Source organism: Haliotis rubra, unplaced genomic scaffold, assembly GCF_003918875.1.
Source record: "Haliotis rubra isolate DU_JTF1 unplaced genomic scaffold, ASM391887v1 Scf1557, whole genome shotgun sequence".
Taxonomy (NCBI): domain Eukaryota; kingdom Metazoa; phylum Mollusca; class Gastropoda; order Lepetellida; family Haliotidae; genus Haliotis; species Haliotis rubra.
The window spans coordinates 61,660-133,748 of NW_025765511.1; the positions used below are offsets into that span (position 1 = coordinate 61,660).

The 72,089-nt window shown below is 39.8% G+C and overlaps 2 protein-coding genes across 2 annotated transcripts; both read left to right on the plus strand.

Annotated features, from left to right (window-relative positions):
- Positions 1-19,088: 19,088 nt before the first annotated feature.
- On the plus strand, positions 19,089-38,305 carry LOC124270893 (beta-1,4-galactosyltransferase 3-like). Its single transcript, XM_046705957.1, has 6 exons — positions 19,089-19,175; positions 19,869-20,098; positions 24,403-24,590; positions 26,804-26,926; positions 29,854-29,958; positions 37,730-38,305. The coding sequence occupies exons 1-6, from the start codon at positions 19,100-19,102 to the stop codon at positions 37,878-37,880; spliced, it is 873 nt and encodes a 290-aa protein (XP_046561913.1). The 5' UTR covers positions 19,089-19,099; the 3' UTR covers positions 37,881-38,305.
- Positions 38,306-47,492: 9,187 nt separating this feature from the next.
- Positions 47,493-60,380, plus strand: LOC124270892. Its single transcript, XM_046705956.1, has 4 exons — positions 47,493-47,586; positions 58,014-58,238; positions 58,648-58,866; positions 59,936-60,380. Exons 1-4 carry the CDS (start codon positions 47,508-47,510, stop codon positions 60,172-60,174), a joined length of 762 nt encoding a protein of 253 aa, XP_046561912.1. The 5' UTR covers positions 47,493-47,507; the 3' UTR covers positions 60,175-60,380.
- The last annotated feature ends 11,709 nt before the right edge of the window (positions 60,381-72,089 follow it).

The following is a 72,089-nucleotide window of genomic DNA, read 5'->3' on the forward strand; positions in this document are numbered from 1 at the left end:
TTGCTTAGATGATAGACTTCATATAAGGCATCACAGATATTTCACAAACATGGTACAGGACCCTTAGCCTCATTAGCTTATTGCCTCACCACTTGCGAATTAAGCGTTGGCAGATGTAAATGTTACTGGAGATGTTGGTCCCGCCAGCTGTGGGTGTTCGGTATGGCTCTCCATAACCCGAACCCTGCAGTGAGTTTTCCTAGCGACGGAAGGGGAGAAAATATCGTTCTGTGACTATGGAAAACCAAAAATGTGGACAACACACCATTGTTTGGGTCTTTTAATTGTAAATATGATTCAACTAGCTTAACCTAGATTTCTATATCCTCCGAATGTACATTTGGTGGAAAATATACATTTATCCCCCGAGACAAGGACGAATGTTTATATATAATTAAAAAATGTAACAGCACTAGTATCCATTTTGTCTTTTGTCTTCTACCCGTCAGAACTAGATTAACAACTAGTCTCTGATATGAACATATTTTACAGAAAAAAAAGTTGAATATTATATAAGGAAAAGGAGCCCTGAGACTTTCTCCTGAAGCTGTGAAAATCTAGACTTGCCACATTTTGTAGACTTGCGTGGGCTTGGATATATTTGCTTCAGGGTCTGTATGACAGACGACGTCCCAACAACGGACGGAAGTCTTACCACCATGGAAATTCAAGTGTGATTTCCTCATATACAAATATGTTTGGACATATTTTATACATGTCAGCTGCATTGATACAATACCATACATCGAGTATTTGGTGTTTTTTCTAAAATAATTGATAAACAAATGATAAATAAACAACTGCATTTCAGTGATGATTCACATATAATCATGACTGTAACAAAACATCCTCATACATGTCGATGGAAAAACAATCATCACTGAAAGCTATGATATGAAGAATAACCTGTTTACTGTAATTTACTGTAAATTATTTTTAGCAAAGATCATGTGAATGCTCGAGCTGTTTTTATAATGGTAGCTACGCTCCTGTTTGCATGTGTTGTTGACGCGGCATGGACTGCTTGTAACATCACTGTTTGATTATGATTCACAAACACATGCCCACGATATGGTCGGAATCGTGCCACGGATTAGCAGATACCTATCATGAAAACAGGTTTTTTATGTAGGTGACTTGAAACTCGCTTTTACAAAGGCCTATAGGTTCGATCACAATACATTTCGTTTTACAGCTTCTATTTTCTTAACATGCTCACGTCAAAACTGATTTAAATTCTAATCACAGATTAAAGAACAACACAATAAATAGTATGCGTATGGTGTAGAGTATGTGATTGCGCTGGCAGGCTGCATGAAAACACAGCTCTCCCAATACTGAGACTTTAGTCAAGTATTCAACTATCTGGAAAGCTAAAATTTGACTCATATTGACATAAGGTGGGTTGGAATGTTTGTGGAGATTTTCAAGAAGAAATATTGACTAGGAATGTGGATTTTGAGCATAATATTTGTGTGCTTAAATGCATTCATTGGTATTCAGTCATCAAGAAAGCTAGTCAGCGAGCTTACCAATCAAGACAACAATACAGCCAGGTATTGTTTCAACACAATGGGCAGTGACAGGCTTCACTACACCAGGGGGCCAACTGATTGAATTAGCAAGCCAAGGCGAGACAAAACAAAGTGAAACTGTGTGGAGAAAACTTACTTCACTAAAGATAAATTCCAAATGTGTAACCAAAAGGGGATCACGTGCTGGACAGAAGAGGAAACTAAAGAAGAATACTCCAGATTGCAAGAAAACAACTTTTGCATTCTGTTTGATCAATGCCCAGTCTGTGAGAAACAAATCAACTATTATTCATGATTACATATTAGACCACAATCTCGACATACTCGCTATTGCCGAAACATGGCTTAAATGTAAGGACACCTCTGTGATTACGGACACACTTCCATCTAATTATGACATCATTAACGTTAACCGACCACGGCGCTCTGGAGGAGGTGTCGCAATTATCCACAAAAAAATCATATACAGTGAAGGTAAATCATATGGAGAAATACACGACGATGGAGGTAGTTGAAGCCACATTCTCCGGTGGATTGAAATCACTAACTCTTACCGTTATCTACCGCCCCCCAAAGTCAAGTAAAAATCAGACCACTTACAAGGATTTTCAGCAAGAATTCGTGTCTGTCGCCGAGACAAAATTGTCTCTATGTCATGATTTTATGATTGTCGGAGACTTCAACATTCACATGGAAGATCCGAATTGTACCGATGCTTGCAATTTCAAGGAAGTATTGGACAGTCTAAACCTTCAACAGCACATACGTGAACCAACCCATAGAAGTGGTCACGCTCTTGATTTAGTCATCTCAAGACAGGCTGAGCAGACAGTCAAAACAGTCACTGTGAAAAACCATATGATCTCTGACCATTATTCAGTATTTTGTGAACTTAACCTCCCAAGAGCTGCCCCTATGAGAAAAATGATTAAATACAGAAAAACGAAAAATATTGACCTACATCGTCTAAATTGTGACCTACGAAAACGTTTTACTGAAAACGATGTTGTTCAAACGGGGACCATTAATGATCAAACAAATGAGTTCAACCAAATTCTCTCAGAAACGATTGAAGCACATGCACCTGTACAGAAAAGGGTTGTTACCATTCGACCTGATACAAGCTGGTATACAGATGAAGTTCGAGCTACCAAGCGAGAGAAAAGACACGCTGAGAAACTCTGGAGAAAAAGCACTTGGAAATACATCGTCAGATGTACAAGGCAGCCAGAGATAAACACAATGCCCTCCTAGTTCAAACTCGTACGCAACATATTAACTCCCGCATAGCTCAATCTTCTTCCAATCCGAAGGCTCTGTTCAAAGAGTTGAAATATCTGTTACATAAAAAGACAGACATTCTGCCTAATCATACCAGTGAACTGGATCTTGCGAATCGTTTTGCTGATTTCTTCACTACCAAGATTGAGAACATCCGTGTCGACCTACAACAGAACCAACCGAACATAATAACTCCAGATAAAAGTTCAATGGACAGTGCCTTAGTACCATCAGACCAACATCAGAAAGTGAGATAGCACGCATAATAAAGAAGAGTCCATCAAAGTCATGTGAATTAGATCCGATCCCAACATGGATCTTACAATCTGCATTGGACTCTATCTCACCTACGTTAGTGGCCATGTTCAATACATCGCTGGCTGCATCTGAAGTACCAAGTACTTTCAAAATGGCTCTTATTCGTCCACTTATCAAGAAAACTTCACTTGATCCAAATGACATTAGAAATTATAGGCCGGTGTCTAACCTACCATTTCTATCAAAGGTACTTGAGAAGATTGTAGCAATCCAAATCAAAGAACATCTGGAAAAAAAACAACCTGATGGAAGAGTTCCAGTCTGCCTATAGAGAACACCACAGTACAGAAACAGCACTCCTTCATGTGCAAAATGACATCCTTTCTCATCTCGACAATCAGAGAGTAGTACTTCTTGTTCTTCTAGACCTGTCAGCAGCCTTCGATACAATAGACCACAGTATCCTTCTGTCTCGACTTGAGAAGACTGTTGGTATCACCGGACCAGCATTGATGTGGCTTGAGTCATATCTAAAAAACAGAACTCAGTCAGTGGAAGTGGGTGAGGCCGTGTCGGAAGAAAGGTGGTTATCATATGGCGTTCCACAGGGTTCAGTCCTTGGACCACTCTTGTTTACCATCTATATGTTGCCACTAGGTGATGTTTTCCGGAACCACTGCATTGACTTTCAGTGCTTTGCAGATGACACCCAGAGCTGTATCGCCTCCAGGATTGTATCACTTCAGGACAAGATAACGAAGCTGGAAAGCTGCATCAGTGACATCAAACTAAATGACAACAAAACGGAAGTATTCATTGCTGGGCCAAAGCACTTACAGGAACGTATGACAGAATTCTCAGTCAATATTGGACCTGTGAATGTGCCTGCCTCTTCCCAAGTGAAGAATCTAGGAGTTGTTTTTGACTCCCACATGACCATGAACAAGCAGGTCACCCAAATGTGCCAGTCTTCTCACTATCATCTTCATCAGATTGGTAAACTAAGACGATATCTTTCAGATGAAACCGCCAAAACTCTCACTCAAGCAACAGTCATATCTCGCCTTGACTATGCCAATTCACTTTTGTTTGGGATAGCAGCTTCCCCCTGGTTCATCGACTCCAGGTTATACAAAACACAGCCGCCAGGATAATAACTCGTTGTCCTCGAAGAGACCACATCACCCCCAGGTTAAGAGAACTGCATTGGCTACCCGTTGCCAGACGCATAAAATTCAAGGTGCTTACCATTATCTACAAGTGCCTGAAGACCAACACTGCTCCATCTTACTTGTCATCTCTTCTAAACAACCATAGACCAACAATAACTCTTAGATCACAAGATAAAGATCTGCTTATCACCAGACCATCCAGGACCAAATACGGGGACCGCTGCTTTGAATGTGCAGCTCCCATGCTATGGAACAACCTCCCTATGTCGCTAAAATCCGCCCCAAGTCTACCAACTTTTCGAAAACATTTAAAGACACATCTATTTGAAATGAAATAGACTGATTTGCACAAGCGCCTGTGAGCAGCCTAGCTGGAACTCGGCGCTATAGAAGTAGATTATTATTATTATTATTATTATGCCAAATTATCGTTACCATGACAACCCTGTGTTATTTCACCTTATGTAAGAGAGTAATGCAGATGATACTGTCGGCTGTAAATTTTGATAAGTTGCTTCATCGCTATCAATAAACACTGGGTATCTATACAATTATATGTGTGATCAAAGGCCATATGATAGATTATGTGGTCTCTGGTGTGATGGAGGAGAACTTGCGTCGCTAGTTTTCTCGATAATCTGAACACATGTATGTAGCGTGAAACCGGCAGATACTTTAGAATAAAGTGTTTGCCCTACCTGTAACAACGATGTCCCGTGTCTATAAAAGGGATATAATGTGGAGATGAATGACATGTACTTTTATCTTGGCCCGTTTATGATGATACATACTGCGATCTTTCACAATAATCCCTCTGGCTATCAGATTGAAGGTGCGTTTTAAACATAACCGGTATTTCTATTATTGTATTTATAAAGTTCTTCGAACGTTCTCCATATACGTCCGTCATATACATCGCGCACTACCCTTTTCTCTTTTGATCTTCTCAAACGACTGTTACAAGTTCGAAGAATCTTGGTCAAAGTAGAAAAGTCTTAAGACTATTCCCTACAATTCTGTAACTTACACATTGTACCCTAAATGGGTAGAGCTTTCGTTCGGGGGAATATCAGAAGGACAACGATACAGTTATTTCCAATGTTGTAGAAAGATCTCCACTTACTTAGGAAAACACTGAGATATTGTATTCATGTCGGAATGATATTTTCAGCATCTGTCAGATCAGAACCTGAACATGCGATGTCCGCGTCTGTGGACCCGTGAAGATCCGCGGTAGAATAGCCCTTCAGCAACTCATGCTTGCTATAAAAGGCGACGATGCTTGTCGTAAAAGGCGACTAACGGGATCGGGTGGTCAGGCTTGGTTGACATATGTCATCGGTTCCCAATTGCGCAGATCGATGCTCATGATGTTGATCACTGGATTGTCTGGTCCAGACTCGATTATTTACAGACCGCCGCCATATAGCTGGAATATTGCTGAGTGCGGCGTAAAACTCAACTCACTCACTCACTCCGCGTCTGTGTCAGACTAAAGGCCTATAAGATGTTTAGCAACACTGGGGCGTAATAGCCATAGATCTTCTCCAAACAAGGGAATATACATCTTGTGAGAATGACTTCTTCGACAGGGAAATTTACAGCAATGCGACATCACAATTAATTACGTGATATTTACTCGCAATCTGAGTTATGGATCGTCAATTTAAACAGGACAATATATACGAATTTCACAAAAGGCACGGAGGTCCAACATGTCTGTGATATACTCAGAGAACGCACCCGCCTGTGCTATCCGGTCATAATCGCTACTCGATAAAAACAATTTTTCATTTCATGTCTCACAGAATACATAATTTGATATGGCATTGTTTCTTATTGTATACTTTTGCGTTAGTGAAACAAACTTTAAAGTTTATGTATGGCGTTTATTACAGCAAGTGCAATAATATTCCAATTATGTACTGCCACAATTATTGTACAGTAGTGATGTGCGAGCTGAACAGACTTAAGAAATTACGAGTTGGTTCGTGTAGCATATTTGACTGTGCTCCAAGAGAGACAAAGTGCTATTCTTTTTGGGCAGCTAGGGACACTTGCTAGGACAAAGGGGCACCGCATCGCCCTTTGTTCACCACTGAACCTTTCAATCCCTCGAAACATGCACCTCACAAGATTTGCCAACACCACAGACAAGTCGTAACTGATACTGGTAGCAAGAGCGAGTGCAGCTTAATGAGGCGTGTTAGCTTGCGTAATACCGCTTTCTTTGTCAGGCTCTTTGGTGATAAGAATATTTAGGTCATGTGAACGTTGATTTCAAACGTACTAAAATGTGTGAAAGTGAAATTACATGAGCCAAGTAATTCACATGATGGAAACATATGATCATCTTGCTTGAATACAGGTAACATGATGGTGTATGAACCGTTCATATACATACCCCTGAAATCCGATATGATACATAAATATCTAAGGTGTGTAAACATTTGCAAATTTGAAAATTTACTTGTATTTCCCCACCTAAGTAAATTCACATGTTTCCAACCCGAGTAAACTTAGAACGAAATCGGAAACTTCAGCACCCACTGAAATTCAAAGGAATGCATTGGAAATACTGTATGATCATGTATTTACCGGGGTATCTGTTTTGCAATTCATATTTGGAAATCCCTGACAATCCGGTCAGGGCATACATGAACGAGGTGCTTGTGCATACGATAATGTACGATGAGCATATGTTTCAAAGGTATAGATTCATATGAAATATATGCCCGAAGTTAGGAAATATCTGAACACATACGTAAACCCGGTCATGGCATGTATTTCCTACTGTATTTACGTATATTTCAATGGTTAACTATCCGGTTTTTGGTGCTGTGGAAGTATATTTGTGTGCCTGATATATTTAGAATTTTATTGGACTTCAAAGTGAGGGTTTTGAGAGGAAGGACATATGTCCCTGTGGCACCCAGGGGTTTTTAATCAAGGATAGATACACGGCCAGAGCACTAGCGGTGTCGCGGAGTATTCTTAACACACTAGCTCGGGATACTCCATGGAGATCCCTGATTTCACTGAGGAAAATCCCTTTTGCCAAATACCTCTGTGTACACAACACTTGCAGGGAGGTCGGAAGAGCATGTGAACGCCTTGTTCAGTTGAGGCTCTAACGTTCTGCACAGTTAGAAAACAACATGAGTGTCGAGCACGTTCGACCTGTCTCAAAATTTCTCAGGTCTTCTTTGTTAGCGCGTTTTAATCAGTTGCAGTGCCATAATCGTTGACGCCATCTTTGTAGTGTTTACGACCTCCTAAAGCATTTACGACAGGTCAATCGGGGTCCTAAATTTTGGGCTGTTTACGACACAGTGTAAATATACGAGGTCTTTGTGAAACAGGGTAAAAAAGTAAGAGATGGTCTACGACCTGCTTTACGAGGTCGTACCGGTAAGAGGGCTTTGTGAAACGGGCCCCTTGAGACCACAGCCACGGACCAATACACAACGAAGTCAAGGAAAATCAAATCTCAAATAGATTGTAACAAAATGAGGAATATTTTTTAAAAAAAGGTAAGAAGTATTCCTAACGTTATGTTAAAGGTCACATGCAACGTAAAACACAACTTTGCAGATTCTGATACCTCTCGGTATGGACTTACCGAAACAAATCATCAAAAATGCAAATTCAACTTATAAAGTTGAAAAATAACGCGATGAAAAAAACCGCACGAAGTCGGAGTTCAAAAGATTCACTAATTTTCCCCAGCGCTTGGGGGAAAAGTGGTTTCAACAGCTGGGCTGCGCTCATAGCACATGCGCAGTGAAATAGGTTCGCGCAGCGGGTTGTCCGGTGAATACTCGGTGAAGGCTTTGGTGTGAGCTAATTTTTTTTAATGTTTTGTTGATATTTCACAGGCGCGAGCTTTTTATGTTATACCAGTAGATTACCGATTTAACTGTTTATATAATTTCATTTGTCTATTTCACCACACGTTCTTCTTACCGAGTCACTTTCTCAGTTCGATACTTAAAAGCAATGTCATTATTTAGCGTTGACAGAATATCTAACTGTGACACAGATATGTCGTTGTCACAGACAAAACTCAGTGTCGGTTTTATTGACACCTATGTGTCTGCCTGCCTGTCTGCTAATGGCAATATTCAATACACAACTTCGATCACTGACCACATGCAATTTGAATACTATGTCATTATTTAGCGTTGACAGAATATCTAACTGTGACACAGATATGTCGTTGTCACAGACAAAACTCAGTGTCGGTTTTATTGACACCTATGTGTCTGCCTGCCTGTCTGCTAATGGCAATATTCAATACACAACTTCGATCACTGACCACATGCAATTTGAACTTAACACCTATCAGGCTATACACCATAAACAAAACGCATTGATTTATGGCCCGAGTTCGGTCTCTGTCACATTATGTAATTAGACAGACAGGCAGGTGTGATACTTGTACACATGACGTGTTATGATGTCTGTTGATTGCAAATTGTTATACACAAGAAAATGAGCATGTATTTACGGTTCATTGCCGGGAATGCTAAAATCGTGACGCTTCTCGGTTCAATGAGCGTAGCCTTCGCGGTACTTGCAATGGCTGTGAAAGTTATGTGAGTATGAGTATGCCCCGTTCTTACCGCTCTGCCTTCTCCAAATTCAGATCAGGTACTGCTTCTCTGCATTTGGAAACCGGCAGATATACAAATGTGAATGTGAATGAGAGGGTATGTTTTCAGTGCAGTGAGAGTGTTGAGGATGAAAGACACGTTCTGTTGCGTGAAAGTTTATATGAAAATGTCTGTTTTAGCTATCCCAACTTCTTAGATCTTTGTGATGATGATAAATTAGTTTTACTTTTTAAACACCATGTATATTTCAGTGCCAAAACCTGCTTTTATATCTTGCAAAGAAGAAAACATATTTTATACGGATAGAATTTATACTGTATGTACCTATATAATTATTTATTATTTAGTATTTATAATGTATTAATACATTCGTCTCTCATAACCCTTAAAGGGTGGCTCACTTATATGCTATATTTTATAAATATATTTATATATGTATTTAATGTGAGGTGAGACTGAAATAAAATATCTGTCTGTCTGCAATGTTATGGTTAAATGAACACGGGGCACCTCACTCGGAGGCTCTGACAAATTACAAAGACAACAGGATTAACGCTCTTTAATTTGGGCACATACAAAAATATTAATACAGCCATACGTTTTCATAATCAGTATACATTTTCTTGAATTCGACATTAAATTGTCATTATCCATAGTAAATCACATTTCTGTCAATCTACGTCGAGCTTAAGACAATTTGAGAAGTTCAGACACGTGGTCTGTGTAGGCGATGTCCCCGATGATGTTGTTCACAAGGCCCTTCAGGATTAACTTGACTCTAACCTGCGCACCTGCCATCACGAATATGTGTACGATAGTTCGGTGTCAGTTTGCAACTTAAATATTATAGCAATGTTTTTCGAATTAAATACATCTGAAATAAAAACGCCACTTAAATACAGGTCTAAACAAGCGAAGAAGATAAAGATGCCTGCTACATATTGAAGTTGGAAGATACCATAATGTACCTAGGGAAGAAATAATGTGTCAATTGTTTATCTTTAAATCTTAATCGAATAGAAGACTGGTTCAAGTCTTAATAAATTCTATGTTCTATTCTGTTCTGATAAATACTCTATTATAACAATGTTTTGAAAAGAAATGTATCTACTCCCGGCATGGATTATGCTTCCCGGCACCGTATCTTTAGCTTTGGCGGTACTCCCCTAATTAGCTCTCCCCGGGAAATCCGAAATATACATTTTAGCCTTCCCGGGACATCTGAAAATCACATTTTAGCCTTCCCGGTACGACACCGTATTTACAAAACCTAACATCTCTATATATACACACACACAATGAGCCGTGAAGGCATCGGCAAATGAACCAGCCGTTACACTTGAGTGCACACCCACCCGCTCTGACTTGGTTCGGTATCCCGGCTGGGTTCGTTTCTAGGGAAGTAAACCCAAGTACAAAATTTGCACTTTTGATTTGCGATTGTACGCTTTTAATTTTGTTTATATGTTTTTTCATAATCAGCAATGTATATTATATGCCATAAATAAGTGATAACTGTGTTTTAATTATGTTTGATTTTTGGGTTGCATGTGACCTTTAAGCAATCCACTCCTTTGATGATCTCCTAGGTGCATTATCGCGATAATGACATCGCGAGATATCGAACGAGCCTACAGCTCAGCAGGAACAGAAATCGTGACAATTGTTGTGAAAAATGAAAGCTATATGTTCTCACAATCTGCTGTCATTTAATTTTGTCACCTGCTTTGCCTAGCCTCCGAGTGGGCCTAGGACAAATGCCACCCGGACAAATGCCACCTAGGACAAATGCCACCCAAATAAAAATAAAAACCACCAACACAATAACATTTTTAAAAAGTCAACATTACTATGAAATCAAAATTTTACATGAAAATCAACTTTTTTATCAAAGTGAATATATTTTTTTAAGAACCCAAATTATTCATCAAAGTCTACATAATTTTACAACAAAATCAACATTAAAATCAATATGGGTGGTAATTGTCCTCTCTGTAATGGTAAAATAACTGGGTGGCTTTTGTCCTGCTCCCCTTCCGAGTTACAACTTGTTTTCATAGACGATTCTGTCGTAATTGCCTGGTGTCGCTGGGCCTTATTTGTTCGAGCCAGCCGCTAGTGATAGTGAAATCTATGATCAGCCTCGCTCATCTCGGTTACGGTTAATTACTTCAACCTAAACAGTGCGACATTAGGAAGGGTGGAAGCCCATCAGATGCCGTTAATTTCCTCGGTAGTTCTTGTCTGATTGTATTAAAGTATCAAAGCAGTGTGGGTCTTGCAGGTTTTCTAATGCCTGGATGGTATAATGACTGATCATAATTGATCCCATTTCTGTGGGTTTTTTACCTCGATATTATTCACGTCATTTAAAAATATGACGTATAATATTAAAAAATGACATTTGATCTATTTGAATCCGTAAACTAAACAACCCCACTTTGCCATTGCTAGAAGACTCTGAAAATTTACTTAGGTGAATAGGTACACGTGTTTTAGCACACAGCAAATGCTTATGTGTATTTCTTATGCAACAATGAAGTTCTGTCCGTATTCTCAAAATAGTGTCGGCCCATAGGTTTTCACATGCAATACAGCAATTAATACTCCCTTGTTGTAACCCGTGTTAGGTGGTATAAACCTACACATGTTATTTGTCATCATTCACTTGATGGTCAGTTAATGAATTTAAAACAGGTATAATTAGTGGTAACCCCACTTGGATAACCCGACAAAGGTTCCCATTTTTCATTTCTTGTGTCTGGAGTAAATACTCAACATTATAAACATCGATCAAAGGATTAACCCATAACACGCTGATTGATTAATTACTTTTATCTTACACAGAAGATTTGTCAAAAGGTAGTGTTCATGTATGTAGATTTACTAATCTATACTGAATACACTCTGTCGTGTCGGTGTCTGCGTAAAACAACTTTCTTCTTTCAAAGGATTAACCGCCAAGACATTGATTGATTGCTCATTATTGGCTAACTAAATTACTTTTTTTGTAAAGAATGGTGGACATTATGCGATTAGTTCCCGGGTATGCTATCTTGGGTGACCAATGAGACTATATACCAATGTGAAATACCTGAATCGATATATCACTTTTCGTAAACATGTATTAGATGTATCATTTGGAACAGCTGCAGGTGAATGGCATATCACTCGTTTTTGTGGATATTGACGGATACATTCCTCGAACAAAGTAATAGCCTGACATTGTTCTTATAACTCTTATCTGTTTTAATTTTAATAATTGCATTTTGTTTTTATTCATTTGTCGTGGCATTCAACAGAATCATTGTTTTCGTCGTGAATTAATGAGACAGACAACATACACTAGGGCGTGTGTGCGAATTATGATTTACATTGGCAAACTATAAAATGTCTAGATATTACAGTTATAAGTATAGGCAGATCGCCTGATTTTTATTTAGTTTCAAAATGCATACAAGTATGATAATAAACTAATTAGGATTATAAGACCAAATATAAAGACGCACGTTGACTAGTATCTACATACTGGTGAGTGGACGTTAACCACGTGAATGTAGCAAGAAATTTATTGCGCAGTATTGTCACTTCGACCCCCACCTCGCTTCCGAGGAAGAAATCGTTATGTTACAAGTTGTGTCATGCCAAATCCTGTTATTATGATTCAAATACATATTTAACTACGAGTAGAAAGTAGTTTTGATTTTCTAACTTGATGAAAACAAACCATATTCTCATTCATTCTTCAACAGACTTTAGCCCGTGATGTTACGATTATTAAAAATGGCAGCGCCCTGTTGCGAACATCCGCCAGTCTGAGAATAAATGCTATTTAGGTTTGTTTTCACCGAGTTACAAAATCAAAACTGCTTTCTACTGGTAGTAAAATATGTATTTGATTGATGGCCAATAGGATTTTGCATGATATATCTTATAACATAACAATTTCTCTCGTGGAAGCGAGGTGGGTGTCAATATAACACTACTTACAATATTATTGTCACTTCCACGACAACCTCGCTTCCGAGAAAGAAACCGTTATGCTTCAAGTTGTGTCATGGAAAATCTTTTTGGTCATCAATCATATATATATTGTACTACAACTAGTAAGTAGTTTTGATTCTTTAACTTCCGCGAAGCGATCTGAACACATTTAAGATATCGTTCCAAGCTTCCACAACGCTCGCTTCGCACTCACAAACATAACCCATTTATCACGAACAACGGGGTCTGGTGGAAATTAGTGCATGGTGACACCATCACTCGACCCCCTAGGAGGGCAACGCAACGATTGACGGCAACGCAACGATTCGTTTTGCTTTGAGTAAGTTTCGTTGTTCAGACCATCCTTTAATGTTGGAATATGGGCGAAAAGTAAATATAAAACAACATGAGCGATTCTGCCCTCTGTGTATTGTACTACCATTGAATCAGAGTACCAATTCTTTATTGAATGTTCATTTTACTGTGATCTGAGAAACAGCCTGCTCCCACAATACTACATAAATAATCCATGTGAAACTAAATTTATCAACTTATTATTGTCTTGCAATTCTACAACTGTTAACAATCTTGCTAAGTTTATATTTCTTGTCCAAGATAAAAATATCTTGGACATCAATGTACAACTTCTAAATGCCACTGAAAGACTTTATATTTCTTGCATTGACAAAAAGAGCGAAGTTTTTTGAATATAGAGTATAAGATTAAATGAGACATTGTACATGTTAGCACACAGCTTAATATTATATATGGCGCTGGATTGTATTGTCATCTTTATAATTGTATAACAGGTCGGTGGCCCTTGTACGAAATTAACTCTCACTCACTAGATATATGCTTACGATGACACATACTTAAACTAAACGTGACAAAATTCACTTTTCACCCAAAACATTGAACATTTAAAATGTGTTCACCACTGCAATTTCGACTAGTCAAGTCGATAATCCTTTCGTTAATCCCTTAAACAATCATTACTAAAACAACACCAAACGTCAAAGACTACCGCCAGTCGCCATAACGCCCCCCATGAAACACTTATGCCGCCCCCATGCCACTATAGCAATGGTGTCAGCCCGATCTGTCGACAAATGAAAAATAGGATGTTGCTAACCGTCGACAAAACAAAAAACCCGGAGTGTCGACATCGCGTGGTCAACATACCGTGACGGTCTTAATTAATGAAAGAGAATGTTTGCTTAGTGGTTTGCAAGTGGCTATGGTGGCTACAGCTATGCTCGTATCATGAGTAAATGAATTAAGTTGATTAAAGAGAATGTCTTTTTAACAATTTGCAAGAGAATTAAGGTTGCAAAAACAGACTATTATTTTACGTTATGCGAGTGGAAGGATTACCAGTTTGGAGTTTAACATGCAACAACATCCGGAAAGATGGGAGTAGAAGGATTATCGAAATGCTGTTGTAAACATTTAGCATTTGGGTATATATAATAGATCATAGATATGTTATTACCACTGTCAAAATGGCAAATGCTATGGTGCGGGTTACATTGATTGACAACATTCAAAGAGGTCAGAATCTTTACCACAATGGAGTCAAGTAGAGAGTCAACAGACGCAGAGCCCAGAAAACATACTGGAGATGTACAGATGCAACCTGTCCATCATATCTGCAGACGCACCACTAGGTGAAAAGGCGACACAGCTGATGGATTACGTTACTACCACCTTGGTAGAAGGTCCATGGACACTGCCAACTTGGAATCATTTTGAAAATGATGGATACAGAACTAACAATAATTTGGAAGGTTGGCACAACAAAATCAACAAGTATGCCATGAAGACACATCCGAATGTATTTGAGGTTGTGCGAATGCTACAAAAAGAACAGTCATCTACTGAAGTAAAAATTCAGCAGATCCAAGGACAGCAGAGAGATCCCGTCCGTAGACGTCGCTACCGAATCATCGACGCTAGGATTCGATCCTTGAAGGCCGACCTTCTTGCCGACAGACTTACTGACTTACATTACACAGACCATGTGTCACAGTTGCTTCATCTTGGCTGAACATTCAGATTACTTTAGTGCAGATATAAAGGAGTTTTGGCAGAAGAAATAACTAGACTCATCTTTCATATATTAATTACTTATACACCTGCAGAAATCACTTATTTATATAAAACACACACACAAATATATTGTGTGAGTTTTATGAAATATATATACAAATATGTTATATTGTGTGATATATGATGCATGTTATATTGACTGAATAAATATATTGTCTACTATATATATCACACTCTGTTTTAATTGGTTTGTTAATTTCGAGAACACTGGGAGTGAAGTCACTCATGTAGAACATCACCTCCCTTTTCCCGGACTGTCGACAAGTAATTTGGACGGATTATTTCTTGTTGTCGACAGTCCGGGCATGAACCCTAGCAATTAGCCCATACAGAACGATAACTTACCATCACCCACCAGTTATCTCCCCTTGCGGATATTTCCAAAATTGGAAATTTTTGGAAACATCATCTTTCCAAAATTGGAAATGTCTTGGAAGCATCATCTTTCCAAAATTGGAAATGTCTTGGAAACATCATCTTTCCAAGACATTTCCAAGCTTGTAAATGTGGATTTTTTTTCCAGTGGTTCTATCCCGGATCTTCACGGGCCCGTTCGTACAATATAAACTCTGTGTCTTTTACTATATACACTTCATGAATGAAGGGTCAAGCTATTTGGAAAACTATTTCCTGAAAGTTGTAAAATCGTCGTTTTTGTTTGAAATATGTACAACTGAGAATGTCTTAGAAACTTTCTTTAAAGTATGGAAAAAACACATCAGGCCGTTGAAATATCATTATTACGTTGTCTTACGTCCGATGCATTCTTTTACAAATGGCACATTTTTTATTCAAATTGTCAATGTGGAAATCCACCTACCACTGCATGTCAGTGATTTCTACGTGCAAGTCACAGGCAGGAGCGTTTGAGATGGAGAAGAATGATCATCAATGGTCTCCTGTGCTCTTCATAGAAAAAAGCAGGTTCAATTTGTCCTTCCATGATGGTCGGCAGAGGATTTATCGTCGCAGTGGAGAGCAAATCACAGCAGTACGTACTACTGGACGTACTCCACTGCACGTGGTCCACGGTAATCTTACAGAACAGCGTTATCGGAACGAGATTCTTGCTCCTATAGCAGGTACTATTCCTGCAAGCTATGGATGGCTTTTATGGTCGACCCTCTGACTGCAAGACGACAATGCTAGGCCTCAAAGGCCAGGATTGTCACGGAATTCCCTAGGCAGCAGGGTGTATAGCGGATGGAGTGGCCAGCATCCTTGCCCGACCTAAACCCAATTGAGCATGCCAGGGATGAACGTGTGTACACATGTCACCGAGCACTAGTGGATCTCCCAGGATTACGTAGAGCTGTAGTTGAGGAATGGAATCCGATTCTGGAAGCTTTCTTTAGAAACTTGATGATGAGCATCAGAACATGGTGCAAAGTTTCTTGGACGGGCGAAGAGGGTACACAAGATATTGAATTGCCAAGTGCTTCATGTTTGTCATTTTCATTTTCGGGGGTTGGTCAATACAACTGATGTTTGCTAGTGCTGTTTGAACTTTTGTCTGTATATCACGATGTGTCACGTTTGTCAACACATTAAACATTATGATGACACTCTTAGTTCTATTATTTCTGAGAAACGTTTCTTTACCTGTGCGTCCCCACGGTCCCCTTATGGTGGCCTAACTTTGGTTGCTAGCGATCTCTGTCCCTTTTTATATTGTGTTCGCCAATTGATAATTTATTTTTAAATACCTACAACCTAGTTTAATAATTATGTGATAATCTAGTTGTTATACTGTCTTTCGATGACAGCTTTCTATAAAGTATTATAAGATTTATTTATTAATTTATGACTTTTCGTCGTCACGATATGGCTGAAATATTGCCGATGTGACGTAAAATTTTAACTCACTCATTCACTCACTCTTTACATGTGCTATATGTCATTTGACCCTATATTAATGACGCCCAGTATAGATGTTATGTGTGCCGCCTCAACCATCTCTACCTTATCTTTACCATAACATCACATTTCTCTATAAGTAAATTAACTCTCTCCTCAATGTACTCATGCTGTCTTGTTTATGTGACCCGTGAAGATCCGAGGTAGAATAGACATCAGCAACCCTTGCTTACCACAAAAGGCGACTATGCTTGTCGTAAGAGGAAACTAAGGGGATCGGGTGGTCAGGCTTGCTGACTTGGTTGACACATGTCATCGGTTCCCAATTACGCAGATCGATGCTCATGCTGCTGATCACTGGATTGTCTGGTCCAGACTCGAACAGACCGCCACCATATAGCTAGCATATGGCTGTGTGCGGCGTAAAACTAAACTCACTCACTCACACTTGTTGATGTAATACGCACCTAATCTCCTACAGAGGAGGAAATAAAGATGATGATGATGATGATGATGATGATTCGGCACTTCAACTGATCTCATACTAGTTATAACTTATCTGTGATAACGGTATCATTTTTTTAATTTTTTGTTAAAGGAAATATAATTATCAGATAAATTTTGAATATGTTTAGCAAACAGACAATTGGTAGTTTAAACATGGTAGTATAAATTAGCAATTGCGATTGTTAGTTGCTGTACCCTCAAAGGGAGTTGAAGTATTGTAAAATTACTGTGCTCATGAGACGGTACGTAACTCCCCAAACTTTAAAGTCAGTTTAGCTCTACCAAACGTTTAATCGTAGTATATTTTGTGTTGTTTTTAATAACTCAACACAATCGCCTGCAGCTGAAGGGATGGTGTAAATCCAGTTGGGATTCATGCAGGTAGCAAAAGTACTGTCAGTCCCCATGGACCCTAGTATGGTGATCTATCTTAAGTTGTTTATGTTCTGTAGCTCGTTTTTGTACTGTCTATACTGATTTAATTTTATGATAGAGTACTAGTTTTAAATTAAGAGCTGTGATACTTTACTGACCTTCGATGACGTTCGTTTTTACGTTCTTAATGTATTGATTTTAATATTGATATAAATGAAATTATTCTAGTCACGATATGGCTGAAATATTGCCGATGTGACGTTAAATATTAACTCACTATCTGTGATAACCTGGTAGTTATACTGTCCTTCGCTGACAACATTTTAAAGAATATTATTATCTTTATTCTCAACATTTGACTAACTGTCGCCACGATATGGCTGAAATTTTGTTGATGTGACGTTTAACCCACTTATTCACTCCAGACATATGTGAGCATGGGAAGCAATGCCTATCAAAGGCACAATGTCACACATTTTCGACAATATTTTGGCCTATATTATATATTGGGGCATATGCACTCACCTAAGCTTCCTGTTGATGCAATAATTATTTATTATCCCTTACGACTTGCCTGATATCGATAATTGAAACTTCGAGGCGAACAGCTTCCAAACAGAGAACACTTGCCAAATATGGAATGTAAACAATTGCTCTGTACATCGAAAACTGTTGCACGCGGTTTGTCAGTGTTTGCCAAACTGATTTCAATTGGTGCGTAGGGTATTCGCAAAGAGCGCCCCAAGGGACATAACCCTATGGTGTTCGCTTGACATAATGATCGGCCAGTAGAGGGAGCGAGAGTCGATTTAATTTAATATTGTAATCCAAATGCGTAATTTAATTTTTTTAAATAATTATATGGTTGCTTCCCTGAGGGCTGATCGTTTGTATTATTGAGAAAAATGCATTATTTATTTTTTAAAGAAGTGTGGTGTGATATAATGCCTTTAACTATGTCACATCGCAATGTCATGATTTCATAAAATCTTATTTTGCAGGATTTCTGCCTTCCGGAACAACATATAAGAAAATCACTTCAATACTAAACTCACGGGCTATTTGAGTAAATTTCTTTGCAAATGGTTCCTGATGGAACATAAATTATGTTTCATCCTTGAAATTCCCCCCCGCTAAATACAACATATAGAAATTCATACCAATAGACAACACTGCTCATGTTTACAGCTCTTTCTCCTGCCCTCCTGTATATGAGCACAGTTAACGAGTCATTTTGGTTTATGGAAAATATAGCATTTGCAAGAATAATATGGCGACGTGTTTGCGAAACCTAGTAAGAGTATTGTTGGTAATTGGTAGTTTGTTGACTGTGTTTCTTGTATATATATCCCACTTTTCCAAACATCTGCCCCATACCTTCCCTTGGTCGACTACAGAAATATTGATGACAAATGCAACAACGGAGAGACTGTTTAATATGATGTTACTTCCCACATGCCCGGAAAAACCACCAAATATACGTAAGTATATTAATCATTAGGGTACTGCGCCGTTAAACAACACCCTGGAACAAGCAATTGTTGCCACATGTTTGAGACAATCTCATCCAGTGCGTGTTCATATACCTCCGTACGGTCTGATATATCATCTGTGTGGCCCTGTACCCTGAAAATGGTCTGATATCCGTTCCGCGTGGCCTTTTGTCCTGAATATGGTATATCATCTGTGTGTGGCCATGCATCCTGCCTATGGCCTGATATTCCTTCTGTCGTATGACCATGTATCAAGAATATGATCTGATATCACTTCTTTGTGGTCATATACTTTTCGAACTGATATCCCATCTGTGTGGCCATGTGCCCTGAATATGGTCTGATGTCATCTCTGTGTGGCTACATAACTTGCATATGGCTAGATATCCCTATTGTGTGGCCACTTACGCGGAATATAGTCTGATAGGCCCTCTGTACACTAAATATGGTCCAATATCTCCTCTTCAATGCCGTGCATGCTGAATATATTTATTATCAAGACCATGGCTTGCAGTACCCGGAACACTTTCTGTGTCTCCTCTATGTGGAGATGACTCTGAATATGGGTTGATATCCCCTCATTGGAAACAAATCTATAGTCTGCATTATTTGGGTTTTTCTTCCAGTGTCAAGAATAAACAGTGACATAGAAAAGAAAACGGATACATTTTCTGTTTCAAGTTGAACCTGTGAAGCTGAATCTCACAAACATCTCCCTAGATGAGTTGCAGACTAAGTATCCCTCCCATCCCGGGGACAGATACAGGCCCGAGGGGTGTCGGACCGGGCAGCGACTGGCCGTTGTTATTCCTTACAGAGACAGGAAGCAACATCTGGGGATCCTCCTCAACAACCTCATCCCCTTCCTCAAAAAACAACAGGCGGACTTTACGATATTCGTTGCAGAACAGGTAAATGGGTGTGTAGTGTAGTTTTTGCTGTTTATGTGGTTTATCATTTTTCGGTTGAACACTGGAAATGTATCTTATCGAAAATGGTTCCTGCTTGCTACGCCGGTCGAAATACCGGTACCGAATCATAAGTGACCAGTATGCAAATCTAGTCTTCTAAGAGCAGGGTATGAAACCCACAAAAATTTCAGCCGGACCACAGGGCTGGTTGGATGTAAAATTTGCCAGCCCAGACCAAAACTTACCTGCCCACAAAAAAATGCTAATATACATGTCTAAAATTTAACCCGACCGTCGGGCAGGTGAATTTGAGAACCTTGCAGTCTGTGTTGAAAATAACCCATCCCGGGCGGTCGGGCAGGCAGGTATTTCGAACGCTGCTTAGAGTCTTCTGAACATGTCGCAAGGCGCACTTGACGAGATACATTGCAACGCAGGTAACTTTACATATATCCTCATTGAACTGGCCTGTTCATACACACCATCCCTTTAGACCTTGTTTTCTTTAAGCTGGTATTTTACGTATGTCTGCTCTGCCCAACATGGCGAAATAGCAGCTGTTATAAAACATTACGTGTGATTACGTGTAATTTCTTGATAAAAATGTATGAAAGAAACCTTTTTAGATATTGTAAACCACGTATAGTCCCTTTATACTATCAACCTTCTGCCGACAATTTATGAGCATGTCAATACCTTTAGTAGTATAAGAACTGATAGTTTTGGACCAGTTCCCTTCAAAGCCTTAATTAGGTTTAATAAAAGGTCCATCAATGATGAATAAATGAGCGTGGTCGAATGAGACCATCATTGATATGCATAAGTTTTTGGTGATTTTTTTTTCTTGGGATTGTGTCACAGAGAATATATTATATTGACTCTGCAGAAGCAGCATTGATATAATAGGAGCCTTAAAATCTGTAGGCACCGATGAGTTTCGGCAACCAAAATACAGACAAATACAAAACAAATGCAAACACAATACAAATGCAAACACAATGGAACCAAAAAGTAGCGTACCTGTGTACCTCTCCGGCGGGCCAAAAAATATGGAAGTGGCAGCCCCTCCATCCAACCAACACCAAAAAGCGGCAGACGTTCCGGAGGGAATCTATATGTGCAAAAAGTTTGCTGTAGCTAAATACGAAGGGGAGAATAGATTGTTGCTACTGCTCTCTATGCCGACTGGAGAAACGATTCCAGTGTATGGCTGCAAGATACGAGAAACGATGGATGGTGGACCGTTTCTGTGTGGACTTGGCAAAAACCTGACACTCGAGATGATTGAAAAGTCAAGTTGGTGCGCCCCAGAGAGTCAAAGTACCTGTAGAGATCAAGCTTGTATAACTTCCAACTAGTCAAAAAAAATCCCAGCAATAGATTTGCTGAGTGCTGCTTTAGCAGCAAAATCAGTCCAGAAATGCCAACATGGCTGGGTAACCAACAAAAGACGATGTAACATTGGCCAGTTGCAAGCTCATTATATAATTCAATAATTTCAATTAAAAGTGGATGTTTACTAGATAAGGTTTTATTAGCCTGAAGGCACGAAAGATTATATATTTCTTATGTTTAGGGTGTCTTTGAATATATTAAGGAGCTGTTTATTTGGCGTTTGCTCCTGCTGTAAAAATAGAGCTGTTATCCGGTATTCTAGAAGATATTGTTGTGGATCTAATGACAGTGGCTTTTCTATGATTAAAAACACGCAGTATGAAAAACCTTTGAATGAAATAGTACTTATATACCCTCTCAGGTCTGATTGTGATGCACAGCCTGTAGGTACTGAGACGTGAGCAGGTTTCCGTTTGTTGTTACCAGAGGTAATTAGCTGAAAATCCGCCATTTTGTTTTTTTATGACGCCATCAACCCCAGGTCTCGTGTTTGAGTCTATATTTAGACTATGACTCAAATGACTATTTTTAGACTAGGTGGGCAATGTAAGGTCCCCAAACAGTGTTTGGAAATTCATTCTGAGCTTAGTGGTCAAAGAGAACGGCCAAGTCCAATGGCCCAGGCGGGATTTGTGTACTTAATCAGAGGGGACGCTTTGCAAGTGTTTTCAGTGTGGTCTCGCTCTCAAAGAAATGGGTCGTCACATGAGCGAAATATTCTCAAGCACGACGTTAAATCCAATTTCACCTCACTCCATCTCAAGAAATTAGATGATGATCCCTGTGTCGAACATGAAAAATGGTCTCCAGACTGTCCGTATTTGGCCCTGACGGGAATACCTCAGATAGAGGTGACCCGCTGGGGTAGTCATGTGAATTTACATGTGTAACTAAGAGTGTGATGTAAAATACTGTATACTTGTGAAACTGTTATTGGTAGTAAATAAATATTAGAGTATATTTGCATTGGTTGTCTATGTATAGTCTTTTGTCGATGTATAAATACAGGCTTTCTCAAATACTAATCTCATTGAGATCCCAACCATGATAGGAGTAAGAATTTGTTTTCTAGAATTATCACAAGGTACGTGTTGAAACATTACGAGTTTTTAAGGTTCAAGTTAATGTTTCAAGACGTTGAGGAGATTCGACAACACAACTTAGTAATGAACAGAGAACAGATTCTTGCCATCAATGGTATTATCAATAGGTTATTAAAGGGAAGATCACCAGTGACTCGATATGTAAGACGTCGTTTCCTGAGGAAAAATGATAGAAATTACTATCTAGCGGTGTTACGAAGATTAGTTCACAGGCTGGTATTTTGTATGTCTTGCCAGTTATGTGCCTATCGTAGCATTTGTTTTGAAACCACAGTTTGTCAATACGCTTACAGATATTATTGCAAATGGACAAAAGGAGCTTTGTACCCTGATCAGTTGACTGCCACTGAGCCTTTAAAAATAGGTCACTTATCCATCAAAAAGGGGTCAGTAACCTATGTGTCACATGATGTAAAATAAGTGTACTGTCATATGGTATTCATGGAAATAGAAATGAAATGGTTTTTTAGGTTAATTGAATAGTTTGAGAGCAATGAAAGTTACACATTAAAATTTTGAGTAAAAGCAGCCGAAACTTTTACAAGAGAGCAAATATAAGTTTGTTTGTTTTCTTTATTGAGTTTATACAATTACACCATATATGACAAATGCTAAACCATTTCATGTTTATCCAACCACTTGACCCTCAATACAGCCCCAAGTGACGTTTTAACAAGTTATTCAGTTTAATAATCAACTGTGTTTGAGGGTCTATTTCCTCTATTTGATTCCGGTCACACACTTCTCCCTAAATGGCCGAAGCTGACCCCTGAGTATACAGAGTTCATCATTCATTCTAGGCTGCCCCATTCAAGCACAAAATTTACATTTGGCGCACTGAAGATATCATAATATATTTACGAACAGCTACACTCGTTTATTGTTCACAGATATGGAAAATAAATACTCAGAACTTAAAAATCAGTTATTCCTTGTACCAAATCGCGAGTCGTTAAGAATGAAATCTGACTGGTTTACATCGAACAAAATTGGCCTGTGACCTAATAAATAACATCTTTAGCTTCGTAATTTCACCTGACCCGTGAAGGTCCGGGTTCGAATATTGATCTTCAGTAACCCATGCTTGTCGTAAGAGGCGACTAACGGGATCGGGTGGTCAGGCTCGCTGTCTTGGTTGACACCTGTCATCTGTTCCCAGTTGCTGATGCTGATGATCACTGGATTGTCTGGTCCAGACTCGATTATTTACAGACCGCCGCCATATAGCTGGAATATTGCCGAGTGCGACGTAAAACTAAACTCACTCACTAAATTCTCCTAATATTCATATTAATATTGTAATATTAATTCTACGTTGAAAATTCAATGAAAGATATAAATAATTAGAACGTATCTGTACATCAAATTTATCATATGACGTTTGCTGTGTGAACCCAACAATTTCTGAATGGCCCACGAAAATTGAGTCATGGGCTCACATTTCCCCACACCTAGAATGAACTCGGGGTGCACATTTGATCACACAACTGTGTGATAACGTCATAAAACAAAATAGAGGATATTACTATCACAGACCACTAAGGTCAACACTAAGGTCAACCTAAAGGTCACACACCTGGCCCGGAAGGGGGCTCATCCAAAAGTGGGGTGGGGTAACTGTCAAGGTCGATTAGGTCACACAAATTCACACATCTGTGTGATGACGTCCCTTGTTAAACCATACCTAAATATGCGCGTCGATCAGCAAAGTAGTATAGTGTTAAGGTAACAGTAAATCAGCTAAGAATAACATATATGGGATCTTCCTACGTTTTGTCGTTGAAACATATTCCTTACTTGTTTCAGGCACCAGGAGGAACTTTTAACCGAGGTCTAATGATCAATGCTGGGGTGGCAGCCGCGCTGAAGGCGGATAACTTCACCTGCCTTGTCATCCATGATGTCGACCTCATCCCCGAGACTAGCGACAACTACTATCGCTGTCGGAAAAACCCGCTGCATCTATCCACTGCCAATGCGAAATTTGACTATAAGTAGGTGTCCGGCTCATTGGAATACCTTCTTATTTTCAGCAAACGTTAAGGGAGGTTGGTTTTAGGAATCTATTGGCTGTTTTAACCCGTGTGCATTCAAAATAATATGGTTTGAAATGACAATCACGTACAATGTACGTGTTGCAACAATGCATATATACTTAGTTCCAAAAGAAACGCAACATTCATTTTTGTTTTTTAAATGTCCATAATTGTCTTATCTACTTTACAATCATATCGAATGTGCATGTTAAATGTTCTTTGAAACCAATTAACCTTCTGAAACAAGACTTTTAACGTCAGATTAGCCGTAACAACTGAATCTAATTATTGAACATTTTTATGGGAAACAACAACAGAAACGCATCACATAAACGCATGCCCTGGCGCGTTGTGCACATGAATTTAATGAGACGACACTTTCTTCAAGAAAAAAACGAGAGAAAGAACCCTTTAAAAGATGCGACGGCAGTTTCTGTTGTGTTCTTTTTCTGAATGGTTCAGAGAACAATATGCCACGTCTGAGCAATGAAGCACGTCTACGTGCTCTTGGGATAATTGATGCTGGTTCCAGTGTTGTCAACGTTGCACAACATATGGAAGTAGATCGGACAACAATTTACCGACTGATTAAATGCCAAAATCAAACGAATTCGGTGAGAGATCGACCTAGAGATGGCAGGCCACGAGTGACCTCACACAGGCAAGACCGTTACATCGTAACGTCACATCTTCACAACCGTTTTCTTCCAGCTACTGTTACACCCTGTCAGACAATTGGGATGCACAACAGACCAATTTCAGGAAACACTGTGCGTCGACGTTTGAGAGCACACCGGCTACAATGTAGGAGACCCTATGTTGGACTGATTTTGACGCCACGGCACAGTCGTCTGCGTTTATTGGGCTCGCCAACATCAGCATTGCAGATAAGCACAGTGGCAGAAGGTTGTTGTTGTGTCCACGTTGCAGATGGGAGGGTGAGAGTATGGCGTAGACGAAAGGAACGTTTCAGAGCTGGGGAAGGCATGTACCACCTGTAATCTTCCAAAACAACGGTCAAGGTCGTGGAAGGGATGCAACTGCACGACACTGCATTGACAAAGTCTTAAGGCCTGTTGTCGTCTCGTTCTTTAGACCCAGACCACATTTGCAGTTCCAACACGAAAATGCCCGCCGCGACGCCGCCATTATCACAGGACAATTCCTGGCTAATCACCACATCCAGACAATGGTTTGGCCACCTCTTAGTCCTGATTTGAATCAAGTGGAACATCTCTGGGACGAGTTGTACCGACGCCTTCGTCAAAGACAAGTTCCTCCACAAAATCGGCGGCAGTTGGAGAATGCAGTGTTGCATGAGTACAATAACATTCCCCGTGCTTTCATTCGACGTTTGTTCATGTCCATGGGAAGACGGTGTACTCATGTGATAAACAATAATAGTGGTCATACCAGGTACTGATGACATCGAATATCAGCTTAAGCGTCTAAACGTGTTTAATGCAGACTCTTCAGGTTGGACACAATACAAATTTAATCATATCTTAAATCCACTGTCGTTGCTGTTGTTTTTTATCTTTCTTTGGTGCGTTCTGTGTAAAGCATATAGTGTCAGGAAGCATGTATGTGGGATAACAGTTCTTATTTCAAATGGACATGTCGCATTTCTTTTGGAACTAAGTATATAACCATTTGAAAGTACTGTTTCAGTCTTGATACTCCTTGAGTTCATATTTGCGAAACACCACAAAATAAGTCAGTTTTAAGAAATAGATGACTATCGTCGAGTTATTTGTTCTCTCTAATGTTTTAAGTTATTATTGATTTCACATCTTGAGGCTTGCTGAGCGAAAAACGTCGTTTTAATATGTAATTTGAGGACGTCTTAGGGTGTTTGAACAACATCAAATGCAAGCTGTGGCGATGCAAATATCAATATTGTAGTCATTCAGGGAAACCATCACCTCAGTTGGTTTGATTGCAACATGATACTCTGTTTTCGTACACGTCAGTGAATATCTGTATCTAATTCTATGATACAATGAAACGTGTCAAAGATATTAAGGACCCCATTCCAATCATTTTACGACAAAGCATCCATTGCATGTCTTTATTTTGAAAAAAAAGAAGATGAATAAACATGCAAGATGCCATTCAAATTTGTTCCATTAGATTTCTGTTTGTAATCACCAAAATATACGTTTTGTCAGGCTGCCATATCAATGGTATGTTGGAGGAAATGTTGCAATAACGCCAAGTCAGTACAAGCGGATCAACGGCTTTTCTAACTTGTACTTCGGCTGGGGTGGAGAGGATGACGATTTCGGACAAAGGTAATGCTCGTTCATTGTTGGCTAAACGACGGTAGTCTATATATTAACAGACAAACTTGGAATCACGAGACAGTTCATACGCACATTTGAAGCGATGATCATTCAAGGTTCTGAACCTGTTCACCTTACCAATGATTCGTCCTTAGGACACATGGTTGCTAAGAAGGTATCCTCATACGATGTCCCCAATGAGGTGAAAGATGATGTACATGTCTTAGGAAACTGCATAATGACCACTTACATAGTTATAATTACTTTCGCAAATACCGGAATCGGATCACTAATATCCACATATCGACTATTCAGTGCCTTGCGGCTAGTATAACCGCAATCGAGACTGAACATTCTCTGACGTTTTATGTTTGGGATACTTCCAAGGGATACATACATTGCACATCATTTGGAGGAGACATTTTAAGTGAGTAAGTGAATGAGTGAGTCATATTGGCAAAATTTCAGCCATATCGTGATTTTAAAAGTTATAAATTCATAATAAACGCAATTACATTATAAAAACTATGAAGGACAGTAAAAACATATATCCATCAACTGAATCATTAAAACCTTGGATAAACTGTTGATCTTAATACTTAACAGTGTTACAGACAAATACTGCTTTGTCGGGCATCTTGATCCTGATTGTAATGATCAGACAGGGTTGAACCCACTCGGACGTGAAATTGTTTGTCTGTTGAAAACCGTGATATAAAAAGAGGTTAAAGAACCTTCATACCAAAATGATGTAAATCCTTTCGATGCCATGCTTCTAGGTGCTATCGTATGCTTTCTCGAGATCAAAGAATATCGATACTTCATGTTGTTTATTGACTATAGCATTATTAACAAAGGATTCTAGTCGTACCAAATGATCAATGGTACTACCATGTTTCCTGAAACCACATTGAATATTCGTTATAAAGTTATTGGTTTCAAGATACCAAGTTAATCGAATATTTACCTGTCGTTGCATGATTTTACAGACGTGCGATTTTAAAATATACTAGGCACATAAAGAAACTGTGCATACAAAAATTTAAAATCTAAATTTATCATACCTGTGTAGACACATAAGAATTAAACTTAGAGATTAGTGACATGTATCCAACATACATGCACGTGCCACTTTCCGTGACGTCAGTGGGTTCGTCCCTGAGACGTGCAATACGTTGTTGCACGTGCATTCCGGGAAAGAGAAACAGAGCAAATGAATGCCACACAATACTGTCACTTTGGAAAGCTCAACCCCTGCCCTTGCGATCGGTCGAAAAATTAAACGGCTATTGAAACGCATAGCATGCCAAGGCTCACGTCTGCACAACGTCATGAGGCCATTGGGATGGTCCGTGGGGAAATGTCTCAAAGACAAGTGGCTGCACATTTCCACTGCCACCGGAACACCATTTCTGCACTGGTGAGACGCTACCAGAACACAAATGACGTCATCGATCGGCCACGTTCTGGACGACCACGTGTAACAACGCCAAGACAGGACAGATGGATAAGGGTGACCCATCTTCGCCACAGGTTTCAGACAGCAGTGATGACTGCCCGAACCATCCCAGGACTTCGCCGTATCCACCCCAACACAGTTCGACAACGTTTACGTCGTCACGGGATCAGACCACGACGTCCCGCCATACGGCCTATCCTGACACAACGTCATCGACATGCTCGACAATGTGGTGCCGAAATCATGTCTGCAGACCCTTGTTTTGGTGGAGAAATGTTGTTTTTACAGATGAGTCCAGGTTTAACATGTCCCATAGTGATGGACGTCAACGTGCCTATAGACGCGTGGGAGAACGTTATGCACAGGCCTGTGTCTTTGAGAGGAATCGCTTTGGTGGTGGTTCCGTGATGATTTGGGGTGGAATAACAGCACGCCAAAGAACTCCTTTGGTGATTGTTCAGGGCAACTTAACTGGTGTGGGCTACAGGGATCAGATTCTTCGACCTGTGGCAATTCCTTTTCTGCAACGTCATGGCCCTGGGCTAACATTCCAACAGGACAATGCCCGCCCTCATACGGCAAGGGTTGCTATGGATTTCTTGCAACACCACAACGTTGACTTACTGCCTTGGCCTGCAAACTCACCGGATCTCTCCCCGATAGAGCATGTTTGGGACGAGATGGATCGACGTCTACGCCGTCTTCCTCATCCGCTAGATAACGTCCTTGACCTTGCAACAGAACTTGAGAGAATCCAGCGTGACATCCCACAAGCCTTCTTTGCACGTTTGATAGGCTCTATGCGTCGTCGATGCACTGCTGTTCTCAATGCCGATGGTGGACATACCCGTTATTGAGCTTGTGACATGGTCGTGTGACCCCTGTCCCGCTTGTGTGACGTCATTGTGATTGACTTTTCAATTGAAATTCTCCCGACTTGTTACGGTCTCATGATCCCTCCATTAAAGTTTATATGTACCTTTGACATTGTTATCGTACTTATCAACTGGGATAATATTTTGACAACGCACAGTTTCTTTATGTGGCTAGTATACTAACATAAAAACTTAATCATACATCGCACGAAGTTTCTTATATATTATGTAAAATTTGAAAAGATAAACTTTCTGATGGCAAAATACGCCTGCCCAAAGGGATAGAGTCGTAACGTAAGGTAATGTGGCTTTGCTTCTCATGTAACCTCCCCTGTGTTGTATAAATGACAACACATGTGATTCAAAATAGTTTCGAGAGTTGATAAGTAGACATTGACATATATAATTATATATAGTTATATCCCTAAATTAAGATACGATAAGTTGGTCGAAGGTGGTCTTGTATGGAGAGCGCTTTTTAACTCTGGGCAGTCCGTCTGTCATCAAGCAGTGAAAAACGTCGACATTGTAGTGAATTTCTATATTGGCTTCACGCAATTGGTAACAATAATACAAATGATGATGTTGGTAACTGTTTCTAGAATGGCAACATTTGGTCTGCGAGTGGAAAGAAATCCTTACGTGACTGGACGGTATTATGCACAATCACATGGCAAGGATAAGGGGAATCCTATCAACCCGAAAAGGCAAGTATTCTATTTTTCAACTGACGTGAGTTTCAACTCACAAATAATGATTCTTATTTAAAATGATTCCTGGTGAACACTGAAGAAGAACGAATTGCAGCGAGTGGTATAATACAGTTGTTATTTTGTTCAAAAATAAAACATAAGCAAGTATTCAGTGTGAATACTGTCCCTTGTGAAAGCAAAGCGACATTCAACATGATGCCCACAAAAATACACCACAATTTTGATATCATACTAACACTTTTAGAATTCTGATGTGGAACTCTCAACACATATTACTGAGAACACATATTACTGAGAAAACAGAGAAAATGTTCAACCTAATGATTCAAACAGATAATTCACTCAGTCTGGTAGTCCTCTTTTCGATTTCCAGACATTGACAGTGATGGAAATAGAAATAGGTTCTGTATTCTAAAAGACCACCTGGATATCTTCTTTAGGTCAGTGGTGAGTAAATGCCAAGAAAGTAGAATATCCAACCCTTTAACCATTAAGCAATTCATTGTGAATCCACAACTACAAAACAACACAAAATGAAAGATTAATCCCCGTGTTTTGAAACAAATACGACCTTTCCGTTCTCTCCATACTTGTCAAAAGCACTATCACCACACGTTGGACTTTTCTACACAAACAAAAGTTCCAGTCAGCTTAACGACAGCATCGCCACACCGAAAACGGTTCCTGGGTGATGTGCCGGTGACCATCGAAAAGGTGTTGTTCGAGAACTTCTTGATCTGTCTAGGGACGCTGAAACTAACGATTACTGACTTCTCCGACCAGTCGAGCCTGGAATATAATTAAATCACGGAAACTGGTTTGGTCGTATCTCCATATCTATCCTATAGCAACAATTATTTGATCTGGAAGATCATCGTTACAACTTTGTGTACCTAAAGTATCAATCGTGGATCCAGCACATTCTGGGGCTCGCCCCACGGAGCGATCTTATAGTTAAGATAGATTCTTTGTGAGTTACAATCTTCTTGGGATGAGTGAATGAGTTAATATTTACAGTCACATCGGCAATATTTCAGCTATATCGTGATTAAAACAAGTTTTACAATCACGAAAAATACATATAGATTACAGAAAGCATGTCAATCAATGACTGTAAAACAACTATACTATCACAGACATGAATATAAAACACGTATGTAAATATAAATCTGTTTAACAATAGAAGACGATACAATATAAAAACAGGCATTTGAATAGATTGCCAACAACTGGCGGTAGATCACCATACTGGGGACCATGGTGACTTCCAGTACATTTGCTTCTTGCATGAATCCTAGATGGATTTGCACCATCCCATTAGCTATTGACAATCTGGCCATACATTTAAGATAGTGATATGGTTAAATTTACTTTTCATGTTTTGGGACTTACGTACCCCCACAGGAGGACAATAAGTTTTCAATACGTCAACCCCCTATGACGATACAGCCACTCTCAAACAATACTTCAACCCCCTGTGAGGATAAAGATTAGCACAATTTCAGCTGCTCAATTGAACTACACAATTTTGAAATATTAAATGATAATCAACGTTAAAAAGACCCCTCACTGTTTTGACATGCTTGACCGTGATTATTTCATCACAAGGGATACAAAACGGAGGATCTTCACCTTTCAGGAAATACTTATGTCTATAATATATTGTATGGCTACTTGATAAATAATGATATCCCTCAATATTTAAAAACTATATATGCCCGATTTCGGTGCTGTAATTTTAAACTAGCAGTTGAAACGGGCAGATACACTGATGCTGCATATAATGAAAGGCATTGCCTGTTTTGTAAATTAAATGGTATCTTTGTTGTTGAAGATGAATGGCATGTTTTATATCTGTAATAGTAAATGTCCATCAATTATTAATTTTATATCAATATTACAGAGTAAAAATGTTAATATTATCAAGGATGTATGCCTATTTTTATACTTTGTTGACAAGAAACACAAATCTAAATGAAATATATATGTGCTCTACTTATCATCAATTTATGTACATGTATTTTGGGCCGGAGGCCTGTTACTGAAATAAAATTCTGTTCTGTTCTGTTCTGTTCTGTATGGCCAATGTGACATTATCGCATAATGACCTCCTACAAATCTGCACTGACAACCCAAGTAACCAAGTTTTGATTTTATCAGATGTAATTTATTGGTACCAACATGGAAGTCCCACTTCTTTTGCACCAGATCTCGGATATATGATGAAATATTAGCTAACATCTGGTAATCCAGAGGATAGTGTTCTGGATCTAATGACAGTGGCACAAGCCACTGCGCCATCATCCTTGGATCCATCTGTAAGTAAGGATTTGTGTGTATTATATTTACTTTTTTAATTGCTTAATTTTTTTTTAATTATTGCTTATATTGTAATTCATTAGTTTCTGATTTTTTAATTGCTGTGAGATTTAGGTCAACTTGTGGCCTAACTATTTACCATGGAGGAGAAAAAAAGGAGGATGGAAGGAGGTATATTATCCAGCTGAATGCTAGCAACAGAACGGAAAGGTTTGACTCTTATTCCTAAAGGTGGAACCAAAATTCATTAGAATATACATACAGTTTTGTTATGTATTGTAAAGTTAATTTTATACGGAGATGGTTTAGAGATGGCTCACCAGCCTCGACGTAGTGACTGTCAACAGATCCAAGAGAAAGTCTTAGACGTTGATGGTGGACGGAATCTATTCGTTTTAGGTGCTTTTGCAGGCTCAACCACAATGGAGCCATAATCAAGTTTCGAGCGGATCGATGATCCATATAGGTGTAGGAGGGCAGCTTGATCCCACCCCCACTTTGAGTTGGAAACGACTTTCAACAAGTCGAGTGCCTTCAGGACTTAGTATTTTATATGCGGAAGAAAAGTTAAATGGGAGTCAAAAATTAGACCCAAGAAGTTAACCTCCTTGACAACGTTGATTTGAGTCCCATTAAAACATATACTGGACTAAATAAGTTAGGGATATTGGTATTTTTACGATTGATATTTTATCAGAGTGTCAATGAATAAATAGATCATTATTCATAATTTCAAAATTTACGTATATCCCTAACTATTCTTGTCCAGTATAGTTCTGAGTCTTTATGTAGTTTATATTTACGGCAGAAATGGATGCAATTTGATTTTGATTTAGAAAATCTGAAACCGTTTTCATTTGACCATTTGTGAATTTTATTGAGACACAGTTATAACTGAGTCTCTATTGCATGCATTTTTTTCCACAAGAAACATTAAAATCGTCCTAAAAAAAGATCCATCGACTGTATCAGTAAAAACCTTTGAAAGACTATTCATTTTAATACCAAATAAAGTAACAGATAAAATACAGCCATGTGGAACACCCTGATCCTGAACGTAATGATCAGACAGGGTGGACCCCACACAGACCTGAAATTGCCTTGTGTTTAATAACTGGGAGATAAAATGGGGTAAACCACCTCTCAAACCGAAATCATGTAAATCCTCCAAATAGCCGTGCTTCCATGTGGTATCATAGGCTTTCTCCATGTGGTATCATAGGCTTTCTCCGGAGCAAAGAAAATTTATACTATGTGTTGTTTAGTTACAAGTGTTTTTTTTAACAAAGGATTCGAGTCGTACTAGATGGTCCATAGTATAAAGATTTTTCCGGAAACCACACTGTATATTAGTAATTAAGTTTTTATTTTCCACATACCAAATTAATCTATTATTGACCATACGTTCCCTGGTTTTGCAGACACAACTGGTCTGTTAAGAAACTGGTCTGTAACTACAAGGATCAGTATGATCCCGGCCAGGCTTCGGTATAGGTAATACAATAAAATTATTCCCCGAGACGGGAAATTCCCTGATGGCCATATTGTATAAAAAAGAGAATAGTTAGCATTGTTTCCAAACATGATTCGGGCAAATGCTTCAGGAGCTGATAGAAGATATTATCAACCCCTGTTGTTGTGTCAAGAGCTTGCTCAAGGGCGGTAGCTCATGTTATGGAGATAATTCATTATACTCTTCACCATTGCCTGAATTAAAATTGATTCTTTTCTTCTCCTGTTTCGGTTTTTAATGTCCTTCTTTATTGATCTATAATATAATTATAAACTGTTCTCGTCACGATATGGCCGATGTGACGATAAATATTAACTCACTCAATCACTCTTCTCCTGTTTCTGATACTTTTGAAACTGAGGGACTTAATTGGAGGATGAAGAGTGTTTGGCAAGAATTTCGACAATTTATGATGTATGATGTCGTCGATAATATTATTCTGCTTTTTCCTTCACTTTCTGTGCGGTTTACATTCGTTATTAAACTATGGACCCATATTAAACCAAGTCTAGGGATTCCGAATGTGTGGATTGCAGATGACTTTCCTATAATTTAGTTAGGAATGTTGTTTAGGATATCTGAGAACAACTGTATAGGTTCTTTGCTGTTCGCAAAAAGATCATGTTTTAAGTGATCAGTACATAGTGTCTTATATACAATGACTAATCAACATTGGTGAACTATTTGATCGGCTTTCTAGAAATGAGACATAAAACTTTATGGATGATAGCTTCATATTTATTGCATAGAGCGAAGTTATTTAGCTTGATACGTTGTAAGAATCTACATCGAAACGTCGCTCTATGCAATAAATATGAAGCTGTTATCCATACAGTTGTATGTCTCAGCATTGGTGAAGTTCCTTTGTCACAAAGGTAGATTATCACCAGAGTTGATTGTTTTGAGAATGGTGGGAAAGTGATCACTCTCACATAGTTCATCATGGACCATCCATTCAAATTCATTATTCAAAATGGAGTCGGCGAGTGACAGATCAAGTGACGAATATGTTCCCGTAACTGGATGTAAATAAGTGGCTGAATCATCACTGAAAATACATAAATCATTATAGGATATGAATTCCTCAAGTATGTGTACCTTTATTATTAGTGTGGGCACGTAGCCAAAGCATGAACTTGCGCTGGCAGTGTAACAGACGTTTCAGATGGTTTATCAATCTGACTCTCTCGTTGGCATCAAGGAGTAGACTGAGTGAATGGGGAAGTAGCCTGAGTGACTGGGGAAGTAGCCTGAGTGACTGGGGAAGTAGACTGAGTGACTGGGGAAGTAGACTGAGTGACTGGGGAAGTAGACGGAGTGACTGGGGAAGTAGCCTGAGTGACTGGGGAAGTAGACTGAGTGACTGGGGAAGTAGACTGAGTGACTGGGGAAGGAGATTGAGTGACTGGGAAGTAGACTGAATGACTGTGAACGTAGGTAGAGGGGCTAAAACAGGTTTTTCTGACTTGGCCCATGTCAAGTCAGTCTGACATGCAATTGAGGATGTTGCTACAGCACGGGTCACTGCAGCGGAATATGTTATATTCAACGGGATGTTTGCATCTAAGTATGAAATGTTTTTTTCACACTTTAGTTTCATAATTTTCGCTTCCCTTTGCCACACGGGGCAGGATCTGGATGAAGAAGGATGAGGATCTTCACAATTCGCGCATTTATACTCTTTTTGACAGTCTGTATTATCCTGGCGATCTCCACAGCAGTGACACACCACAGAGTTTCGACATGACTTAGACCCATGACCAAAACGTTGACATGTATAACACCGGAGTTGATTGGGGACATACACCTCCACTCCGCAAATATCCTGCTTTGATTGATTGGGGAATGGTTGCAAGTGCAAATGTCAAGAGATAGGTGTTGGTGTTTACGACGACGCCCTCTTTCTTGATAGTGAAACGTTTCACCGCTGTAACAGCCTGCTCCATAAGCTCTGTTGCAACCTCAGTATTTGCAAACGTTTTAAATGACCAAAGAATTAGAGATTGCTGTCTCCGTGCACACTCTACCAGAAGCGAGACGAGCCTTCTCTTATCAAACTCTGTATCAAAGTATCTTTGCAGTATATCACTTAACTATATTCTAAGTGAAAGTGTGTCTTTAAACCCCTCTATGAGGATCTGTACAATAAGAAGTCTTCTCTTGTTCCGCCTCTAGGAATAAGTGTCAAACACTTCCTTTCTGCTGCTGGCAGTGAGCTGGAAAGTATATATCCTCCTCGCATTCTTTCCTGTGCTCCTTGGCAATTAGTGAGGCCAGATGTTGACCTTTATTTGCAGATGAATCCAAGGATGGTGGCGCTGTCAATGGATCCAGAACAATATCTTCCACAATACCGGATAATAGCGGAAGGCATTGACATATTAACGGCTGTTAAATATATTAAAACCACCTTCAATATAAACAATACATAATCTTTTCGGACTCCATTTCGTGTCTTCAGGCTATAATCTTTCTTGTGAACATCCAATTTTGATTATAATACGATATCGTCCTCTGTTGGTTTCCGAGCCATGTTGGAATTTCTGGTAACACAATGGCTGATTTCGCAGAACTCAACAAATCTGTGACACCACTTCTAATCCCATACGCCGACTACAAACCTGTGCTTAGAACATATACCGTGTACATCAAATAAAACCAGCAATTTGTTACACCTACTTGGGTTATCAGTCCAGATTTAAGGAGGATATTATGCTGCGATGTAGCATTGGCCATACCAGATACACACACGAATACTTTTTGAAAGGTGAGGATTCTCCGTTTTGCATCCCTTGTAACGAAAATATCACGGTCAAGCATGTCCTGCTTGACTGTGTTGATTATTCCATCACAAGGGATAAATATTTCAGTGTCAAAACATTGAGGGATTTTCTAGTAATGTAACTTGTCATCGTCTTATTAATGTTTTAAACGAAATAGAATTGATTGAAAAGATGTGGATGATATATTTTCTAAATAGATCATTGTTATTGTAAATAAGTTATATTTGATCAATGGTAGTTTAAATTACCAGCCGAGATTGTCAGTGGCTGTGTCCACAAGGGGGTTCAGGTATTGTAAAATTATTGTCCTCCCGGAAGGGTACGTACGTCCCAAAACATTCAAAGTCAATTGTAATCTACCACATAATTTAATCGTAGGATATATGTTATTTTGACTTATGACTAGCTTTGTCTCCAATCGTTAGCATTTGAAGGGTTGGTGTAAATCCAGCTGGGGTCCATGCAGGTAGCAAAAGTACATGGCCGCACTCCATCTATGGGGCGGAGGTCTGTAAATAATTGAGTATGGACCAGACACTCCTGTGATCAACATCATAAGTATCAATCTACACATTTGGGATACGATGACATGTGTCAACAAAGTCAGCGAGCCTGATCACACGATCCCGATACGACAAGCAGGGTTTGCTCAACACCAATTCTAACCCGAATCGTCACGGATGGTGTAATTTCTGGGTATTACCTACTCAATAACAACCGTAAATTTAACAAGAGGTTAAGTTTTCTCCTAAAATTATTTGTAACCGTTTTTGTTTTTGTAATATATGCCATGTAGCTCTACTCACGGGGCATAAAGTCTAAAGAGGCTCCAGGAATGATCCTCGACAAATAGCATCTGTACATGTTTTTTATGTTAAATTACCCGTGAAGATCCGGGTTAGAATTGATCTTCAGTAACCCATGCTTGTCGTAAGAGGCGAGTAACGGGATCGGGTGGTCAGGCTAGCTGGCTTGGTTGACACATGTCATCGGTTCCCAATTGTGCAGATCGATGTTCATGCTGTTGATCACTGGATTGTCTGGTTCAGACTCGATTATTTACAGACCGCCGCCATATAGCTGTAATATTGCTGAGTGCGGCGTAAAACTTAACTCACTCACTCACTATGGTGTTTAATCATTATTTCAGAAATATCTTGCTTGGGAAAGCAGTCGGACGATTGAAAACGGATGGGCTGCTCTCCACACATGTCAATACCACAGTATCTCACAGAAGTGTTGTCACGTTGCTTACGGTATCCATAGATACACAGTTCTATGCAAGAACAGCCCGTAGATGATATTGTCGCTATATGCGACTGTCACAAAATACCTTCCGTCTGTGATGTTATAAAAGTTGGGGGAGGTTACATAAGATATTGGTACTGTGCCCTGTTATTGATTTGCTTATTTTAGAAGATGAATACAGAGAATTTTCTTCTTTTATTCTTTGATACAAGGTTTCGGGTCCTGTTCCGGTTCCATCATCAGGCAAAACTAATAAACAGTTAACCCTGCCCATGACGTCATAATGCAATGAAAACGTGATACATGTAGACGTCATAATGGATACAGATAGCAGGGCTAATAGGAATGCATGTTATTAGAAATATATAAGATCTTGTTTACTACACAATTATTGGATTAGTTTAGAAACGTACATAGTCCATTTTGTACAAGAGTATTGGATTAATTTAGAAATGTACAGATACTTTTTTATTTAACTGCGGCATGGTAGCTCAGCCAGCTAGCACCATAAAACCAGCTTAAATCTTGGCTAGGACAAGCAGCCACACATGCACGTCGTCATATGAGCGAAATATTTGTTAAGTACGACGTTAAACCCCATTTCACCTCACCTCACCTCACCTCACCTAAACAGAGAATATCTCTCTTGGAGCAAATACCCGAGAGAAACCATTTGTAATTTCAACTTCTATTCAGTTTGAGCAACACTGCTATGAAATATATTTTTGTGAGCACATAATTGAAATACTATTGCACTACACGTGGTCCTTTTTAGTAGTCTCACAGTGCCTGAACCACGTTATTTCCCGTTCCGCTCATACATTCCAAGTCATATATTAAAATAAAAGATGTCCGCATTTCCTTAAGTAATGCAAAGAATAAACGATAACAAACAATGTCATATCAAATGATATATATTGAAGAAAACATGACACTTCATATTTGGAGAGATGAATTATATTCAAAATGGATACTTAAAGTAGTTAGCATGGACGAATACCATAATGACCAGGTGTATGACGCATTTTAACTGTGGTGAACCACGAGTGGTGAATGCAAGATGCTCTTTTGTGAAAAACACGACACTGTACATGTATACGTGGGAGGGGTCGCGTGACCACAGTTTCATGTGCCTAACCACCAATATGTGCACAGCATATACTGGTGATGAGACAAAAGCACGTTAACCATCTTTGAAAGATACACAATTCTCATGTCACGGCTTACAAATGTTGAATTAAATGTAAACCTGTAATTGGCCTGCTCCAGTCAACTGTGGCTGTTGCCCGTGCACATGCGAATCAGTGTTGCATGTAGGAAGATGGTTGTGGCGTAGCGTGATGGTTTAGGAAGCTCCGGGCACGTGCGTTCGTGTATTCTCGTAACTCGTGGGAGGCTCCATGCAGCGTGATATGTCAAGTCGATGTCCCGGAGCTGGTACTGTTCATGGCCCAGGCCTCTAATTCCAATATGACAATGTAACACCACACGCAGCTGATTTTGACATGAAATATCCTGCAAAATGCGGGCATTGACATGATGGCAATGGGGACAACCTGACCTCAATCCCATCGATCACGTGTAAGATGCTCTTGAAAGAAAGCTTCTTGCCTTGAGACGTCAACCAAAGAATGTTCAAGACCTGGGCGCCACGTTGGTACAGCAAGAGCCAAGGTTGCCTAATGCTGTTTTCACGGGTGTAACAGAATTTACGTTATTGCTAGTTCCTGTGATATTAAAAAAGTGACCTTAACGTGCAATTGTAGCCTGCGGAGGGAGCATCATGATGCCTTGTACTGTTTTATTGTACGCTCATTACGTCCATAAACCAGATTTATCCACTAACAACAAACTTTGTTCTATATGAGTATGTTTGGGACAACTCGTGAAGATTCGGGGTAGAATAGGTCTTCATGACTCATGCTTGTCACAAAAGGCGTCTATGCTTGTCGTAAGAGGCAACTAACGGGATCGGGTGGTCAGGCTCGCTGACTTGGTTGACACATGCCATCGGTTCCCAGTTGAGCAGATCGATGCTCATGCTGTTGATCGCTGGATTATCTGGTCCAGACTCGATTAGTTACAGACCGCCGCCATGTAGCTGGAATATTGCTGAGTGCGGCGTAAAACTAAACTCGCTCACTCACTCATGCTTGGGACATAAAGTACCACATGTGACGTTTCACTATTTGTTTTGTATGTTATGTGAGACAGGAAATGAAACATGTATGTTTCATGCCGTATATATTGATTATGTCGTCTCACCTCAGGCAAGTGAGTTTGTTCAAAATTGCCTCTGTTCACCCAGCAGAAAATGGGTACCCGGTGGAATAAGTCAAGTGACTATAACCTTCTAGCGCCTAAAAGGCAGCTTAGGGTATCCGGGGTAATAATGGGCAGTGTTATTGATTGTTAGCGCTATGAGCATACCTAGTGTGGAGTTTGGCGTTTCATAAATGGACACATTATCATTATGTCCAGATGCATCGGAAGGCGGCATGCGTTCTCTGGGCATGCCATAGGAATTTCGGACCTCCATGCCTTTTGGAAGTTCGTCTTGACTGTACATCAAGTCGTTTTATTTGACGATGCACGAACTCAGATCGCCAAGATAAATGTTCCACAAGTAAATGCGATGTTGTGTGGCTGTCATTTCCTCCGTCAGAGAAGTTCCTATCCTTGGATATATTCCTTTGTTTGAAGCAGTCTTGCAGACCTTTTGGCCAGACACAGTCGCAGACAACGTCGACCAAGATATTAACGACTTCGCATGTTCAAGTTCAAATCTGACATGCGCCCCGAGTACTGATTCCGACGTGAATACAATATCTCAGTGGGTTATTGTTTTCCAAAGTACGTAGAGTATTTTGTACAGCATTGCAATTACTTGTATCGCTGTCCTGACATTGGTCCGACACCTGTTAACTATTTGCGGTCAATATTGGCAAACCCGGTTCCATCGTCAGTGTACATACTCACAAAAACATTGCGGATACCGCCAAGATACGTTTGTGAAGTATGTAGTCTGTCCATCCTGCAAATCCATATACCTGTAAGATAACTGTTTCAAACACAAGAAACTCTGCCAGTTCAAGAATTGTCCAAATTGTCCACAACGTTCCTGACACAGTCTTCAAGCTACATCAAAATCAGTGGAGCGCACATTGTATTTCGCCGATTCACATTTAAACTCGGCTAGTATCCTTTTTAACATATGTTATATTTGGGATTACACTTTCTTAGTAAAGTACAGATTCTAGTACTTTTGCTGGGTTGAGTCCCATCCGGGATTCGAACCCACACCCTCAGAGTCAGGCACCTAATCGCCAGCACACAAAGTCAGGACGCCTAGACCGCTCAGCCACCGCGGCTTCGACAAAAAATGGAAGTCGGACAACTGGTAGTACAGACTGCGGACTTTGTAGTATCCTATTCTAAATATTTATGCGAATGTATTGAGTCCTGCGGACTATGGCAGAGAAGTGTTTTGTTTTTAATGTTCTTTTCCTGTAGTTTGCAAGGTCATGTCACATGTAGTTGAATCTTGCTTCACTCTTCCTCATTGATCCTTTTTAATGAATGTGAAATGTCTACTCTAGGCACTGGGACACAGAAACAGCAGTTATTCAGTACTCGGAACTAATGTTCCGAAAATGAAAGTTAAATCGTGACATTATGACTTGTCTCACTCACCCAACATATATGTTTACTTGCTGCCGTCAGTGATGCCATGGTCCCAGGCTGTGTATCGTTTGGTATGTCATGGTTTACTGAAGACAAGTTCTAACCCAGATTCCTCGCGGGTACAACGCAAATGGGTCATGATGACAGACGTCAACAAAGTAAGCCAGTCTGACCAATGGTATTTGCCTCTAACAAAACCATGGGTCTCTGATAACGATCATTTCCAACGCGTTCCTTCACGGGGCGTGCACTTTGGCGTTCGAATGGATGAAAAAATATAAAAGATGTTTCTGGATACCGACCGCAAACAATGCAGGCATGGATCGGATGTATATGCAACTACATAATCATATTGCACAAAGAATGTAAATTAATATACGATTGATTAACTGATAGCAGACGATTTGCAAATTATTACATAGCCGCTTCATGCACGAAAACCCGTAAAGGTCCGGGTTAGAATGAGTCTTCGGCAACCCATATTTGTCGTAAGAGGCGACTAACGGGATCGGGTAGTCAGGCTTGCTGACTAGGTTGACACATATCATGGTATCCCAATTGCGTAGCTCGATGCTCATGCTGTTGGTCACTAGATAGTTTTGTCCAGGACCGGTTTTACAGACCACCGCCATATAGCTGGAATAGTGTTGAGTGCAGGAAAAGAAACAAACAAACATGTAAGAAATATAACATATGTTTGTGAACTTCTTCTGTGTCTTCTATTTCGGTTATAAAAACCTTCATTGTAGATAGCGTCGGTTTTAGATTAACCATACAAATAAACATTCATCTCGTCATTATTTATTTAACCTGGAAAAAGATGTTGATGTGACCATAAATTGATATCGATTGAGATAAATGTTTAATGTTAGATTCCTCATTTACGTTAATCAATCTGTGATTTGACATCGGTGGAGATCAATTCTTGTATCCGTCTAATGATTTTGGAATCCTTTTAATATCAACACACAACAGCAGCGCCAATATTCATTGTGGATAATCTGTTCAGATTTCAATGTCTAGTGATTAAGGTTCTATTCCGCTTTTAGCACTATTCCTGTAGTATATCATGGTGAGGGAAATAAAACATGGGCTATATACACTGTACACCATGTTGGTCTTCGGTGTAAAGGGCGAACGCTTCAACCATTGACCCGCGAAAATTTCTAACTTTTAACATTATATATAATTTAAACCATGGCGGGTCAGATTGGTGTGGATGAAGTTCTGAAACGATGCAGGTGTTTGACGTTCACCACGTTCTATACATCTTCGAGCACGGATACCTGTCCTGACGAACTTAAAACACAATATTAACGATTCGAAGCCACAATCGTAGGTTTCTGGAAGGTGTAAAGGGCTCATGTCGGTTGCTAGAAACGTTGTTCCACTACAATGCTGGACCAGATGTAAGTATACTACTTGATATTTCAATTAATGATCTAGAAATCACCATTTTCTCAGAAAAAGAAACTGTTTTTTTACGCCGCAGTCAGCAATATTCCAATTATATAGCGGTGGTCTGTGAATAGCCGAGTCTAGACCAGACAATCTCGTGTTCAACATCATGAGCACCAAGTTAAGCAATTGGGATACAGTGACGTGTGATCATGTCAGCAAGCCTGACCACCCGATCCCGTCAGTCGTCTCTTACGACAAGCATGGGCTAAGAGTGAGTGAGTTAAAATTTAACGTCACCTCGGCAATATTTCAACCATATAGTGACGAGACATGTTTTACATAAACAATATATTTAAGTTGCTAAATAATCAGTCATCGAAAGACTGTAAAATAACTAGAGTATCACAGATGGAGTCTAAAACTAGCATGAACATGTAAAACTATTTTATTTACGAAGACAATACAATATAAAAACAGGCTATTGATCGCCAACAACTGAAGGTAGATCACCATACTAGGAACCATGGGGACTTACATTACTTTTGCTACCTGCATGGACCCTAGTTGGATTTACACCATCCCCCTCAGTCATTGGCGACAGAAGAGAAATCTAGCCCACAAATTAAAAGCACACATACGATTAAAAACGTGGCAAGCCTAAATTTACGCTAAATGTGTTTGGGACTTACGTACCCTCTCAGGAGGACAATAATTTTACAATACTTCAAGCCCCTTTGAGGGTACAGCCACTAACAATCGAAGTTGATAATCTAAACTACCAATTATAAAACCTTATCTATTTACAAAACATGTATTCACAATTCATTTAACAAATCTATTTCTTTTAAAAATGATAATTAACATTATTAAAAAGGTCCTTTACTGTTTTGATATTGAAATATTTATCCCTTATGATGGAGAATTCAACACAGTCAAGCAGGATATGCTTGACCGTGGTTCTCTCATCACAAGGGATACAAAACGGAGGATCCTCGCCTTTCAATAGATAAACATGAGTATATCTTGTGTGGCCAATACAACATCGTCGTATGATGACCTCTTCAAATCTGGACTGACAACCAAAGTAGGTGTAACCAATATAAGGTTTTATTTCATGTAATTTATTAATACCTACTTGAGTGTCCCACTTCTTCTGCATCATATCACGGATGTAAGTTCTAATGCTAGCTTTGTAATCAGAGTATGGGATAAGAAGTGGTGTCACAGATTTGTTGAGTGCTGCCTTGACAGCAAGATCGGCCGGTGTATTCCCAGAAATGCCAACGTGGCTGGGTAACCAACAGAGGACGATGTCGTATTGGCCAGTTGCAAGATCATTATATAATTCAATAATTTCTAATAAAAGTGGATGTTTACAAGAAAGTTTTTTAATAGCCTGAAGGCAAGAAAGAGAATCGGAAAATATTATATATTATTATATATTGTTTATATTCAGGGTGTCTATTTATATATTTAAGAGCTGTAAGTATTGCGTTTGCTTCTGCTGTGAAAATTGAACTGTCATTGGGTAATCTGGAAGAAATTGTTTTGGACCCAATGACAGTGGCACAAGCCACTGCGCCATCATCCTTGGACCCATCTGTAAATAAGGATGTATATGTATTATATTTATTCTTTAATTGATTATATTCTTGTTTATATTGTAAGTCATTAGTTTCTGATTTTTAAACGATGTTAATGTTAGGTCGACTTGGGGTCTAACCATTTGCCAAGGAGGAGAAGAAAGAAGTCGGGAAGGAGCTTTAGTTTCCAGCTCAATGCCGGCAGCAGTAATTAATGGCTTAATCCTGAGCCCAAGAGGCGGAACAAGAGAAGATTTCTTGTTGTACAAATCCTCATAAAGAGGATTAAAGATGCAGTGAAATGCAGGATTAGACTCGTTAGAATATAGTTTGGTAATATACTGAAAGGCAAAAGAAATGTCGTAATATTCGAAATGACATTTAAGTATCAATGGAACATTTGAACCTATTTTTTTTAAATAATATGCCACTGAAATGCAGTACCGACTTTCATCAGAGAAGATAACCCCTCTCCATTGTCCCCCACGACCGTTTTGCCGCTGTTGTGTCCACTTGGATACGTTCCCGGCGGTGACGTTGGGTGAATATGGGTCTCCTGGCAGGACATCGACAAAACAGGTTCCTGGCTTGGAGACGCCGCCGAATGGTAGGTCACTGACTGCTCGCTGGTGGTTTCCTATGGTCACCCAAGCTGTTTCTCCGGCCCTTGCGAATAGGTCTTGCACGTGTTGATGGACGTTATGACGGTCCTGGCGACGTGTTGTTACACGGGGTTGACCACTACGTGGACGGTCATCAGTGCTGCTGGTGGCGTTGTATCGCACTCTAAGACGTTCTATCGTTCGTACGCTGCAACTGAAGTCATTAGCAATGACTCCAGCATATTGACCAGCGTGCAGACGTCCAATAGCTTGTTGTGGTTGATCTCTCGTTAACCTAGTCATAGCTGCTGTGTTCAGAAAACAAGTGAACGATTGCCATTCAAGCCGGCAATTTATGCCTGAATGCATTTATGATGCACGTGCATCTCGATTTCAATGTTGTGTTTGTGGGAACTTTTCCCTCTCCAAAAAACAAAAACATTTCTAACTTAAATCTCAAACAATACTTTATTGGGAAATGCAGGCTATACGACCACGATTCATGTTTCCTCAAACTTGACTTCTGGTGTATATTTAAAAAAATAGGTTCAAATACTCCATTGCTACTCAAATGTTATTTCTAAAATGACGACGTTTCTTTTGCCTTTCAGTAATATATTGTAATGATAATTTTATACGGCGTTGGGTAAGAGATAGTTCATCTGCCTCGACGTAGAGACTGTCAACGGGAGAAGTTCTAAAGGATCCAAGACAAAGTCTTAGACCTTGGTGATGGACAGAATGTAATAGTTTTAAGTTGCTTTTACGGGCTCCACCATATACGATGGAGTCATAATCAAGTTTCGAGCGGACCAATGATCGATATAGATGTAGGAGAGTGGCTTGATCCCCTCCCCACTTAGAATTTGAAACAACTTTTAACAAGCCAAGTGCCTTCAGGCATTTACTTTTAAGGGATTTAATATGCGGCAGAAACGTTAAATGGGAATCAAAAATTAAACCCAAGAACTTGGCCTCCTTAACAACTTTGATGGGAGTACCATTTAGAAAGAGTTCCGGGTCTTTATGCGGTTTATATTTTCTACAAAAATGTATATAATTAGTTTTGGATTTAGAAAATTTAAAACCGTTTTCAAGACACCAACTGTTTATCTTGTTTAAACACATCTGCATTTGCCGTTCAATAGTATGCATATTTTTGCCACGGCAAGAAATATTAAAATCATCCACAAAAAGTGATCCATCAATTGAATCGTTTAAAACCTTGGATAAACTGTTGATCTTAATGCTAAACAATGTTACAGACAAAATACTGCCTTGTGGGACACCCTGATCCTGATTATAATGGTCAGACAGGGTAGAACCCACTCGGACATGAAATTGTCTGTCTGATAAAAACTGTGAAATAAAAAGAGGTAAACGCCCCCTCAAACCAAATTCATGTAAATCCTTTAAAATGCCATGCTTCCAGGTGGTATCGTACGCTTTCTCGAGATCAAGAATATCGATACGGCATGTTGTTTATTTACTAGTGCATTTTTAACAAAGGATTCTAGTCGTACCAAATGATCAATGGTTCTGCGATTTTTCCTGTAACCACATTTAATATTGGTTATAAGGTTATTGGTTTCAAGATACCATGTTAATCTATTATTCACCATTCTTTCCATGGTTTTACAGACACAACTTGTTAAAGAGATTGGTCTGTAATTTGATGGATCAGTGTGATCCCGGCCAGGTTTTGGAATAGGGACTACAATGGCATTACGCCAGCATGGGCTAAGAAACTGTGTGTAATATCAATAATAACCTACTTGCTTTAACGAATCACATATCCCTAGTGAATTACAGTAATAACGTGCTCTAAATTTGTCAACGTGTCTTCATTCCCACGAAACTTAGTTTAGTGGTTCAATCGTTCGCCCTTTACACCAAAGGACACTTATGAATAAATCAATGAAAGTAAGAGAGACCACTCGACTTTTTACTGCAGATGCTTATTTCTCCATTACATGTTCATCAGTGATGTGTTGTAAATTGTAGGAAATACACGGTTTTACTTACAGTGGAGGTTCTTGTTAGCAGTCCGAATCAATAGCACAACTAGTTATTACCGTATTGAGCTGTCAATAAATTATATCAATCAATTGAATACCCGTGTCACTGGAGTACAAGGCAAATCGTTAATATGATTTGACAGTTGATGTAATTAAGGCGTTCAGGAAAGCCGTTGTCGGGACTAATCCATACACTGTTCATGTTTTGACTTTATCGCGATGGTTACAAGCTAAACATGTTTACTCCATTAGATATTGGACAGTTGCCATTCACGGCCCTTGATGTGTACACCCACTTTTTTGTTAACCTAGTAAATCAATAATATTCTCTATATCTACATGTAAACCAAAACACAGTGTCACTCCAGTATTTCTTGCCCTATGGTACCAGAATGAGAAAAAGCCGTGCATTTCAGGCTATATCTGGTGACTTCGTACTTTTGTTTCTCATATGGATGGAATCGTCCTCAGGTATGGAGATTTATACTCAGTATCATTATTTAAGTGTCACCTAGGTATGTGGGGGTATCAAACATATACAAACAGGCATCTATAAGACTGGTGTCTATGTTACCAGTTTTTTGCTCTATCTCTGATCTATGTGGAAATCATAGTTACCTGTTCTCGCCACGAATAGCTGGTACATTTTTGGTGTGGCGTAAAGAATATGCATTCAGTCGTTGTCTGTATAAAATGGTTTACTCTCGATGCAACCGAACTGCACTCATGATACCACTGAGTGAGTGAGTTAATATTTAACGTCACATCGACAATGTATCAGCCATATCGTGACGAGGACAAATTTGACGTTTATGAAGAATATGTGTAGTTTATAAAACCTGTGGTCAAAGGAGAGTAAAACAACTAGACTATCACAGTTCAAATAAAAAAACTAGCATGTGAAGTTAAAACTAATAGTACTATTTGGACAATACATGATGTAACAACAGGTTATAGATCGCCAACAACTGAAGGTAAATCACCATAGGGGACCATGGGGACTTACAGTACTTTTGCTACCTGCGTGGACCTAAGCTGGATTTACACCATCCCTTCAGCGGCTGGCGATTGTAGGAAAATTGAGCCGAAATTTAAAATAACAAAAATACTACGTTTAAACAATTGGTATGTATAAATTTTACCTCAAAAGTTTTGGGACTACCCTCTCATGGGGACAATAATTTTACGATACTTTACCCACCTTTGAGGATACAGCCACTAACAATCGCAGTTGCTTATTTATACTACCATTTACAAGATGACATTTATTTATTTACAAAACATATTGTTCAAAATTTATCTAATAATTATATGCATTTCTGTGAAAACAAAAACAATTATTAAATCATAATTTACATTATAAAAGAGATCCTTAATTGCTTCTCGTGATAATATATGACATGACGTCTTATCTCTTATCACCCATGAGGATCCGGGTTAGAATTGGTTTTCTGTAACCCATGCTTGTCGTAAGAGGCGACTAACGGGATCGGGTGGTCAGCCTTCCTGACTTGGTTGACACTTGTCATCGTATTCTATTTTCAAAGATCGATGTTCATGCTGTTGATTACTAGATTGTCTGGTACAAACTCGATTTTATACAGACTGCTGCCATGCAGCTGGAATATTGCTGAGTGCGGCGTAAACAACAAACCAATTTTATTTCTTATGTGTGACCCCTCAGTACACAAGAACAAGTCGTATATTCATATGAGGGTCATAAAATGTAACGGAACGTAACTTGCATCCTAATCATACTATATTTGCAAAACACTGTCTAAGGTCTTTGCTTTGACCTTGATGTGTGCATAAGTTTCTTTTATATAGTATGACCAGAAATTATTGAGAATTTTAGGAATATGTTTAATTGGATTTCTAGTAAACCTTGACCACCTATCAAGTGCTTGGTTTCATTCAAGAGAGACAACTCCGTTAATCCTTTTTTCATTAGTTTGTGAAGAGTTATCCCCCTTTGTTTACTTGCTAGCAGACGACATTTTCAGTGATCCTCAGTATGGATGATTTAGAGAAGAGGAAGTTGATGTCAGAGTATTATAACAAGGACATCAGATCAGCTAAAGTGATTTCAAGTAGAACAGGCATCCCTTTGTCCACTGTTTATCGTGGATATGGCATTGAGCACCAGGGAGGCGCAGGTAGGCCAAACAAATTGGCTGTCGGTGACAGGAGACGGCTTGGTGTCCTTGTTTCTAAAAAACAAACGAAGGACTTTAGAAAACTTAAGTCTGGATATGATTGATGGAGGAACTGAGGCTGTATGTAAGGAGACAATTAGAACTGAACTGCATGCAATGGGTTGGCAGAAAAGTCGAGGAATTCCATCACCGATCATGAAACCTGAACAAAAGGAACGAAGGTTGAACTGGTGTTTACAGCATAGAAATTTTAATTTGGACAATGTGATTTTCTCAGATGAAAGGTCTGTGTGGCTGTTTCCTAATACACTGAAATTCTGGACCAAACAAACTGAAAAACCTTTGTATCAGCGTCCAAAGTACAGTCCGAAATTTAACGTGTGGGGTGGCATATCTGTGTTAGGGGCAACGCCCCTCTTTGTATTTGAAGGGAATATGAACAGTGAGCGGTACACAGATTGTCTCGAGGGACATTTACTTCCATGTGCTCACGTGTTCTATGGAAATGTTTGGATTTTCCAGCAGGACAACGACCCAAAACATTGTTCAAAGCATTCACAGGCCTTGTTTCGGACCCAAAATATGACATTATTAGATTGGCCAAGCTATAGCCCTGACCTAAATCCAATAGAAAATGTTTGGGGACTTATGAAGGAAAGTGTCAATAAGAACAATCTGACAAATATTGCTGAAATGAAAGAAGAGGTGGTCCGATACTGGGACAGCATGGACCACGACTTTCTAACTTCTTTGATCAGTAGTATGCCCCGCCGCATTGAAGCCTGCATTGCTGCCCATGGTGACTTGACAAAATAGTAACTGTTCACCTGCCTTTGAATCTGGAGTTATGTTCTTCTAATATTCACATTTAATACGTGAGTAATGACTGAACAAAAATTAAAAAAATACAATCTTTTATTCTCAATAATTTCTGGTGTTTCTAATGTTTTCAATTATTCACACATGACGCCAAGGGTTCAAACTAAACACTGAATGGTCACACAAGTGTCAGCTCACAATCTATTGGAAACAGTACCAGCTTGAATATCAGGGCACAATGTTTTAGGAAGATTGAAATGGGAGTGTCCGTAAAAACACCCCTCGACTAAATATAAATTAAACAATCCAAATCTGTGACTGTTGATTATGACGGAAAGTCATCCAATACTACACTGAACATATTTTATATGATATACTCTGAGGGCATACCATTATCCAAGAGGTACCAAATGACAGATCGTTTTTCATTTTCTGCAGTTTTGTTAGAAATATTATACCCCAATGTGTTATGATGACTAATATCTCGTTAACCACATTACTCACACATGTGAAATTTTGGATATGACTTTGCTAAAGATTCCTTCAAAATAAAATGGAAGCTTTTCAATTATTGGACATGGAGAATACAGGTAGTCTACGTACTGTTTTATCTACCCTCGTACAAGAAATTGACTGGTCATCCATTATGCATCTTCATCAGTGGCGCGTCAACTTCACACGCACATTATCATTTGAAAGCGATTCATGCATAAAGGAACGGTCGAAGCTAACCTTGGACAAACTCTTTACACTGACTGCAATTAATTCTCTGACTCCATTATTCCGCCAAATAAGTTATCTATCTCGTTTGTGAGAACTAATCATCAAGCATGACCATTTGTAACTGAATAGTTCGAGACTTCTGGGATGGAATCCGCCAGTAAGCACAAGACAATCTGTCTGCTGGTCAATATTCAAACCACTTATATATACTCTCTCAAAAAAGAAACGCACGTGTGAATTGTAATTTATCAACGCACTTTAATCCAAGTCAAACTAAAAAAATATTTGTTTTGACAGCAAATTATATTGAATGCAGGTTTAAACGCGTACTCAGTCGCCAAAACAGATCACTTGATAAAAACCATAACCCTAAACACGTCATTATCCGAAATGCATGAATCTTTCACGTGAAAATGGACCCCAATAGGTGAAACTGTGTTCTGAGGCGCGGTTTATAAAGAAATGACACAATGGTATATCTAGTCGCATTTTTGATCTAACACGGAGACTATCGAAATGCCAAGATTGGTGGCTGCAGATCGAAATATTGCAATTGGCCGTCTAGAGGCCATGTCGACCATAGCACTATTTCACGATTTTGGGGTCTTTACCAACAACTTTGATCCACCCAGGACCGTCCGAGAAGTGGTAGGCCAAGGGTTACCACTGGGGCACAGGATCGTCACATCCGGTTGTTCTATCTGCGCAACAGGATAGTGGCAGCAACTGAAACTGCAAGAAATGTCACAGGACTACAGAATGTTTCTCCGCAGACTATTAGAAATCGCCTACGACAGAGTGGACTTCGTTGATGTATACTACAACGTCATCACCGCCTTGCTCGTATTCGTTGGTGCAGGAACGTTCAAAGATGGAATTGGAGACACTGGCAAAGAATTTGGTTCAGTGACCTGTCCCGTTTCATGCTGCAATGACATGATGGTAGAACCAGTGTGTACCGACGTCGAAATGAGCGTAACGCCCTTAACTGTGTCGCGCAGGTTGACAGATTTGGAGGAGGAAGTGTGATGTTGTGATGATAACCAAAGAACTGACTTAGTGCATGTAGAGGGGAATCTAACCGCCATTCGTTACAGAGATGAAATCCTGCAATCTCACCTCCATCCCGTTTTCGACCCACAGAGACATGTTTTCCAGCAGGATAACGCCAGACCACATACAGCACGAATGACAATGAACTTATACACCAACCAGAACATTACAGTGTTTCCCTGGCCCTCTAAATTCCCAGATTTAAACCCAATCGAACACCTATGGGATTATCTCGATCGACGGCTACGACGACGTCATCCACGAGCCCAGACGCTTCACCAACTACGGCAAGCATTGCAGGATTAATGGGCTAGAATACCCAGTGCTCGGATCCAAACACTTATTTTCTCTATGCCCAGGAGATGCCAAATCGCCCAGCAGTGCCCCAAGCAAACGGAGGTCACAACCGGTACTGACGTTAAAGCCGGCGTCCATGAGTGCAGTGTTGACGTTGTGGTGACATGACCTTACATTCATTTGGTGCAGCTTCCCAATGACCCTCATCATGCAAAATTTGATATCTGTGTGGATTATATTTCCTTTGTTGTTGTCATTCAAAATACAGAAATTTTGTTCCTAGATTTACCTTCGTGCGTTTCTCTTTTGAGAGAGTGTACATGTAATTGATAGTTTCTCTCACTGAAGGTGTACGTTTGAGCCTTGATACAGTAACCTATGGTTCATCCTTTAAAGAAATATTCATTTAGCATATACCCATGTCCGCTTGTTAAAACGAGAGAAATACGTTTATTTCATTGTGCATCTTGGAGTCGATTAACTAAATTTGTACAATCTTGTTCTTTGAAAACAGTATTTAAAGGAAGTTTGTGCATCATGGGTTGGTACTTTATGCTGTACTGGGAAGATGGGTATTTGCATTTAATCTCAGGGTGAAATAAGTCCAGTGTGGCTTGCAATGCTTTTAAGACGCTTGTAGCCCCCTCCCTCTCTGCCAATCTTCATCTAAGAAGCATTAAATGATATGTTTTATATCATGCTGGTTTAGGATGAAATTACACCAATGTATGAGAAGTACCCATTCGAATATTTACTAGTGTATGTAGTATTGTATTAAAAAATAATACAGATGTATGTCGTACTTGTGTATGTAGTATTGTACCTGGAAATAATACGGATGTATATATTATTGTACTGAGAAATAAGAATGATGTATGTAGTATTGTACTGAAAGTAAGACTGATGTATGGAGAATCTCACCCGAGTGATGCCACAATAGCCCATTTAATAATGGGCTATTGTGGCATCACTCGGGTCATGTCGTTATTGTGATCGCATAAGGATAGCTTTGTGATATAATGGTATTGTTTGGATGATATCTCCGCTTGTTCTCAGAAGAGCGATATCACTGGTAGAACCTATTTTTGGGTGATAAATGTAGTTAAAACACATAACACGGATGTATGTAGGGTTGTACACAGACATAAGACAGGTGTATGTTGTATTGCAGTGAGACAAAAGACTGGTGTATAAAGTATTGCATTTAGCCTTCAGCACACATGCAGTCAATCTAGGAAGTTATAATAGTGGTTCTTGGTAATATGAAAATACGTTATCAATTCCTGACACAGTCTCAGTATATATACACCGGGGAACATGACATAAGTACTATTGAACATGGGAATGGAAATGCGATGGTGGAAACGGTGTTTTATGTGTCTATCAACAGCTAAGGGCATATCGCATTTACATTACAAGCAAGTACTTTAGTAAACCCACGTGAACAGACTGGTACTTGCACAATATGAATGGCACTCTAAGAATGGTCCCTAGAGCATTGCATCCCAAACTTACACCTTAAGCTGGAGTGACTTCGAGTGATATAGGTTGTCTGTCACCAGATCATGGCTAAGTGTTTGCTACCCGCCGAATAGAGGATTCGAGCCCGCAACGTCATGATTGTAAGGAAATGGAAATGGATGGAATTATAAGACAATAACATTGATGACTGAACGGCGTCACAATTTTTTTCTGCTCACGCGGCAAATCGCTATTTTGCAGTACAGAAGCTGATATTGTGACTTACACGAATGATGCGTTTCGATACTTTCAAACTAAATACAAACTAATTATTTAAACCTTCCGTTTGTTAACCGGTTAAATGTTTGAATTTCCCTTCTGGTTCAGCAAGGAGGTCATATTTCACATTTCTAAGCTAACAAATGTTGCCATTTCAAGACTAACATATTGAAACACATTAAACCTATAACGTCATATATAATGATTTATTTCAAGATTTTGAGCAACACGTGTTTTCAAAAGAAAGGTAAAATACACCATCAAAGAAACGTAAAATTCACCATCAAGGCTATCTCTTCACAATTTAATATACTAATATCAATCTAGTACTATAAAAACTCCACAGTAAACTTTGTGGAGCACCGTATTAACAAACTTAAATAACATCATCAAAAACATTAAAAGAGTTAGTTCCAGATTTTAGGACCACCTGAAAGTGTAATTAACGTGGTCAAAGAAATTAAAAGGGTCCCTGTTACTTCAAGAGTTTGGAGTACCACATAAACCTAAATGGCATCGTCACAGAAAGTGCTTAGCTCACTTTCCCAACAAAGCTTAAATCTAATAAAAGTGTCGCTGCCTATGCAATCACAAAGCAAAGATAAGTAACGGTGTCATGTTGATCATATGATGTCCATGAGCCAAATGTTTGGAAGACAGAACGGACATGAATTCCTTCCTGAATTCTGGAAAGCTGTCATATGTCTTGGGCAATTCAAGTAGACAGGAGCATGTGTCTGCTACTGGTCGCCGTGCTAGGCCAGTTACATTTACGAAAGTAACGTCAATCTTCTTGCATACTATCAAGTCAGAACCAGTACAAAATCTGAGGTATCGCATCGGCTGTTTCCTGTCCAGTTCGCGCAAAAATCTACGAAGGTGATTTGCCACTGTTGTCTCGAGTGACATTGTCTCCGGAAATTTCAGTAACTTCATCACCAACTTGCGCGTTGGCAGCATATCCCTGTACAGTGAATCGAAAAGGTCTTTGCTTATCCCAAGAGGCCGCAGAGATGTCTGCCAACAATTTACGACAAACATTCTGGCTTGAGTTATTTCTTTATGCGCAATTTCAAGAAGGATACTGTTCAGGTTTTCTTGTGTTGGCAATATTTTCACTTCATGATGGTTAAGCACATCCAGTAGATCATCGTTGTCAACAGAATGTATATCAGCTAATGCTGCGGTTAGAACTTGAGAATCATTTTCTGTGATTTGGACAGAAATTCATTTTTCCGATCCCGGGATGACCTTCCATAGAAAAGCTGGTGATATCTGAAAAGGGAAATAACCGCATGCTTTCCAGCCAAACACAATTATATTGGCAACAGACTGCCATTCTTCAAAGCCGTAGTCGTGCCTAATGTAAGGCACTTTGAATGCGTTTCCGAGAGTGCACTGTTGATAAAACTCATCCCAGAATTCAGACAAGGCATCACGAGTAACACCCCCTCCGTCCTCTGCCAACTCAGGTTGACCATTTCGGTTGATCATCTGAATGGACACAAGATCCTTGCATGGGTTAACACACTTGAAGTTATCAATGCGTTCCTTAAGAACCTGTCCCCTGTGTAGTTTTATTTTGTGTTCCTTTGTGGGTGATTTATCACGTTTTGGTACGATTCTATACCTGCTAAATCCATAGCTGTTGATAGCAGATCAGAATGCATTGGTGACCGATCTGGGACAAATGGAGCCTCTGGTGCACTTTCAGATTCGTAAAAAGACATGTCTGGGAGGGAACCATCATTCTCAAAAGAATGTCAGACAGTAGCGTTGCTGGATCGTTGTTCTGGTGACGATTGTACATGTGACAGGCGTCTTCTGGTTCTAGATCTTGTGTCCATAACAGGGAGATCATCTTCTTGAGGTGTTGATAAATCTACCGGAGTCGGTACGGATTCCCTTCAGGAGCTTCGTACTTTGTTCACTGTTTATCGTGTTTGAAAAATATTGCAAATGGATATGACATTGAGCACCAAGGAGGCGCAGGTAGGCCCAGAAAATTGAATGTCAGTGACAGGAGGCGGCTTGGTATTCTTGTTTCTAAAAACAAACGAAGGACTTTAGAAAACTTAAGGCTGGATATGACTGATAGAGGAACTGTGGCTGTCTGTAAGGAGACAACTAGAACTGAGCTGCATGCAATGGGTTGGCAGAAATGTCAAGGAATTCCATCATCAATCATGAAACCTGAACAAAAGGAGCGAAGGTTGAACTGTGCTTCAGCATAGAAATTTTAACTGGGACAATGTGATTTTCTCAGATGAAAGGCCTGTGTGGCTGTTTCCTAATACACTGAAATTCTGGACCAAACAAACTGAAAAACCTTTGTATCAGCGTCCAAAGTACAGTCCGAAATTTAACGTGTGGGGTGGCATATCTGTGTTAGGGGCAACGCCCCTCTTTGTATTTGAAGGGAATATAAACAGTGAGCGGTACACAGATTGTCTCGAGGGACATTTACTTCCATGTGCTCACGTGTTCTATGGAAATGTTTGGATTTTCCAGCAGGACAACGACCCAAAACATCGTTCACAGGCCTTGTTTCGGACCCAAAATATGACATTATTAGATTGGCCAAGCTATAGCCCTGACCTAAATCCAATAGAAAATGTTTGGGGACTTATGAAGGAAAGTGTCAATAAGAAAAATCTGACAAATATTGCTGAAATGAAAGAAGAGATGGTCCGATATTGGGACAGCATGGACCACGATTTTCTAAATTCTTTGATCAGTAGTATGCCCCGCCGCATTGAAGCCTGCATTGCTGCCCATGGTGACTTGACAAAAGTCTAACTGTTCTCCTGTCTTTGAATCTGAAGTTATGTTCTGCTAATATTCACATTTAATACGTGAGTAATGAGTAAAAAATAAATAAAAATACAATCTTAAATTCTCAATAAATTCTGGTTGTACTGTACATATTAGACAGACAGAGGTAGCTTCCGTTCTAAATAGAGAAATGGACTAACTATCGCCAACAACTGAAGGTTGACATATATTGTATTGTTGTTTAGTTAAGGTGTTTCAGATTTTCACACTAGTTTTACAGTGATTTTTTAGTTATTTTATTGTGCTTTGTTTTTATTCATTTATAACATTACAACTTTCTTGGTCACCATATGGCTGAAATACTGCCGATGTGACTATAAATTTTAACTCACTCACTCTCTCTCAAAATTGGATTTCAAAATAGGACAATACAGTAAAGAAATGGACTATAGATCGCCAACAACTGAAGGTAGATATATATTGTATTGTTCTTTAGAGACATATATGTTTATCGTTACGTACTGTTATTAAGATAAATTCAGTGATAATCTAGTGATTTCACTGTATTTATTGCATCTGAGTTGGCTTTTACTGATATATAGATTTTTTTACTCACGATAGGGGTTAGATAGAACTAACATGGCTTTAACTCAGTCACTCATATACCTCGGACAACCAAATACAGCTACGTCATTTGCGTATTCGTTTTTCAAGCGCCGCTGTTTCGTGGTCGGGTAACTGCCCAACCCATACACAACCGTTTACGCACTGACCGTCTTCTTGCCCGACGTCCTTGTGTTGGGCCGATTCTGACAAAGGTTAACCGTAACGATCGTCTACGCCGAGCATATTGCATTTGCACATGGCTGAGTGTCCTGAAAATGCGGATATTGACGTTATGGAGTGGCCATTGAGATCACCTGACCTCCACCCCTTTGGATACGTATGGGGTGTTTTCTAAAGATGTCTTCGTGCTTTGAGAGCAGGGGCGCCATGCTGGTACAAGAAGGGCGCAGGTTGACTAATGCTGTGTTCAACATTGCTTGCTATTGTGAATGCGAGAGGTGGCCACACGTAGTAGTGAACATATAACTGGTTCCTGTGAAATCAAGAAGTGACCCCAACCATATCTTAATGTCTAAGTCTGTTTTAGTGTACGGTCATTAATCCATAAACAAGATTTATAAAACAGCAACTCACTTTGTTCTATATGGTTTGTTTGGGACATAAAGTAACACATGTGGTTTCCTTCTTTTTGGTGGGTTTAGTACATGTACCCCTACTTCTTCCCCTACACCACTGTTGATACTAATCTACCACATTGTTTTATTTTAGGTTCCACAAATCTTGCACTCCTTCGCCCGGCAACAGCAAGTCATGACGCTGGTCACACGGGACCGGATAAAGCTGTGGATGGGCTCAATTTCACAGTCATGGACGTCCCGAATGGTCTGTACTGTACCTTCGTGGAGACATATTCTATTTCAGGATGGTGGCAGGTGGATCTTCAGGCGACTGTCAGAGTAGGCAGTGTCAGGATCACTCCTGCCGGATATGCATGTATGTTATTTTCATGATATGGCTGCAATATTGCAATAATAGAATCTTTTGAAAACAGAAAGCGGGCCACTGTGCCAGAGAGTTTGGTATTCATCGCTAAACATGAGATTGTCTCACCTCGGTACTGTCATATTGTTGTTTTCTTCAAACTTTGCGAATATTGTGTGTTTAAGCGTTTGCCTCCCGTGAGTTATTGCGTTCAGATTCCTGTGGTGATTCATTCTTCCAAAATTGCTAAGACTCCGTAAAACCATTCTCACACACTGTCTGTTTCTCTGTCATTTGTAATGGGTCTTTATGGGTAATTGTATCGTTCTCAAAATGTTCAAATCCGCTTTTATTCCGTACGTTTTATTATAGACAGATATAACAAATTCATCGTCAAATTTAATAAACAACCTTTTCGCAGATGGATTACCAAAAGACTTTCAACTAGTCATATACCCCGATCCAAAGTGTCCACCAAATCCACGGCTTTGCTTTGGGTACACTGGAATGTTCCAAACGGGTGTGGCGAAAACAGTCGCCTGCTCGACTCCAGTGAGAGGACGTTTTGTTCGTCTAATGCAGAAAGACCCAATGTTCTTATGTGAAATCGAAGTATATGAATTCGAAAACCAATCACAAGGTAAGCATTTGTTAACACAGTTCTTAATATACTTTCCTAACCAACTAATAAATGTCATGACTCATTTTTTGCAGCTGTTTACTTATTTCATTTAGACATTATTCAGACTTTCATCTTAATCTAACACTTCACAGTTATGTTCATTAATAAGTTGTAATAATGCAAAAAAATGGACACGGTTGATTCTCAGCACGGCTGTCTTCGTTAAACAGGCCAGGACATGACCGTGGGGTTTGACTATCCTTAACATTAAAATGGTTTCATCCATGCAGGATCCTTTTTGTGTCGTTTAGTTATTGCTTTATTGGAAGAAATTGAAGTAATAGATACATTGTGATTAGAAAATATAAGAATGGTAAATAGTAAGTGTATATTAAACTTAGATTGAATACACAATTTGAAATGCATTGCTTAAAATTATCGTATAACTGTACAACTGGATGAAGTCACAATATGAAATACTGCAGACCTGACTTAAATTAAACTCACTCACTCACCAAATCAAAAGAAGCAGAGATAATTATTATGAGGCAACAAAGATAAATTATTTTCAGACTTGTCAAGTTTCAAGTTTCATCAATTTCTGGTCATCATTTCATATTTTGTTTGCTGAGACTTCCCCAAATCTTCCCCAGGGGTTAATTATCCCCCAAATCTCTTTATTTGCTCAAACTGGCAAATACTCTACACGACTATTGGTATTCTCTGTACATCACTGCAAGTCAAAAGAATAATTATAACGTACTACACTTTTAGTGTCATCTGTTGTATATACTCTTGTATGTAATATCCATCTAGTGCTATTTGTAAATCATTATTAAAAAACCTCACTTAAATACTACCATGCTCCACAAATGCTGTTATGTATTGTTATATATGTTACTGTATATCTTTATTTTGTTATACTTGAAAATGGGAAAAATGACCCATATTTTAAAAAAAAGAAGCAGTCACATGTGACGGATGTGATACTGCTAATGCTTCATAAACATACATAAGCTTGCACATTCTCATACTTGCTATAGACACTTTGCTTTATCATGTTAATGTAATATCGTTGTGTTTTCAGGAGTCATATTTAACCAAACACCTGAAAAGAAGATCGACCTGACAGTGCCTGTTGAGATGGAGACAAGGTCCTTTATGGACTGTGCAACACTCTGCCTGCAACTTGGTTCCTGTCCTGCTTTCAATTTTCGAAGAGAATCCCGATTGTGTGAGATCTCCTCTAGCGGAAACAGCAGTGGACTGACTACGGGAAACCCAGCATGGGATGTCTATGAGCAGGATTTGTGCTTGGATATCTAACATATCAAACAAACGTACTTTGTCAAACATAACATTCTATTTATCAACGTGTTGCGCGAGGGTATCCATTATTACATGGTGGTATGTTTACATTAATGGTTTTCCTGTTGCCTTTAAACAGTATGGGATAAGTTTCTTATATATGTCCAAGAGTTCGTTTTGCAGGATGTTGACGGATGGGAGACAAAACGTCGTTGTCGTTCGTGAGGCGACGGCATTGGCCGACGCCACGACTAGCCGACAGTTCGTCCACCTGACCTGGGTCCGTCCACCTGACTGATCGTGTTAGTCAGGTTGTATAGATAATGAGTAAGTGAGTGAGTTTAGCTTTACGACGGGTTTTTTTTATTTGTGCTAATGTTTGTCACTGGTGCCGTCGATGGGACAGAAGAAGGTTCATTTTCGACATCATCCTGTGTCATCACTATCTGTTATTGATTCATAAACACGTGGTCACAATGAACAGCCAATGAGTGTCAGCTGGGGCACTAGACAGTAGTTCTTGTAGAATTATTTCAGTCCACTATAGTTGTTTCAATTCGTTTTGCATGAATTAGGACTTCTTACGCTTTTCATTAAATGTGAATTCTTTTTTAATATAAATGTTGGAATGAAACTTACCGAAGTGTTTGACATCAGTATCCCGTGCATGGATGCCACTTGACTGGATGACTGCCTTCACCCTTATCCTTATGCCACCAGTGAGCCTACAGATACGTTCCCAAAGCGACTGCCACCACTCCTCATCCAATGCTGACTCCAATTATCCTCATTTTGTACAGGAGGGACATGTGCCTGAACATGACGACCAATAATTACCAGATCTGCTCGATGATATTCTGATCAGGGCTCCATGCGGGCCTAGCGTTGTGGTCAGTGAATATGGATAAGTAAGCGAATGGGTGGTTATAACACTGAGCCACAGCAGCATGACCAAGAATGTCCGTGATGCAGCATTAAGACTTCCCCATTACAGTAACCCATGTCAACTTACAGTCTTGGGATATACATCCCAACACCGTACCTAAACCTCCGCCAAAAGGAACAGTAGGATGAATGTTTCTCGGCATATAACCAGTCTTAATGCGCCTTCAAACTCTAAGACGACCAACCGTAACATGAAGCAGGAACCTGCGTTCGTTTGACCAATGGATCCTTCTGTGGGTGTGAATATTCTAGTATCGTCGAACAAAGCACCACTGCAGAGTTGCCTTTGATGTTCATGAGTGAGATTTGGACCCCTGATGATCCTTCGGACGTCAAACCAAGAGCCTTGAGATGGTTACACACGGTCCTGGTTGATAAACGTCAGTCATCCTGAGTTGCTTCAAATCATCATGGTTCAAGGTTTTTATTCTTAAAACCTACCAACGGTGATAGAAGAGCATACATTTACAAACAGCAGTACTGGAAGTAACACGAACGACATGAGATGTAACGACATTTTGGTTTAAGAATACACTTTATTATTGCAACAAATTTAGACAGCTTCTTTAAAATGGACACATTATTTTAGCTGAGATGGTTCTTAATTTTGTACAGGTTAGGAACATTATAATAATGTGGACTGATGAACTTCGATCTAGGTTCTGTAAAGACTGAAGAGGTAATGTAATTCGTCAGCAATTACTGACCACATAGTACATTATACCAACAACCGCTCTCCAAGAAAGTAATGATTTGAGGTTTCTAAATGTCAGTAACGGGTATGATAGTGCAGGTGGTAGCAACAGATAATTATCAAAAGAAGGCATATTTTTTAACATTCTATAGTAGTTTAGTTTTTGTACTGTTTTCAACTATACCGGGTTTAACAAATACTATTGATCTGTTAATGTTCTTTCGATCGTTGCAACTGGCCATCGTTTATCGTACATTCTTGCATTCTTTATTACATGTGTTAATCCACAGTTATCTAACAATCTTTATCAACTCATCAAAGATCCCCAAACAGTCACAACTCCCTCTGATTATACTGCAGACTTAACGTGTTAACGCTTCTATCCATCTAAGCCAATGTGATGTTAACTGGCTTCCCCATAACACTGCAATCTTAATCCCCATTGTAGTGTATAGTCACTTCCTCACACTAGTACGATCTTCACAAAAAAGAAACGCATAAGCCATTTTAGAAGAATTTATTGCGTTAGTTCAAGAGCAATTATTTCATGTAAAAAGATGAAAATTCACACGACTATAGACAAAGAGTTCGCCAACACAACAACAGCCTTTATTGTTGTGTTTCTGTTTACTTGTGTCCACAAGATGGCGTCAAAGTCAGTACTTTATATGGCCACCAGTGGCAGAAATTACTGCTCGGCACCGTCTCGGCACAGACTTAATAATTCTTCCCCACTTTTCCCGCAATGCGATGGCCAGTTGTGGAAATGTCTGAGGCGTGTTTTGACATTTACTTTACACGTCGATTGAGTTCATCCCATAGGTGTTCTATCGGGTTTTAGATCAGGTGATCAGGAAGGCCATAGCAAGACATTGACGTTAGAATTGGCAAGGTAGCGACAGCGACGCGTGCTGTATGTGAAGTAGCGTTGTCATGCTGGAAAACTCCCTCTATCGGTCCATAATCGGAAGCATGTGACGCGCTAGGAATTCGTTGACGTACCGATTTGCTGTCAAATGTCCGTAATTTAAGTGGTAATTCTTGGACGCCCGCTTCTCGGACAATCTTGGGTGGAATTGGTCTGCAGGAAACGATCCCAAAGGCGAGATACGTCGAAATGTTGGGCAACTGCAGACTTCGACTCGCCAGCTTCAAGGCGGCCTTTGTTTTGATTGGCGGCACTCGTGGTTTTTCCAGGCAAACCCGAATAACAAAATTAAACACAAAGTTTGCGTGGTTTTTTGTGATCGATACTGCATGCTCTCCGCTTACATGCACTTGCATTTTCCTTTGCATGTTTTCTTGGTGACGTTTTGTCGAATATTTCTTCAAATGCTTCTAAAACAAGAGAACAAGTTAAAGCTACCGCGTTTTGGCGTTGAAGATGACAATTACACAAAGATGACGATTTGGAAAGAAATAGTATATTTGTATTGTTTTTAGCTGCAGCTGCATGAGTCCAATATTCTCAAAATCACCTAAGATTTCTTCTTCTTTTTTTTGAAGAGTGTATATGTGCCTGTCAATCCTTATTCTGTTAAACATTTGCTTGATAACGGTGTAAGAACCTACACCGAAAAGTCCATCTCGCTGTAATAAAAAAGTTGTCCATCCATATATTCTTATCCTTAGTGCTCCAATTCTAAATGCCTCTTACTGAACTCAAATTGACTTGTTTATTGATGTGTTTTTTTATCTTTGAGCCAAAATCATTTTCAAAGATCACTTCATTGTTTCACGGGGCTGAAATCAATATGTACTTGTATTATCAATAAGGGAACGATTCTTTTTCATTTCAACTTTTACAGAATCAATAACAACGAACGTTTCTTCGTTGGTTTATCAGATACAGTCTAATAATTGTATTTGTTTGGGTTGGTTGTATTTTTATGGCTGCACTCTGCAATATTCCGGTCTGTTAGCTGTTGTGTATGGACAAGGCTATCAGAAAGGAAATAACGACTTTCTGGAACTATGAGACTACTGGCGTCTGAGGTCCATCAGTACTAAGTGAGAATGTGTATAGCATGTACAAGGAGGGAGCGCGTTCTAAAACCTAATTAAAACCTCATAGTATTATTAGTATTTATTCACGTTTTGGAAAAGAACAGTCTATATCTCCTGTTAGGTGAATGCTATTATTTCAAGACAAAATTACTAGTCAAATTTCAGACCCTTAAATCTTACCATTCCATGGTATTTTTACAAAAGGAAAGTCAACTCTTTAAAACATTGCGTCATATAGGCAAATTGCTTCAGTATTGCTGATTCAATACTGCTGATTGTTGACTGTTCAGTACAATTCATGGAATATATTTAGCATATAAGTTAGGTTATATATGTTCTTAGCGTGTGTAGCATGGATATGAATATAGATAAAACAAAAGTATCACGACCAGGCTTCAAGTGAAATCAGCAGGCTGGCTGATTGGGGTCATGGAACTCCTGACGCATCTGTTTTGTCGTGTATAAAACGTTATCAAAATATTCGTCGAAGTGCATTTATAAAACAAACATAAAGATGAGGCAGAATAAATATTTGTTAAGCATCGAAACAAAGGAGAGTGGACGGAACATGAAATCCTGCTGGTCATGTAGCTTCAGCGTGTTAATTTGTAATAGCGCTGAACATTGGTCAGTTGTTTGCGCTTTTCAGTAAACCATAACGTGGCAAGCAGAAGCTCCTTCATCGAACACACACTATACTGATCACTGCCGATGTATTTCCATACTCTGTTCGAACAATGCTGTTGTTGAAGCCATTTTACGAACTGGTACTAGTTTGAGGACGATATTTTCGTTCAGACGCTGGCAATCGCGTTGTCTCTTGAAGTTACCCCAACTCCCTAAATCACAAGCCCAATTGGTATAAATCCCGTGCAGTCCTCAGCGGACGATTAGGATCAACATTTGTAGACCCTTTGTTGTTGTTTTCTATATTTACTTGGTCCTTTCCCGTTATGTTCACATCCAGCGTAAGAATGTTTGTTTGTTTGTTATCCCCGTCTGGCGTTTAGTGCGAAGCGGGGATATAGTATAAGACTCCGTCCGTCCGTACGTGCGAATTAGAATATGTTTAAAACCGTTGACTAGATTCTTTTCATATTTGGTACCTAGGTTCATCACAGCATAAGAAAGGCCCAAGTCAGGTTTGGTGACCTTGACCTTCATTTCAAGGTTACCAGGGGACTTTAACGTTTTACTCTTGTCAGCGAGAACCCTCACTAAGCTTTATCTAGAGATGGCGCAGGGCCCAGTCTGTCGCATGACATTAACGTAATTTTCTTCATATTCAACGCCAGAAGCTTTATCTCATAGGGAAGGCGCAGGGTAGCCGATTTTCGTGACCCTTAATTTTCAAGGTCACAGCGACACTGAATTTCAGTATGTTAACTTTGCATGTTAAGATGTTCAGCGAGATATCTCAAGAACCCTTCATTAAGGCTTTCTTCATATTTAACACCAGGTTTCATCTAGAGGAAAAGGGCAAGGGCCAGTCGATTTTGGTGACATTCACTTCATTGTCAAGGTTACGAACACTTTGAAGAGTTTCAGCATCTAAATTGCATATTAAACTATCTTAAGAACCGTTCACTGGATTTTTGCTTCATATTCATCCGCAGTCTACAGACAGGCTAACAAAGAAGACAGAAACGCATACACCAGTTTTCATGGTCCACCCGGGCATCCCCACTATGTGGGGTAGACAAAAAATATGTATGGCTCCGAAGTAAAGGTTGTGGTTGTCGGAAAAGAAGACTAGCAATTGGAATATGGCGGCATCCCCTCGAGGAAATCGACATAGCAGAGGCTGCATGCTGGAAAAACAGCTACAAGAAATGGTTGGGGAAAGCCCAATGCAGAGAAGCAAACTGTCTCGCAGCACCGCGGGACTTCTATGCCCGCTCGGTCTCTGGGAACAGCCGACGCCTGCACAGAAACGGACAAGCCACCAACCGTAGGACTTCTATTCACGCCGGCGTCTTGAATTGTTTCTCGTATCTTTGCAGCCGTAGACCAGAATCGTTTCTCCAGTCGGCGAATCGAGTAGCAGCTACAATCTGTCTTTCCCTTCGTAATTTCACTACGGCAAACTTTTTGCGTATAGATTCCCCACCGGAACGTCTGCGGCTTTTTCGTGTTGTTTGGTGGATGGCGGGACTGCCACTTCCTTATCCTTGGGCCCGCTGGGAGAAGTACACAGGTACGCTTCGTTTTTGGTTCTATTCTGTTTGCATTTTGTATTGTGTTTTGTATTTGGCTATTGTCTGGTTGCAGAAACTCACCAGAATTAGCAGATTTTAAGACTCTATAATTGGAAGTTCAGGCAACTTTGGTGCCAAGTTTTTATTGGTGTCGGGTCGAAAAATTGGATTTATGGTTGCTGAAAAAATGGGTTGCCCCTAGCGAAAATGGGAATTATTATAAGCGCGGTTTCACAGAATTTTAAGGCTCCTATAATTGGAAAGTTCGAGCAACTTTGGTGCCAGATTTTTGAGTCGGGTCGAAAAATGGGGTTTTATGGTTGCTGAGAAAATGGAGTTGCCCTAGCGAAAATGAGATTCTTATAAGCGATGCTCCTCTTAACTTGCAAGCTCAATCTCTGGCCTAAACAACGGTCCCGTCCTTAAGCACGACTCTACTGGATCTTTCTCCTGCCCACTTGCACCAACCCAGAATGTCTGTCTCTCTCTTCCCGCTATGACCAATATTTTTCTTGGTACCTCTTGGCTCTCAGGAATCCATACACTATTCGTAACAATCCAATGATAAACTCTGGTATCTCAATTTCTCTTGCACGTTCATTTTCGTTATGCTTCTAACAAATATCTTATTTCTGAAAGAGGAACGATTTTCATGGACGGCGAATGATGGCCCGCCATCATTCACACCCTAATGTTATTACTCCGTCAGGGGCCGGAGTTTGATAAAATAACGGCTTAAAGGGGACCAGTAATGAAACCGCTTTCCCTATGCTACTCAGGAAGTGGGGTATGCAAGTTCAATATATGATATGTACTGGTATATTTATTTGCTCTCACAAGGATTTATGTTGTTTAGCAACCCAAATTGCATAGTCAATCCAATCCGTCATTAACCTTAGAACAATACTGTAAGTTTACATGATTTTCATTGGTGATCTGCAGCTTCGGTTGTTTGGCGATCCTCCTTAACATCACCGGCATGTATTGCGGTGGGATAAAAGAGCGAATCTGTATTCGTCCCCACTCTAAGGACACCGACTAACTTGCGGAATATGACCCGGATTGATTGTTTATGCAGTAAGATTGCTAAACTAATGCTAATCACTTGTGAGATAAAATAAATATGCTAGTACATATCGCCGTGGCTTACTGCCAATGAAATATGAAGCTGGTCACGACCGATAAACTCCGGCTGACAGATACAACATTAGGTATTGATGGCGAGGCCGCAAATCATCTCATTCTCTTTCGAAATATAACGATGCAAAATTGAATACCAAATTTATCGACCAGTTGACACCGTAATTCCTGAAAATAAATACCAGAAACATTGATCGCAACCCGAACAGGTAACCTGAAAATGAACGGAAAATCAGTATAAATAATAGAACGAGGACCGTTGTTTGGTAGTGGAACTTGCGTTAAGCGTGCTGCTTATAAATCTGCGCCAGAACAACTTCTCGGCAACCATAACCCATTTTCGACCTGACTGCCAAATATGGCACCAAAGTGCTCGGCTTTCGAACGCCATCTGTGAGAACATAATGTCTTCATTTTCGCTAAAGAACGCCATTTTTCGGCATTTCATAATCCAAACATGGCAAACTTCCAGTATAGGGCAAAACTCTGCAACCGAAATACAAAACAAACACGTATCAAAATGCAAACAGCATAAGTGAAACGGCATTTTAACCAGCGGTAAGGGTATGAATTTCGCTCATATTTTGGGCGGAGAATCTGCGTGCAAAGACGCCGTGAGTAATGCGAAGGAAAACGAACTGCTACTCGATAGCGGTCACGTCTACGGCACGAATCTGACTTTAATTCAGAACGCCATTATCGAGAATCTACGGTTGGTGGACGTCGATTTCACTATGCGGTATGGCGGGCTGAAGCGATAACGAAAACAGGCGGTTGCTATATTGGCTTTCTGTTTCATTTCAGCAACTGTTTTTCCGACTATCATTTCCTCGAAGAATTGCCATATATTCCGGTGCTGGTCTTCTTTCCATATGAGCCATACATTTTTGTCTACCCCACGCGGTGAGGATGAACCATGAAAACGCCAGTGAACGTTCCTGTATTTCTTCGACGGCCTGACTCTGCCAGACTGTTGATGATAATGAACTCAGTTTAACAATGCATTTAATGCTGTCTTCAAAGTATGTTTGTACCTTGACAACCAATTGATGCCAAGCCCTTTCTGGTGAAACTGATGAAAGGCTTTAATGAGGGTTCTTGATATCGCGGTACACCGGCAATACGGTTATGCCAGTATCTTCGTGTCGCTGGCGACGCTGAAAGCAGGTGTCGACTGACTTCCCAGATAACGGCGACCAGCGGAGAAATTACGTTGATATCGTAGACTGCGAACTGCCATTCTAGATAAAAAGCCGCTGAAATAAAGGCGTTAAAGGTACAGCGAGAAGATTAAAGATGCTCAAACCCGACTTGAAGACTAACGTGATGACACTTAAATACCGAAAGTCTGATCAACGTTTAAACTATTAATGCGCGACGGTGATTCTTACTATATCGCTGCGCGCTGCTTCCAGTGAAGCAAACGTCTTTACTGAATATTATGGCGAAGAACAATATGAAAAACGAAATGTTGATCGTCGCTGACCGCAGTTTTATGCAACCGGAGTTGAACAGAATTAACATTACTTCGTCTGAACAATATCAGATACAATATTTGCCGGACTGACCAAATAACTTCGGCTAACTGGCGTCGAGCTGGAAAGCTAATCAATGATCGTACTGTCGCTGTGTTCGATGAAAAATTCTTCTTTGCTACGTTCGAACACTGAAAACGCAGGCAATGACCAATGTTCAACGCTTTATTTAAATTAACACGCTTCGGCTACGTTCCGGCGAGCATGTTCGTCACTTCTCCTTTGTTTCGATAACGGCGCAAATATTTATTACGCCAAATGGCTATGTTTACTTACGCTTCAGGCAATCAATTTGACCAGCGTTTATACACGTTGCAAAACCCGAATGCGTCGGAAGTTCCATGACGCTGTTTCAGCTGATAAATGTTCTTTTGTTGTCTGTTCATGTCGTATTTACGCATATTTAACTATGTAAATATTCCGTAGATTGTGCTGTCGGCTGTCGGCGGTGAAATCGGCAATGCTAACGACGCTGTATTTTGATGTTTAAAGGTTGACTTTCGCTTTATTAAAAATACCGTGAATTGGTAGATTTGGTCTGAAGCGTATTTGTCTTGAAATGGCATTCTTTAACATGTTGTTGTTTTAAAAACGTGTTACCAATATTACTATGGCGCAGTGGGTTTTAGGCGCGCTCCCCTTGTATGACACGTGCTGATATGTCATAGTTCAGAAAGTCGTGCTTTCTGATGGCGCTGTCCCTTCTGGCTTTGTGCTGAACAGTGATGCAGCATATACAACCAGCAAACAATACGGTATTGGGCTTTGGTATCTGATCAAACCAACGAGCTTCAGATTGTTATTGATTATTCTGTAAAGATTGAGAATGGCGTTCCGCGATGATAATGAAGTACGTATTGTTCGGCCGTGGCTAATGATGATGTTTGAGAAAATGTTTTAACGGTAAAACACGTCTTCAGTTGAAGTCGGTATTCGTAGAAGCATTGCGCGAACACTAAGTGGAAACATGGATGAACAACTTTTAATGCGGCTTTGAATGGTTTCGATGTGGGTTCTACGCATCAGCTGAAATGTTTAACGAATATTGACGACATATACGCTCTTCGAAAATCTTGAGTGATTTTGAAATATTGGTCATGCGGCTTTACGTGGCTGCAATATGCTGACTATTTCGAAATCGTCATCTTTGGCTGTATTGTCTTCTTACCCAACTTGTTTATAAGCATTTGAAAATGACTAAACGTCATGAAAAGCGTAGAAAATGCAGAGGCATGCGTATCGTCTGAAACCGCGGAAGCGCAATGTTTGGCTGATGGGACACCTGGAAATTATATGTCAAACAGGCACTTTTAACAACTGATGCTGCCCTTGAACGTGGCTGAATCGTTTCCTGCTGGTATTCCGCAGGCTAATCCGGCTTTGGTCAAACTCCATAATGCGGACGATAACGATCGATCGTTGGCTGGTGGCGACATGGACAGATGGGGATGGCGCGAAGCATGCGAGACTTCAGTTCTTCGCGAGATCGGTGGGGCGAATGGGCTATATGGAACGACGGGCACTAATTAATGATGGCGGAGCGGCAACAGGGAGGAATTGACGGTTGGAACGAACGGTGACGATAAGCGTGGGCGAACGGTGGGAAGCGGCTGGAGAACATTCTTTGACTCACTAGTCGTGTTAATTTTAAATCTTTACATCGAAAATAATTGCTCTTGTTGCTAAGCTGGCTTCTATATTTATGCGTTTCTTTTGTGGCCATATGTGAAGAAACGACTATACACTTACAATGAAGTTAGATTGCGATGGTATGAGAAACCGGTGTATCACATTGGCTTTTAGATGAACGTTAACTTTGCAGGAATACGTATCGAAGGTTAACGACGTTTGGTCTTTGATAGTTGATGAAACGTTGAACTGTGGACCAGCACGTAATGGCAAAGAAATAGCGAAATCTTGCGATGGTATGGCGCGATCAGCGGCTGTTAACGAATCGACTCCCTGACCAGAAGCCCGACGCTGAACCGAGCAATGCAAAAGCAAACTACGCCAATGTTACTGATAATTATCTTCATACCACCTGCATAGCGCTGCACCGTTACTGTTGTTAGAAACCTCGAATATCGACCTTTCTTCGGAGAGCGTTGATAATATTTTAACCAATGACAATTGCTGACGGTACGTACGCCTTCGTTCTTTTGAAACCTGAATCGAAGTTCATCGGTCACGATATGATATAATGTTCACAACCTGCTGCAAAAGTAGAGGCCAGCTCCTTTAAAATAATGAAACAAATCTAGAAGAGCGCGTAAAGGGTGTGGCAAATGTCGTTGCATCTCGTGATAATTCGTGTTGCTCGGTACTGCTGTTTGTGAAATATCACCCGTTGACAGGCACAGAATAAAACAGCAGTTATGTTGAACAACTTCGAGATGACCTCGGCGGATGCCATTCGATATATTTCATCTCGGAATGCTGATTTGACGTCGAAAAGAGATAAATCGGGGATCAATCGCTCGTAACATCGAAAGAACTGGCGGTGTTCTTTATTCGACGATACTAGAATATTCGCCTGAAAGGGCATTGATCGAACGCGATTCTAACTCATGTTGATTTGATAATCTTAAGTTTGGTAATGCTGTTCGCGGCGGTTTAGGCGCGATGAACGAATGTATATCCCAGACTGTAATTGACGTAATTGCAACCAGGGAAGTCTTGTGCTGCATCTGTCATGCTGCTGTGAACCGGTGTTCTCTTCCCGTTATTCACTGACCGCAGGCCACGTAAAACTGATCGAATGTCATCGGTAGATCTGTTGAGTATTGATAGTCATCGTTGTCCCTCGGATAATTGAACGGATATTTGAACGTATATGGGCTTCACTGGTGGCAGAACAGGGTGAAGGCGATCAAATCCGGTATCAGTGGCATCATACGCGATGTCCAGCACTTCGTTCATTCAGCGTTGCTGATAAAAATTCACGTTATGAAAGCGTGAAGATCTGGTTCAAACGAAATTGGCTATAATGAGACTGAAATATTCTGCAAAATCTGAATAGCATTATTGTTCATTAACTGTTCACGTATTTATCAATAACTGGCGACAGTGATGTTTTGGTTGTGTCGAAAATGAACCTTTCTTCTGTCCATCATTTGGCTTTCAGTAAACGACCAACTTTCAAATAAAAAACCGTCAAGCTCTCCCTTTCGTATCTATACAACCTGACTTCAACGCATTCTCGGTCAGTGGACAGTTATCGAAAATGATTCATCGACTGTCGATAAACGTCATCTTCCTGATGACTTAACGACGTTTTGTCTCCCAACGGCTCTGAACAATAACTGAACATATAGAAACTTATCCCCGCCGAAAACGACGAAACGTTATTCGAAGCATGCCGTAATGATAATGGATGCCCTCGCTGTTGTTAATAATGAATGTTTGACGAAAACG

Excerpts from the sequence above, each read along its gene's own strand:
- LOC124270892 (XM_046705956.1), top strand. The coding sequence starts at position 47,508 with ATGAGAAAAAGCCGTGCATTTCAGGCTATATCTGGTGACTTCGTACTT. Across the intron at positions 47,587-58,013 it reads ATGGATGGAATCGTCCTCAG|GTTCCACAAATCTTGCACTC; the intron begins GTATGGAGATTT and ends GTTTTATTTTAG. Across the intron at positions 58,867-59,935 it reads ATTCGAAAACCAATCACAAG|GAGTCATATTTAACCAAACA; the intron begins GTAAGCATTTGT and ends TTGTGTTTTCAG.
- LOC124270893 (XM_046705957.1), top strand. The coding sequence starts at position 19,100 with ATGACAAATGCAACAACGGAGAGACTGTTTAATATGATGTTACTTCCC. Across the intron at positions 20,099-24,402 it reads CGATATTCGTTGCAGAACAG|GCACCAGGAGGAACTTTTAA; the intron begins GTAAATGGGTGT and ends TACTTGTTTCAG. Across the intron at positions 26,927-29,853 it reads GATGACGATTTCGGACAAAG|AATGGCAACATTTGGTCTGC; the intron begins GTAATGCTCGTT and ends AACTGTTTCTAG.